The following is a 72,089-nucleotide window of genomic DNA, read 5'->3' on the forward strand; positions in this document are numbered from 1 at the left end:
TGGAAAATTTCTGGGATAAGTTTATTCATTGTAAAAGTGGATAGTTCTAATTCTTGGGCTCATCAAGAATAATTATACATTACACTTTGTATAGTATAAAAATATAGTATTTTTTTTACTTGCTTTCTATTGACTAAAAGCACTTTGATTGGTTTTCTCACACTAATTCAATACTCTGTCAAAATGAATTTTTAAGATTTTCCATTTTAAAATATAAATACATAGTATATAACTATAAGGTATAAATATCTGCCCGTGTGGCTATTTGATAGCTTACAATGTCCAATGATAGCCCAATTTGATTTTCAGCATTTTCAGCTTCAAAAAAATCTAAACTAAGTGCTTCAATTAATGATTAAATCTAATGATACAAAAATATCAATACTCCTTGTTCAGTTTTGTAGGTCATCAATTTATTTGATATGCAAACTTTAATTCTTCAGTGGAATAAAAATACATATTCCTATTTTCTCTAGACAATGAGAAGTGCAAGGTAAAAATGATCAATTGGGCTTAGCTTATATTTTATTCAACAAAATATTTTTTGGATGTATTGAATTTTACTGGATTTAAATACAAAACACTTGAATAAATCATTAGACTAATATGAGACAGTATTTAAATAACGGAGATGATGGGGGCGGGTCCTATTGTGTGGGAGGAGTTTGAGCCAGTGACTTCTGAGGAAGTGGACAAGGCTACAGGGGCGATGAGCTCCTCCACTTGTTTGTTGGACCCGTGCCCCTCCTTGCTGGTTTCGGCCTTCTGGGGCTACTAAGAGAGCTGGGAGTGGGAGGCACCGTGTTGTGGTGTTCATCTCCTATCTCTCTGGTCGATCACAGTCGGTACTTGTAGGAGGATAGAGGTCATCCCCTTGGACCCTCTTCTGCAGGGTGCCTCAGGGCTCAGTCCTCTCTCCCCTCCTATTTAACATCTACATGAAACCACTGGGTGAAATCATCCGAAGACACGGAGTGGAGTATCAGCAATATGCTGATGATACCTAGCTGTATATCTCCACCCCTCGTCAGTTCAGTGAGGCAGTAGATGTGATGTGCTGGTGCCTGGAGGCTGTGAGGATCTGGATGGGAGTCAACAGGCTCAGACTTAACCCAGACAAGACCGAATGGCTCTGGGTATTGCCCCCTAAAGACTATGTCGATTGTCCATCCTTGGTTCTGGGGGGAGAGAAAGTGCCCCCCTCAGAATGGGCTCGCAATTTGGGTGTCCTTCTAGACTCACAGCTGAGATTGGAACAACATCTGACAGCTGTAGCTAGGGGGACCTTTGCACAGGTTCGTCTGGTGCACCAATTGTGACCCTACTTCAGGAGGCTCTTCTCACAGTCACTAATGCCCTTGTCACCTCACGGTTGGACTATTGCAACGCGCTCTACATGGGGCTACCCTTGAAAAGTTCAGAAACTATAGTTGGTCCAGAATGCAGCCGCGCGAGTTATAGTGGGTGTACCTAGATACACCCACATTACACCAATTCTCCACGAGCTGTACTGGCTCCCTATTGGTCTCCGGGTGCAATTCAAGGTGTTGGTTATTACCTTTAAAGTCCTACATGGCTCGGGACCAGGCTATCTTCAAGACCGCCTTCTACCACATAGCTCCCAGTGACCAGTAAGATCCTACAATGTCAGCTGGTGGGCCCGTGGGGGAGGGCCTTCTCTGTGGCTGCCCCGGCTCTCTGGAACCAATTACCTCCAGAAGTCCAGACTGCCCCCACACTATTGGCCTTCCAGGAAGCAGTGAAGACCTGGCTCTTCCAGAAGGCCTGGGGCCGTTGCTCTTGTTATAGTGATCTTGCGAGACCCGGCCATAAATTGGAGTGTATGTGTTGTAATGTTTTAATATTTTAATGTCTTCTTTTAACTTTTGTATGAGATATTGTTGCATTGTTTTATTCTCTGTTGTAAGCCGTCCAGAGTCCTTGGGAGTTGGGCGGCATAGAAATGTGACAAAATAAATAAATAAATAAATAAATAAATAAATAAATAAATAAATAGTATCCAATATATGAAATGAATACTTCATTTAAACACTGTTTCATATTATTGTATTTGAAAAAGAAGTTGTCACATATCTTCATGCAAGTTTTATAAACATTCAATTGTATCAGTTTTTGTTTGTTTCCTATTTTCCTATTATATAAACATTGACATTTGGAAAAGCAGTTGATTGTATAATTTTTAGAAGTAAAATGCTTATTCTTCTGTCTTGGAAAAATAAATATATGGACTCAATAGCTCATTGTTATTTGTACAAAATTGTTAGTATTTCCTATCAATATGGATGATATTATATCAGAATATGTTTACTATTCATTGGAATGTGAAAATAGAATTTTTATACTTTTTATTTTAAAATGCCTCAGAAAATGAAACAATAATTATACAATTAACTTTTCAGAAACATAGAGATACTGTATCCCAGCTCCATGTCCTAAGTCCTAATGAGCAGTCATTAAGATATGAATAAAATAATAAGTAATTAAAACTGAGATACGATGTTTCAATACCATATCATTACATATTCAAAACAAGTTACTGGTTTTCTTGCTGGTAGAGGATGCTGTGTGAGATATGGACGAATCATTTGGAATCATCCAATCTTTTGCCTGAATCTACTCCACATAAAATTGTGTAAAAACAGCCAGCCTGTCCAGTTTGGCTGTAGGACACACAATTTATTTCAATATTTTTCTCCTCATAAAACAGTTGGAGGAAAACACTTTGACATAATATGAGGAAAGCCCTATGAAAGGTCCAGAAAAAATATTAAATGCAGACATATCAGATTAATAACAAAGATACATATTTTCAAGATCATGATTTGCAATTGTAAAAGATGCATATTAGAAAGGCTGAATGAATAAAAATTGATCCTTTTGAATTGTGGTGCCTCAGAATATTGATCAGAATATCTTGTATTCTTTAAAAAAAATGCAAGCATATAGATTTATTTCCCTTCACAATGCATAGAAAGTAGACACAAAGAAAGGAAATATTGAAATACTGCCACAGAAATGTGTGGTTTTATCTTATTAAGGTGAATAAAAATAATTGGGGAAATGATTAAGTGAAAAATGTGGATGAGAAAAAATGCACACAAGATAATATTTTTTGAAAAGTAAAGAGGATAAGTATATGATCACATATTGTAAATAGGACTGCATCATAAAATATGAGAAACTATTATATTGGAGTTCACTGATAATAAATGTTCACTATCAAAGAACTAAAAAAATAATGTTTATGGAATCTTTACAGGTGTTTTGGTAGGAATGTATATATGTGTGTGTATATATATATATTTATGCAGACAATGCTTTACTTTTGCCTGAAAACTAAATGATTTGCAGCAGTTGTTAGGTAGGTTATATGACTCAACAAGAGGTAAGAATTTGAAAAATGACATATGTAAACCAAATAATTATATCTGAAAGGAAGAAAATAAATTAATTATTTCAAATCATAGACAAATGTTTAAATCATTTATAGGGTCAAGATCAGAGGAAGTAACAGCATTGCTCTATGCTACACTGGTCAAACCATACTTGAAATACTGTGATCAGTTCTGGTGGTCATAATAAAAAGAGAGAATATAAGGAGCTACAAAGAATACAGAGAAAATCACCAAGGTAATAAGGTGCTTGGAGCCTGAATCCCATTAAAAAATTGTAAAGGATCATGACATCAGCCAGAGCATAGAACAACTAAAAGAAATAGTTCAATTTCAGAATATGTGGAAAGACCTGGCCTACAGAATTGACAAGAATTGGAGATAACTCAATAAATTATATTATTATCATCATACTTGGCTTAAAGAACAGAATGCTAAGGGAAGCTATGTCTTCCAATACATAAAGAGAGTAGAGAAGGGAATATTTTCTTCATAGCACTAGAGGGTAAGACAAGATGCATTGCATGGAAACTTTATAATAAGAGTTGAATTAAGGAATGTCTCAAATAAAATAAAATAAGGAAAAAACAAACAAAATGGACACCCATTTGAATTTTTATGAAGATTCCTGCATTAGGTAAGGAATTGGACTAGAAGACTTTCAATGTCATGTTCAATCCTGTGATTCTATGAATAGGTGAATAAGTATACCGACACAGAAATTTTCTAAAAAAATAAAAAAAATGGATAGGAAGAATGGCAGAAAATTTATAAACAAATAAGATTTATTTGCTGTTTGATAATTACAATTATGTGGGCTATTAGGGATAAGAATAAACCTCCATGCCTCTTACCAATTTTGGTGTTTTTCTGTGTATTCTTTCTAGTTTCTTATAAGCTTTGCTTTTATTGTGACAACCGGAACTGATGACAGCATTGCAAATATTGTCTGCCCTGTACATAAAATCATGCTTTCTCTTGTGGAATTGAAAGACAGTTATGTCAGAAGTATTCCAAAAGAAAAGCAACCTTGCTTTATCTCAGTGGTCGTCAACCTTTCTGGCTCTGTAGACCAGCAATATTGATGGCATCAGGTAGCAGAGGTGGGGGGAAAGGATGCACCTAATCTCTTGCATATGCAAATAGAGCTTTGTGCAGCCCAGTTTCCAACAGGCTGTGGATTGGTAGCAATCTGAGAACCAGGGTTTGGAGTCCCCTGCTTTAGCTAACATTACTTACCTCAGAAGAAAATAATGTGATGAATATGTATGCATGCCTGGTTATAACTTTGCATTTTTATCACTTAAATAGTTAAAGAAAGCACTTTAACACTTAAAACACTTTAATGGATTAAGTCATTGTGTTCTATAAAAAGAAAATACTCCAATATGGATCTGGTCCAGTAGTAATCAGAAAAATACCTTTGAGATCAGACTGCCCACCTGAGACACAGGGGCCATAAATCAACTGATACTTCCAATCACAAGAGAAAAAAAGCTTTAATTCCTAATTCAGTTTTCCTGCTGTATTTCAGTGGAATACCATGGAACAAAGCTAATTCTTTCCCTTCCCCATTTTTGCATTTTCCCATGGCCTGTGAATGGTAACCTTGAAAAGGTATTTGGCTTTGCTACTTTGCTCTCCTGATTATTTTACTTACAATCCTGATGAAATTTACACTTGTGTTTTCCTTTGCCAGTAAGTGAATTTTTATATATTAATATAACCAGAGATAAGAGGAACATCAGCTGATCCTACTGTATTACCCTTATTGTTGGAAGTTGAACTTTATCTAAAATGTCAGCTAAAATGTAGCACATTTCTTTGTGGTAGAATACCAGGAAACTGGAAGTTGTAATGATTTCAGTGGAAAGATTGTGTAAAACCTTAGAAGCTGAAATTTATGTAAATTAAATTCATTTAGTCTTCTGGATATTTTGTTGATATTTCTAAAGGAAGATTTTAAAAATCATACCATTCCGTATAGGAAGTAAACCATTTTGTTTAAAGACATAAATTAATATTTTTGTATGAGTCTGTTTGAATATAAAATTAAAGCAACAAGGTAATATCAAAAATGCAATAATGGTGATAATAAAGTTTGATATCCACTATAATAATATTAATCCTTAAATGTATTGGGATTTCTATCATAAATAAAATGATACTATATATAAAAACTTCATTCCAAATGTTTTTCAATTATAAACATGGATGCATATTTTTGAAAGCGCACTAACAGGACTATCTGCACTTTCTTTGATGTAAGAGCAATTAGCAAGATTGAGCCTTAGTATTCAAATAGATATTTAATAAAAGTGTCATATTAGACTGAAAAACCTAGGGAGATACTGAATAGACTCTTCATAGATATCTCTTAAATATTGATTCATAGTTCAATGAAGTTAGTGACTGAAATACCATATATAGTATATACATGTAAGACATATTGCTATTTGATAAAGGGATTAATATTATTGATATGAATTGATAGACACTGATCATATCAGCATAAGAATAAACACTACACAGGACACAAGGTGCAAACTGTACAGAGAGGCCATTACATAGTGGCAGGCTCTTAGATGCAGGAAGGAATGCAAAAATTGAATGACAATGAATGACATAGAATTGAATGGACTAGAGTCTCCCAAATCCAGGTGGAAGATTCCACACAAGATCTTGGAGAATAACAGGGTTAAAACCCTGTGGGCTTCCAGATCCGGACAGTCAGGCAGATAATGGCTAATCAATTGTAGTAGTTGACAAGCTAGAAGTCAGTGATGGTGATAGATATAACTGTACCAAGTGACAACAACATCAGGAAGAAGCTGGTGAACTACTAGAGATTGAAGAAGGAACCAAAGAGAATGTAGAAAGTAAGGTCAAAGTGGTCCCAGCAATTGATAAAAATACTCAGAGCTGTGACTCCTAAACTGGAAGAGTGACTCCATCAATCCCAGAAATATCTGTGTGTGCGCGCATATGTGATGTGGTGTGTGGGTGTGGGTGTGGGTATGTGTCCCCTATGCATATTGGTCCAGCAAAAATCCCATTGACCTAGACAGTGGGAGAACTACCATTGTGGAAAATTAACTATTGAAGCAGTTATCAAGATAATACAGTTATAGCTACACTAATTGCATTTTTTGGCCACTGTGATAAGAATCACCTCTGAGGAATCAAAGATGGTGCATTCAGCTTTGATTTCTCAAGCTGTCATGCTTGATGTAGAAAAATTTCTCCTTTTTCATAACCAAAAAGGTACCATTCAGAAAAAAAAAATCAGTGATAATTGAATATGGGATTTCTGAAACTTGGTTCAGACAAATCATTTATTATCTGGAAAGGTTTTATGCAATTGTCTGAAGTATTCCTTCATTAGGCATTACATCTTAAATCATCACATTTTAATCTGTAAAAGAAAAGCAAACCAGATATTTAGAAACCTTATTGAATTAGTAGCAGTTTGTTAAGCAATTTGCACAGATCCAAAGAGTTACTGGATTCCTCTTAGTTTTATAAAAACTACAATTTTTATATGTTCAGGAATATTTTAGTAATATAATACTTAGTTTGTGCAATTGGTTAAGTGGAACTTTTTTTTAATCTACAGTATTCAACAGAGCAATTTTGGAGATAGCATGAACTGAGCTTGTTGACTGCCTGCAGAATGAAACTATGATGGATATTTTTGAATTTCAAATATTACAAATGTTCTCTACCACAAATGTATAAATTGACTTTCTGGACCAGTATACATGTAATGTGAAATACAATGCAAGGTAACCAGACTGTCATCACTCATTTCATCCTTCTGGGATTTGGGGAGCTTCATGGTATGCAGATGGTACTGTTCATGTTGTTTTTAATACTTTACATATTTACCATGATGGCCAATTTCCTTACTGTTCTTCTAATTCTTGTGGATCAGCATTTGCATACACCCATGTATTTCTTCCTTGGAAATTTGTCCTGTTTGGAAATGATGTACAGCTCTACAATCTTGCCTAAGATGTTGGACAGTTTTTTAACAGGGGAAAAATCAATTTCTTTCAAAGGATGTATTACACAGTTTTATTTCTTCGCTTCCCTGGGTAGCACAGAATGCTACCTCCTCTCTGTAATGTCTTATGATCGATTTTTAGCCATATGTAAGCCTCTACATTATGTTACTGCAATGAGAATTGCACGCTGCATCCAGCTAGCTATTATGTCTTGGATCAATGGCACTGTGTTTACATCAGTATATTTGGTCTTAATGTTACAGTTTTGGTTCTGTGGCCCCAATGAAATTGACCATTTCTTTTGTGAATCCTTGCCATTAATAAAGCTATCTTGCAGTGATACTACACTCGCAAAATATACTATTGCAATCCTGGCTTATACATTTACATTTCCTCCTTTTATTTTGACTTTTATGTCTTACATATTTATACTAAGGACCATTTTGAGAATACCATCTAGAATTGGGAGACAAAAGGCCTTTTCTACCTGTTCCTCTCATCTGATGGTTGTATCTTTTTTCTATGGGGCAATAACAATTGTATACCTGATGCCTGAAACTGAACAAATGAAAAATTATACCAAATTCTTTTCTCTGTTATACACGGTGCTTCCCTCTCTACTCAATCCCATAATATACACATTGAGAAACAAGGCCATCAAAGAAGCCCTGAAGAAGCTAATTGGTAGATTTTAGAAAAATAAGTTTTTACCATGTGTTTGAAAGATATGCAATAATGTACAGTTTTATAGTTAATGGGGCTTACCTGTAGAAATATAATAAATAATACTAGGATATGATATACTGGTATACTAGATTCTGTAACCATTAGGTTCCTGTAATACATATATGCCTTTGTATTTGTATCTCCTGTAACAAACATATTCTGTTATTAGGCCTGTAATGTATTTGGTATTTGTCAAACATATGTCCCTGCCATTTGACCTGAACCCATATCAATCTTCTCCCTGTTTTTTCTTGTGCATCTAAGAGCATAGTACATATCTCCAAGAGATAATTTACACCTCAGTCTTAATTTATGTTGATCTGGATAGACTCCTACTTTCCAGGGCCAGGAGGTCAAAGTGGCCAATTGAGTAAACAAAGAAATGCTCAAGATGACTAATTGGGAAGTTTCTATTCCCTCTTGCAGGGCAACAAGGAATGCACGGGCCTGAATTGGGAGACCAGAGTTGGGTACTAAACTGACGTCTCTGAGGGTATAAAAGGACACCATACCTTCCCCAAGGTGTGGCTATCTCCTCGCATGCATTGTATCTGTATGTTCTGGATATAGTTCCACTCAGTATTTTGTTTTTGGCCATAAATAAAATCTGTTGGGTTTTTTTTTGCAAGCCTCGTCTTGAGTCTCTCTCTTTGGCATTCTGGTGACTCAAGTGTATTTTGGGACCTTACAAAAGCTTCTAGAAATACAGCTCAATATACATTTTCAATGTGCAGGTGGATAGCTCCATATTTTGAACTGATATTATTATTTGAATTTCTCCCTCTTGGACACATTAAGAATAATCATATACTGTATTATAGGTTTATCAGTTGGATTTCATTAGAATCAAAATAAAGAAAACTACTTCTTGATTTTTCACCTTAGAATCTTAATATTTTAGTCTCTCAAAACCTGGTGGGCCATGAGGCCTGTAGAGTCCAGGAAACTGGTGAGATATTAAGGTAGCTACATGATTATTAACATCTGCTGTTTGCCTAATATTTGTCTTCGGTACCAGTTAATATTGATGGGGAGTGAAAGGCCCCATCTGTGGATACCATTATGTGGGGTGTGAGAGAGACTGGTACACTTTTCATTCCTGTTTAACATCTACATGAGATCATTTGTTGCCATAGGGTGAGGTGGAGTAGTGGGTTCCAAACTATCGCTACTGGTTTCTCATGAGTGGGCAAGTGCTTGCGCGCATGCACAAAGCTTCTGCGCATGCACAGAAGTATCTGGAATGGGTGGGCGGAGCCTCCCACCACTGCCACTACTGGTTTGCCAATCTGGGTAGAACCGGTAGCCACCCACTACTGGTGAGGTGTCATCAGAATGCTTATAAATCTCTGGCCATGACATATTAAGTGATGCTGGTAATGTTTTGTCCCAGTGCCTGGAGACTGTGGAGAACTGGATGTGGAAAAAATATATAATAAATGATACCTTTTTAAATAATAAAATAATATAATGATATATTGTAGTATTTTTTGGAGTATAAGATGCACCTTAGTTTTTGGGAAAATACAGAAAAAATTCTGCCTCTATCTACCAGGTCTATCTGGCTAGCATCCTTAGCCTGGTCAGCTTCAGCACATTAATTCACTGGTTATGAGAGCACTCTCTCTCTCTCTCTTGTTGGGGCTGATAAGCAGCTTCAAAAGCACAGCTGATCATCAGAGGGAGCTCCAGTGAGTCAAGCAGGTGAAGTGCGGAAGACATAAGACAAGGCAGCAGCTGTTCTGAGTTGCCATTTTAAGCTATGCACCTCCTGTTTTCAGCCTCCAAATGCTCCATTTGAGAGCCGTTAAAGGCTGTGGGGATCACCAAAGCACATCGCTGCTGATTGCCACCCCAAAAACATGATGCACAGAGGCCAAAAACGGGGCCTACAGAGCAGAGTTAGTATTCAGCCGGTTTGCACCAGTTCGCACGAACCATTGACAGAAATTTGGCCAAGATTGCCGAACCACTAGTGATGCCGACTGGCCATGCCCCCAAACCAGTCCCCTGGTCACTACTTGCTCACCTCCCCCGCCATGTTTGTCTCCCCTGTGTTCTTTGCACACACACATCCCATTGCCTTGCAAGTCCAATGAGATGTACATGTGCGAAGAACATGGTGGTGATGGCAGCAGCTTTTTCCACAATGTCTAGTATTTTTTGGTGGCTTGCGGCCAGCTGCTGCAGCCACAAAGTGGCTCTCAAAGAGGCTTCTTTGCCAGCTGCTTTCCAGCAGTGGCAGCTGGCTAGGGGCTGTCGAAAATTCTGGTCAGCTTGTGTTCCGGACTCTGGACCAGCCGCCATGGAAGGTAAGCAGTCTGAACAAAGAGGCAGTTGTGGAGGAGGAAGCATGGCTAGGGCCAAGACTGCTAATGGAGGGGAAACAGGGATGACTTATGAAGGGAGGGCAGGAGTAGATAGGTGGAAATTCCAAAAATTTTGTTACCTTTTCCTGTGGGCATGGCTAGGTAGGGGAGTCATGTGACTGAGTGGCAGTGGGCATGAGTGATGTCAAGTTGACCACACATGGCCCTCCACCTAGCCACACCCACCAAACCGGTAGCAAACATTTTTGAAACCACCACTGCTGCAGAGGCCTAAAACGTGATGTGCAGGGGTGGCAATCAGTGGCAATGTCCTTTGGTGATCCCTGCAGCCTTGAACAGCTCTCAAACAGAGCATTTGGAGGCTGAAAATGCAAGGTGTGGAACCAAAAAATGCAAGCCATTGTAGCAATCTCTGCAGCAAGGAAGAGAATGTGCAGAGGCTGAAGGGTGCGGGCTGGCAGGTGTATAGAAGTATAAGATGCACCCAAATTTTCAGCCTCCTTTAGGGGGAAAAGTGCATCTTATACTCCAAAAAATACAGTAAATATGATATGATATATGATATCATTCTGACTGGACTCTGACTGGGTAGATTCCAGCAGGGTGGCTGAGGTGGGTCTTGAGAATGTTATCTGGGATGAGTTTGATCCTATGACTCCTAAGGACATGGACAGGATTCTGGGGAGGTTAAACGCAACCACATGTTTACTGGACCCGTGTCCCTCCTGGCTGGTACTGGCTACCTGGGAGGTTATGCGAAGCTGGCTCCATAAATGCTTCTCTGGGGGAGGGTTTCCTGCCACCTGCCTTGAAAGAGGTGGTGATGAGGCCTCTCCTTAAGAAGCCTTCTCTGGACCTGGCTGTTATGGCTAACTACCGTCCTGTCTCCAACCTTCGCTTTATTGCGAAGGTTGTTGAGAGTGTGGTTGCACAACAGCTCCCGCAGTACCTGGATGAAACCGTCTATCTAGACCCGTGCCAGTCCGGATTCAGGCCTGGGTACAGCATGGAAACGGCATTGGTCGCGTTGGTTGATGATCTCTGGAGGGCTCGGGACAGGGTCCTCTGTTCTGGTCCTATTAGATCTCTCAGCGGCTTTTGATACCATCAACCATGGTATCATGCTGCACCGGCTGGAGGGATTGTGGGTGGGAGGCACCGTATTGTGGTGGTTCTCCTCCTATGTCTCCGACCGGTCGGAGTCTGTGTTGGCAGGGGGGCAGAGGTCGACCTCAAGGTGCCTTGTTTGTGGGGTGCCATAAGGGTCGGTCTTCTCGCCATTCCTGTTCAACATTTATGTGAAGCCGCTGGGTGAGATCATCCGTGGATTTGGGGTGTGGTGCCATCTGTACGCTGATGACACTCAGCTGTACATCTCCACCGCAAACCACCCCAACGATGCCCTTGAAGTGATGTCCCAGTGTCTGGAGGCCGTGTGGGTCTGGATGGGGAGAAACAGGCTTCGACTCAACCCTTCCAAGACCAAGTGGCTGTGGATGCTGGCATCCCGATATAGCCAGCTGGTGCCATCGCTGGCTATTGGGGGCGAGTCATTGACCCCCACAGAGGGGGCTCACAACTTGGGTGTCCTCCTGGACACATTGCTGTCTTTAGAAGAGCACATGATGGCCGTGGCCAGGGGGGCTTTTTATCAGGTTTGCCTGATACGCCGGTTGCTCCCCTTTCTGAGTCGGGATTCCTTATGCACAGTCACTCATGCTCTCATCACTTCTCGCCTGGACTACTGCAACACTCTCTACATGGGGCTCCCCTTGAGGAGCACCCAGAGGCTCCAACTGGTCCAGAATGCGGCTGCGCGGGTGATTACAGGAGCGACATGGTGCTCCCATATAACACCTCTCCTGCGCGAGCTGCACTGGCTCCCGGTGGTCTTCCGGGTGCGCTTCAAGGTGTTGGTTCTCACCTTTAAAGCACTCCATGGCTTAGGGCCAGGTTATTTACGAGACCACCTTCTGCTACTGATAACCTCCCACCGGCCAATACGCTCTCACAGAGAGGGTCTCCTCAGGGTGCCGTTGGTCAAGCAATGTTGGCTGGCGACCCCCAGGGGGAGAGCCTTCTCTGTGGGAGCACCCGCCCTCTGGAACGAGCTACCTCCTGGAATATGGCTGATCCCGGATTTCCACACTTTCCGTAAGGCCCTTTATTTCAGCAAGCCAGCCTGGCCTGAATAGGTTTTATGGGTTAGTTTTTAATTGTATAGCTTGGGTTTTTAAATTGGGAGGCTGATTAATTTAATTTATTTTTAGTTATCTTAACTTTTATATTGTATGTTATTTTAATTTTTGGCTGTTCACCGCCCTAAGTCCCTTCGGGGAGAAGGGCGGTATATAAATTCAAATAATAATAATAATAATAATAATAATAATAATAATAATAATAATAATAATAATAACAATAACAACAACAACAACAATAACAATAACAATAACAATAATAATATCATTATGATATGTTATAATATAATATTACCTTGTTTGTATTTACAATAAGAGCTTGTGCAGTGGAGATAAATTCCTTGTGTGTCCAATCACAACTGGTCAAATATATTTATCCTATCCTATCCTATTCTATAAGTGCAAGGGTCAAGTTCTATCAAAAATAGCCATCTTGTTCTTCTTAGTGATAAGATCATCCCAGTTACAGATGTTTATAAAATGATTTTTAATAGACCATATTAATGCATTCTAGAGTAGTTTACAATCCGTCCTCTAAGTATGATTTTCAGCTACCCAAAATTTTTAGTAAAGGAAAATGGATGAAGGAAGACCTGCTGGTTCAAAGTATTAGATTGTGTATGATCTGCTGTGAAGAAATAATATTGAAAGAAGTGAAAATAACTTTGGAAAAACATATATCCTTCCAATTTATGCAAAAGAGAGTTGGGTTTGTTCAGAAAAAACACAAAAGAAAATTGAATGTGGCATTATTGGTGACCTCCATGTATTTGCTTGCAAACTGGTAACATCATCAGTACATATACACCTACATTTAAGACTTTATTCTAGATATCCAGATACCCACAAATAATATTAATAGAATATACTGAATTGTGGAGCTTCTAGATAAATATTGACCTCATATTTTGCATCTATAAGTCCTAGAATTTCTCATGAATTCTACCAACCAATGAAATAATATCAGGGATTTAAATAGAAAAAATATGCAGGATACAACCTGGGTCAGTCATTAGAGCCAGAGGTTTTGTCTGGCTACATACAACAGCCACAATATAAATACTACACAGAGAATAGCCCAGAGCACACAGATTCCCTGTGAATAGGCTCCAGCATGAGTTCAAAAGTTCAGAAGACAAAACCTCTGGTCCTGGGACCAACCCAGATTGGATCCTACAACATTATCCTGAGACACATATATTTCCCTTCATTCATGAGAAAAAAAATACGAATCGGACCTCAGACTATCAAAGATAACAAATAAAGTGTCATACTTTCATATCAAAGGAGTAAAATTAGAAAGAGATTTTTGGAGGTTACTAAAAAATGTAATTCACAATGTATAGCCAACCTTATCTACTTACCTAGTACACTGGTATGCTTAATATTTTCAGAGTTTCTAATTATTTTGCAGAGAATCTATGTTTTATAAATCTGAATGTTTTCTAAATTAATTGATGCTATATTGTATGAATTCTGGGATGAATGCTTGATTTTTTCAGGCATTTCTCTCTTTTGTCTAGAAAGAAGTGGACATGATGTAAGAACTGTTTTGTACCTTAAATTACATGAATGTAACACATCGAAAAAGTGAGCATACACTATGATTTCAAATATATTACTATAAATCAATACACATATTGATATATACTGTTGGTAAAATGTTTGTGGTAAATTTTATTACTTCTACTATTAGTTTCTGTTTTGATTTTTTCTGTAATAGTTTATTGTAATTGATCTTTACACAACAGGAAAACAACTAAAATAAAAATAAAGCAACAGTTATAATACATTTTTCTCCATTGCCATATTTCATGAAGTTTATAACATAACATAACATAACATAACATAACATAACATAACATAACATAATATAACATAACATAACATAACATAACATAACATAACTATTATTTATTATTATTAGCATTTCTATATATTTTTCTATTCCCAGTATGTATTGTCTGGATCAAGGGAATTTGTATTTTCTTCAGCAAAGAAAGAACTGCATTAATTTTCACCATTAAATGTTTAACCCTTTTAGCCAGGGTTACCATTATATTGACCTGCTTACTTTTCATCTTTAACTCTTAGCCTAAAAATGAAAATTAAAAAAAAATCTGCAAGAAGCTGAAGAATTTTAGTTTATAAATTAAATATCACTTTGGCTTTAATTCTTACTAGCATATGAACAATGAAAAGTTGATTTTTTGGAAGAGTTAGTTTTATTGGATGTGTTATGGCGTTGTGCATTATGCGATATTGTTCTGAATAAGATACAAAACATAGTTCATATTAATTAAAAAAAACATTCATGAATTTTAATGATGCTTTCTTCCAGGAAACTGATAGTCAATGAGAAGGAGTAAGAACATGAGAAACATGTTGTTACTATATTGTTATATTATATTGTTTATTTATTTATTTTCTTACTTAGTATATTTGATAGAAACAGTTATGCAGTAATGAATATAAAGAAAAAAACCATTTTTTTTTCAAATTGTATTAAAATATATACATTTGACTCGTAAGAATTACATTTTTATGGTTTACAGTTTTATGTTTTATAATTTGTTGTGAAGCATCCTTTGGATTTTTAAGAATGCTATCAAAATTTGTATTTATCATTATACTTTATTTTATTTACAATGGCTTTCTGGCTCTCCTCCATGTCATTCTTATTCTGCTTCCTTCTAGATCTTAGAACTGTGTCAGTGAAAAGAAAGTCTCTTCTAAGCATTTGGTAGCATTCTAGCTTTCTAAATATATATAACTGTCATATATTTGCCTTCATGTGCACCAAGAAGATGGAAAGATACAATCAAAATATGCTAAATCTACTGAGAAAAAAAATATACCACTTCCATATAGGTTTCTAAGTGGTCTTTTCAGAGCAGAATGAAGCAGTCCTGAAGTCTAAGACAGGGCTATTTTTGAAAAGTGTCGGCATAAGTGATATAACCTATGAGAAGCTTTTATGTCTTAGAATTCTCCTCAGTGCTCCTCTCACTTCATGGTTCCTCAGAGCATAGATAATGGGGTTTAGCATGGGAGTAAGCACTGCATAGAACAGAGATAATATCTTTTTAAGTTCTGGTGAATAGGTGGAATTGGGCCTTAGATAAACAATGCTCCCACTTCCATAGAATAATATCACCACAATTAGATGAGATGAGCACGTAGAGAAGGCTTTTTGCCTGCCTACAGTTGAAGGCATTGTGATGATGGTGATGATGATGCGGGTGTAGGAAATCAAAATCAGTACAAAAGGAAACATAAGGAATACAAGTGTAGAGACTATGGCTTGCATTTCAAAAAGAGAGGTATCCGCACAGACTAACTTCAGCACAGGAGGGGCATCACAGAAGAAGTGATTAATCTTTTTCGTGCCACAGAATGGAAGGCTGAAGATCCAGGCTGCCTGCAACAATGAGACAGGAATACCAATCAGCCAAACTCCACCAACTAACTTCAGACAGAAGTGCCTGCTCATAATATTGGCGTAGTATAATGGGTTGCAGATGGCAACATAACGGTCATAAGACATGGCAGCTAAGAGGAAACACTCAGCACATCCAAAGTAGAAGAAACAAAACATTTGAATTGCACAACCTGTGTAGGAGATAGTTTTATTTCTCAGCAGTAGGTTAACTAACATTTTGGGGATTGTATCTAAAGTGAAGCATATCTCAATGAAGGATAAATTCCTTAGGAAGAAGTACATAGGTGACTGAAGGGCTGGATCTTTTATAGCTATAAATATGATAAGGATGTTTCCAGTCATTGTAACAAAGTACATCACCAGGACTATTGGAAATAGAACCAATTCAATATTTGGCATGCTGGAAAATCCAAGGAGGATGAATTCTACTTGAAATGTTTCATTTTTCCACTTCATTTCTTCCAGATGATTTTATAGGATTAGATACTAAGAGAAAAGAAATAAACATTCAAAATAGATTTTTAATATATATATATAATGAAATTACAATATATTTTCAGACTCAATCTGGCTAACAAACTTATTTTTGTAAGAATATTTCAATCTTCAAATCTCCTTTAAATTTCCTATCTCTCATTTTTTGTTATATAACATTCTCATTATACTTAATTATTTTATTTACCCAATGTGTCATTTAAATTTCTCATATTTGTAATATATTGCTGTAGTCCCAAAATAATTTTGCAGTCCAGCATTAATATGATTTGTACAATGAATTAAGACTTTTAGAAATACTATAGACTATATAATATTTTTAAATACTATAATACTATAGTATTTAGAAATAATACTACAGTAATACTATCTTATAATAATGCTATAATAATATTTCTTATAATATAAGATAATCTTATAGTATTATTTTATAATATTATAAGATATAGTATTATTATAGAACTTCATCTATAAAATTGTGAAAGAAATTATGTGAAATAATAAATATATTCTTATTTATTCTTATTCTTAAAATATATCTTTAAATTATTTAATTTAATTTAAATATTTAAATTTTTATTTAATTTATATGTGTGTGTGTATAATAAATTTAACTATTGAATTAAAAATTTAAAAATAGATTCTTAAAATATAAATTATTCTTGAGTTAAATTCATCTTGATTCTGGATACTTTATACAAAATATTTAGAAGAATTTTGGACAATCTAGCCAAATAATTATTATTTACACTGAAAGCAATAAGAGCAATACAAAATTTAGTTTTTTCCTGTTCTTGCTTAATTGGTTTAATACTTACATGGGACGTACCTAAATTTGTATTATTATTTCTCTTCCTATGTTGCAATTTTATAGATACTGTTTTGGTTTTGAAAAAAAAAATGTTTGAAAAAATATCCCACTGAGCCAAGAAAGCTTGAAACAGTTCCAAGACTTTTGGTACTTCTCTTCTGCACTGCACTGTCTAAAACATACACTTAATTTATTTAATAAATTAATTAACAACAGTTTCTCATGCATTCTCCAGGTGACTTTCAGGATGTTTTTATGAAAAAAAATCTAGTTATAAATATTTTCCACAGTATAATTTGATGCATTAAACTATAAGAATTGCCTTATAGGAAAGATCGGAGACATAAAAATGTTAGTAAATAAACAAACAAACAAATAATTTACTTATTAAAATGTTTTACCATTGATCATAACAATTGAGTATAACATAAAATACAGTAAAGCAAAATAACAGTACAATAAAGCAATAAAAGAGTGTCGGTTACAAAAAGACCAGGATAAATATGAGAGAGAGAGAGATGATAGAGCTACAATTAACAACATAACCTTTATTTTTAATTTTAAATAATGACAAATGTAGCAATCTAATTAGTGATAATAGGAAACATATCTGCAAGAAAATAATTACTCAAGTCTGAGGCCTTGAATTCACCTACCATCAATAATTTGTCATTGGTCTCATTTTTTATTTATTTTTATTTATTTGAAAGTTTTATATAGCTGCCAATATAGGCTACCAATCGAAGAAACTTAGTGGAGAACATAGCAAATAATGTCCTCCATTTGACTAGCCCTATAAGAACAGAGACACTGTTCAAGAGATCAAAATCTACCTTCAAGATATGTTGCTCTATAAAAACATATCTGAGTGGGACATTGGCAATATTAATATGATACTGGGAGAGGCGTTTATTTATTATGATAAAACAAACATGAAAATGTAGATGACTCTATGTAGCAACATCATAATTGGCACCTTTTTCAAGAAGCTGTCTCCTTAGTCAGGTATATAATGGTAGTAATTTAAGTATACCATGACTAAGGGGGAAAATGTTTTAGACAAAATTGTTTTAAATACTCTTGTATTAATGCATTAATAAAAAAACTTTTATGAATGGTAAAATATGCAGTAGTCTTTTGTCCATGGAATTTACTGCCTATTTATTTCATTGGATGTTTGCCTAAATCTTTGGACTTAGGCAAATATACTCTGACAGCTTACCTGATCTTGTTAAAAAACAATGTAGATTTGGAATACATTTTCTTACTCACTACATTCTGAGAGTTAGTAATACACAGCCAAATAAAACTGAAAGGATATAATCTCCATTGAAACCAAATGCTTAAAACATAAAACCCCAATGTAAAATAAAAGAAAACACTGATTTCATCACTGCATAAAACTTTTTCTATTCCCACACCACTAGTGAAATTAATGTTTTAAAAATGATGATCTTGTAATGAGACTCACCTCTTTTACATCACTTAGAAGTGTGGAAGAGGGTAAAATCAAGAAAAATAAATATCTCTTGGATGATTAGGAAGCCTGTAATTCTTGATTTCTTCTGTGAATGTTTAAAAAAATATAAAAGAACCCCATATTATAAAATACTTTTTAAAAAATTAAATATGTATAGGTATATATACACATAAATCTATTTCCATACTCTGGAATTAAAATATCTGACAAACGAATATCCAATTCTTTCCTTAGCTAGGTTTGAACTTTTAGCTAGGTTTGAATTAAGCTAATTTTTTATGAAGACATATCTACAGTTACTCACTTCTGTGTAAGTTATTTTTAAGTTATAGCATTATAATGCCTTTCTCTCTGATTTTTTTTTTCGATTTGAAATTTGCTTTGGTAATTATGACATCCCCCCCCCAAAAAAAGGCTCTTAATAGCTTAATCCCCAAACAACATACAACCCTAGAGAATAAAATGAATAAATGGAAGTAGCATAACTAAAATCTGTCTTCTAAATCAAAGATATATTTATTATTTGAGTAGTATTCTAAAAGTGCAGTTCAACAAAGACAAAGATATAGGTGCTACCAAAACAAAACAAAAAATAATTTGATTTAAATTACTTGAATGATTGATTGCTCACTATGTATTTGATCCATTTCCCCCTTTTTAAAAATTCTGGTGACAATTTTTGGAAAGACTTTGGAGTCTACACTCAAAAAGTTTTGGGAATTATATACATCATAACATTAAGGAAGGAAGTGGTGATAGATGATAAGACAGAGAAAGAGGCTTTCTGTCACTTTGGTGAAACATTCTTTTGTAAAGGGTGCAGCTTTTACTCTTGGAATCTTCTTTGATTTTTTTGGATTAAAACTATGAGCCATTTATTTTTTCCATTTTTGACTTTCTCAGTGCAAAAAAGTATCTAGAACAGTGATGGCGAACCTTTTCAGCACAGAAAGGGAGCGCACGAAAAGGGAGCGCACGCACATTGGAGGGGCACCAAGTGCCAAAAAGGGAGCATTTTGCGTGTACACGCTCATCAGGGCTGCAACCAGGAAGAAGAGCTCCCCAGGGAGCATATGTGTGCCAGATAAGGTACTTCCGGTTTCCGGTGCACGTATGTGCAAGTCTTCTGGTTACTGCTGTGCATGCGCATGAGCAGATCAGCTGGCCGGTGTGCATGCTCAAAGGCCAGCTGATTGTCACGCACGCATGCACTTCAGAAACCTGGAAGAGGAACAGGTGACACTGCATGTGCCAGGTAACATGGCTCCACATGCCACTTTGGACATGCGTGCCACAGGTTCGCCATCGTGGATCTAGAACAATAGTTGTATATCTACAACTATTATAGTATAGTATAATATACTATATATACAAGATATATTTTGCACTATTGTGTGTCCTTTTTTCATCCATGACACAATTTAGGAGAAATAGAGCTTGCTCCAAAAAGGTTCAATTTCTTAAATTTTTAAAAGAAAATCAAGGTAATAACAGTATCCTTGATATTTCTGCTCCAGATGAATGAGTTTCTGACTCACTGCTGTCATGGTCCTCTCACTAAACAATGGGAGGGAGCAAAAATAAAATAGAAGGTTCAGAAAGCCACCCATTTAGTGATAAATGATGTGCTGGATGTCAAGCAGCAGTATCCTAGATAATGGAGACCAAAATCATGATGCAAACCAGAACCCTGGGAGTAGCCTGTTAAATGCTAAGTGTATAGTGAGGATGGCCTCTTTAGAATCATTGTGAATCTACTGGCATCACTTAGATTAGCCGTTTGTCAGTCAGCTGGCTTTTACTAAGTAGTTTTGTGCAAAAAATGCCATAGCTTCCAGAAATAACTGGTTATTACCCTTTCAACATGGCCACAACAAGCTTTAGAACACATTTGGCTCTCTGACACACTACCTATATTGAGAGTGTGGTTTCCAGTAAGATGAGAAATGGGCCTATCCAATTAGGGGGAATCATCATATGCCTTGAAAAGCATCAAACATCAATTCACTTGCTTTAATAAAAATATATTTTGAAGATATGTGAAGACATTTTGAACCCAACATTCCACCTGTATATCAGTCCAGGAAAGTAGTATGGCTGCTCCATGTCACTGTTAGTGGGGAAGCCATTTGACTTTCTATTTTATATTTATAGGATAAATTTGACCAAGAGTAAATTAAACAACTTTTCATGCTCCAAGTTTTTCTTCTGTTTACAACATTATGGTCTGAATCCTTCTGAAAATGACTTTCCTTGTTTGAGAAAGTTTTTCCCCCCTTTAAAAGTTAATGATTTTCAAGCAGCTAAATCCCTAAGGGCAATAGAAAAATAATGAGATTGGACTCCTCAAAGGATTTAATTTCTCAAATGAACTATAGAAAATAATACGCCAACTGTCCTATTTCATCTACATAGAACATGCAGATAATTCAGTTATCCATTTCTCATTTTTCTTGTTAACCACTTCTTTGGGACTTTTAGTAATACCCATTAAAGGTATTGTACTTCTTTTTTACTTTGATATTTCTATTGTTATTTTCATATGTGCTTGTATGTATATTATGTGAACATGTATATCTCCAAATGGACCAACACATTTGCTGATGTATTTTAAAGACCAAAACAGACCAAAGCTGATTTAGCAGAAGGCATATATACCAAAGCATCTGGAAGGTTTTTACATGATTAGGAGATGAATAATGGTACAGGCATTGACAAAATGCTTTCTTCTTCTTGCAATGCACACTAGTAAATTCCAGATAAGCAACTGAGCTCCTTTTCAAAAAATCCTTTTTCTTTGTAACTGCAGTGTGAAGTTGGAGAGGTAATATCTTGACATTATAATTCCAGATATCATGGATGTGATTGTTATATAAATAAATATTTATACTTGATAGATATTCAATGCTTGCTTATTGGTTATATAAATGGAATATATATACGGATTCCAAGGTGGGAAGAGTTAACTTATTTCTATGCATTATATGTAATGGCATCTGTATGGAGTAGGAAATATTAAGAATGCTAAACAAAGCTAGCCACATACTCTTATAGTTTGTATATACACTATGTCAGGGTTCCCGCCAATGCCCTAATAAAATTGGGAGCCTCAAGCCAAACATTCAATATGAACAGGAGAACATGTTTGACTTCATAGATACATATACACTAACAGTATCACCCTCTTTATTCTGAAAAGAAGGTTGAAGTCTTACAACTACTCAAAACAAGAACATAGCACACAGGAATTTTCTCCAACAAAGAGAATGCTTACAAAAAAATTCAACTTTCCTCCTCCTCCTCTTCCTATTTATTAAAAATTAAATATTTTGAATAAATATTTCTTTTTGTACCACAATAAAATGAATCATGCATATTTACAAAATAAACTTGATTTATGGATCAAGTGAACCTCTTCCAACAAAATGTGTTGACTATATTTAGTACTCTTTTTGATAGAATTGTACAAAGTATTTGAAAATACTATATGTAAAGCATATATAAGTAAAGTGTTTCTTTGCAAAATGTTAAAGGAGCAATATCTTTTAGAAAGGTTTTCCCAGAAGTTTACAAATGTAAATGCACATACACTTGACTTCACTTAAATGCACATACACTTGACTTCACGTGATAAGTTTGATGTCTATATATATATGTATATGAAGATAACTCGAAAGAGCCCCTGAAATCACACAAGCTTTCTCCCCAAAAACGCTTACAATACCATTTCAAAGGAAAGGACTTCAACCATGATTACATGCTTTGCAAAACATTCTTTTAAGATAGATTTTATTCTAATGCACTAGTTTCAATGTGTTTTTCTGATTGCAATCAAAAGTGATAGAGAACAATTTACCCACTGAAATTTATGCACAGATAAATTGATGGAGTAGCAGGTCTAAGCAAAGCCATAGTCTTCTGCATGTTTACAGGATCTTCCTTGTAACTTGGCAACATTGTGATAAACTATGCTATTTTGGAGTAGAGTATATATGTGTGATTATATGTCTCTATACAATTGTAAAATACTATGTGCATAGAACACCTGCTTGCTATACAAATTAGGAAAGTATTCTTTGATAAAAATTTTATTTGTCTAGAAATCAGTAGGAACCTGTTTACACAAAAGAAAAAAGCAGGAACCATCTAGAAAAAAAGATAAAACAACAATAATAGTAGGTCTTTGGGAAGGATTCAGTAAGCGGATAAAAATGTCAAATCCAGAATCTGGCTGAGCACAACCAATCACCATTTAAAAAAATAATAATAATTGGAAAGCAAAATATGTTATAATTTATAAGCTATAAAGGATATGTATTTAAAATTTGAGTTATTCCCAAATTTCAACTTTAAAAAATATTTGAATTTATATAATGTTCTGATGAAACCTAGTTTCTTCTATGATTAAGGCAAACATAAGCTCATTGCAACAGAAAGGAGTATATTGGACAGAACTGAGAAATAGCAAATTAGAAAGTAAGATAAATGTTTGTGAGATGAGAAGCAATGACTTTTTGTGTGGGAAGATGAGATCATGGCAGTGTCGGAAGGGAAAGGTTAGAATAGGAAATTGGACCCAATACCTTCTTCTTAAACTATAGGATATAGCACCAACTTCATCATGAACAGAGAGCTGGCTGAAAGAAGAGTTTCCTGATGATTGATTTATTTATATTTTTCCAGATACCAAGTAAAGATGTGGGGCTCAAATAGAACCATGGTGAATGAGTTCATTCTTCTTGGCTTTACCAATCATCCTACACTACAGCGTCTTTTCATTGTGGTATGCCTTATCATGGCTCTGGCCACAGTAATTGGAAATAGCCTCATTATCTTCCTGGTTTGGAATGACTCACATCTCCACACAGCTATGTATTTTTTTATTGGTAATCTCTCTTTGCTGGACATACTTTTCACAATCATCACTGTCCCTCAGATGCTTGTACATCTAGCTTCTGGGGTTAATATAATTTCATTCAATAGATGCATGGCCCAACTTAACCTGAGCATCTCCTGTGGAATGACTGAGTGCTTCATTCTGGCTTTCATGGCCTATGACCGCTATGTTGCAATATGTCAGCCTCTAAGATACCCTACCATCATGGAAATGAATGTATGCATGAAGATGGCAGCGATCTGCTGGGTCACAGCATTTTTTAATGGTTCTGTACTGACAGCCATCACTACCAGTTTTCCTTTCTGTGGACCCAATCAGATTAATCATTTCTATTGTGAGTTACCTGCAATACTTCAACTGGCATGCATGGATACATATATGGCAAAGGCCCTTATCTTTGCCCTGAGTGTGATTGTACTCATGCTACCTTTTACTTTCATAGTGATTTCTTATGTTCACATTGCCAGAGTGGTGTTCAGCATGCACTCAACCAAAGGTAATCAAAGAGCCTTCTCCACTTGTGCTACCCACCTCACTGTTGTTACACTATTTTACAGTACCATTGGCTTCGTTTACTTAAAACCCAGATCTCATCATGTAATAGACCAGGAGAAAAGGGCCTCAGTCTTCTATGCTTTGGTCTCTCCCATGCTAAATCCCATTATCTATAGCCTGAGAAACAAAGATGTTAAAGAAGCTTTGGTCAAAGCAATGGGGAAAGTCAGCTGAATTACACATGCTTTTTAAATTGAAACTGGAGACATTAATTTAAGAATAGAATCTTTCTTCACTTATCCAAGAAATGTTTACATTGTATTTGTAAATGCCAAAGATGCTGAATATTGGAGTTCTGTGACCATGTGGATTAAGCATAATGCTTTGGAAATCCATAATGTGTCTGAAAAAATGTTTAAAATGTTGTTCTTGTGTTCATTTCCTAAATTCTGCTTTAATATAAAAGTATCATACTAAGAGCAGAGGAACATACTTTATTATGGATACATCAGAAAGAGAAACAGAATAAAACAAAAGTTATAGAACTATCTTCTTACATTCTTGAGGACTATAAAAATTAGTGTCTATCTTAACTGGTATACAGAAGTTAAATTACACTTTTATATTCATTCTACATCTGTGAAGTTATAGTGCTATAGTGAAACTAATACATAGAAACAATGTTTTGTATATATTTGGCACTGCAATGCCAATATAGCTTGTTTTTAATGTTCCATTTTTAACTGATAGCAACTTTGAATGCAGTGCAAGTTGTTCCTGGATCTGTTCCTCATATGTGAAATCTATTGAGATACCAAAAATTGTGATTTTTTTAACCTATGAAGATTGGCTAAAAAGCATGTAAAAAATGCAGTAGAAAAATAGGGACCACCTTTGGTGGGAAGGTAACAGAGTTCTGTGTGCCTTTGGCATTTAGTCAGGCCGGCCACATGACCACAGAGATGTCTTTGTATAGCGCTGGCTCTTCAGCTTTGAAACAGAGATGAGTAGTGGCCCCTAAAGTCAGGAACGACTAGCACATATGTGCGAGGGAAACCTTTACCTTTACCAAATTAGGAATGTATTTCTACATGATTTCAAATTCCACACAGGATTTCTGCATGACAACTTGAATTACACACCATTAACATCTTTATATAAGATGTTTCAGAGCATCAGTGGTATATCATCACAATGATCTCCTGATATCTTTAAAAATCATTAGGTGGAAATGCAACATCACGATTTCAATACATCTTGTATTCTATTGATTTTCTGGGAACATAATATATATTTAATGTTAAAGATTTTTTTTCCCCATTGCCACTCTCCAAGTCTTACGATGCTTGAAATCAAATCCCAAATTATGGGAGATGTTGATCTAAAATTATATTATTAAAAAACCCAATAAGAGTAATAACACTTAGCAAAATAAAAATAAAAATGCAAAGGCATTCAAGGAACAGTAGCAAATAAATATCTGCTGAAAACAGCAAAGTTTAAAGATAGAAATGCAACATATTTTGAAGATAAAATAGAATTAAAAAGAAAAAATCATTTTCTTCATTGATATTGTATTTCAAACATTCTATAATATATATAATTCAGAAAATCATCTCAAAATAAATGATAATATATTGAATAGATTGGTTGTGTACTTAAATAACATTTCTAAGGAAACCTTGATTTATACAGTCATCCTACTAAGATTCACAATTATTACTGTTATAAAACACAGAACTTCTTAAAAAATGCTAGCAACAAAAATCAGTGGGGAAAATATTTCCAATACATTTTGGAAAACAGATGTTAAATCTGATACTCTAAACTGCATTTGTACAGGTGCATATTGTGGATGCCTGTATATGCAGTATGTACTGTACATATTTGTTTATAGCAACACACATACTGTCTTTGGTAGCAATTGTTCATCATTTTAGAACAATTTGTGTCTCCAGACTGCTAAGCAACTAGATTTTGTGACAATTACAGAGTGTTCCCCCATTACAAAATAGATGTTGAGTGGTGGGATTCGATTTTTTTTACTACCGGTTCTGTGGGTGTGGCTTTGTGGGCGTGGCATGGCTTTGTGGGCGTGGCTTTGTGGGCATGGCAGGGGAAGGGTACTGTAAAATCTCCATTCATACCCCACCCCACTTACTGCAAAATCCCCATTCCCTCTCGATCAGCTGGGACTCGGGAAGCAAAGAATAGATGAGGGCAGGGCCAGTCAGAGATGGTATTTACCAGTTCTCCAAACTACTCAAAATTTCAGCTACTGGTTCTCCAGAACTGGTCAGAACCTGCTTAATAATTAACCTCTGGTTCAGACTGAGGATTGGTTGTTCTTTCTGAGATTAATTAACAAACTTTTTCATCTTGAAATATTTTTAAAGGACTTTTTTAAAGGAAATTAATGAACTGACAAATGTAAGAGCTATATTGTTATTGTTTTTGAAAGGAATATCCTGCCTAAAACAAATGAGTGAAAAGAATTGCTTTTAGAGTCTTTTAAATCCCACCTTTATTATTTTTAATAGATAATGCAGTGAACATTATTTCCCTCCCACAACAGCAATCTTATGAGATGAGTTGAGTAAAGAGAAAGTGATTGTCCCAAAAGTCCCCCAAATTATTTCATGCCCAATGTAGAACTAGAACTCAGGTTTCCCTGCTCCCTTTCCTGGTGCCTTAATCACTAGACCAGTGGTTCTCAACCTTCCTAATGCCGCGACCCTTTAATACAGTTCCCCATGTTGTGGTGACCCCCAACCATAAAATTATTCCTAAAACCATTGAAAATATGTGTTTTCCTATGGTCTTAGGCGACCCCTGTGAAAGGGTCATTCGACCCCCAAAGGGGTCCCAACCCACAGGTTGAGAAACACTGCACTAGACCAAACTGCCCACCTAGAAATTGGTGCAATTGATTGATGCCATAAATATGTCTCTCTCTGTGTGTGTATGAGTATCTATGTCTGTCTAGGTGTGTGAAGGGGGAGAAAGATAATCATTGGATTGTATGGCTCAATTAAATGGTATATGTACTCCTAATTGCAAATTTTCACTTTATATTTTCATATTTATCTAATAGATTTAATTTAACCTTGAAAATCAGCCATCAACCAAGTACTAATTTTTATACCTACTGTTCATTACCACAGGTCAACAGACACAATACATTTCATGCCAAACTATGATTCATCTTTTAAATTTAGAATTAAATTAAATTAAAATAGAACCTGGGTTATCATTGGAAAAGAGAATGAGACAGAAAAGGACAGTTTTAAAATTTCAGGTCACTTATTAAATATTTTGTTCCTCTGATTCCCATTACCACCATCTGCGACAAGATAGTGTCAGGGTTCCAACAGATGTCCTAATTAAATCACAAGCCTTGAGCCAAGCTTCAAAAGAAATCCAGTTATTTATTAGGAACTTCATGTTGGCACATTCCCAAGTGAAGCCAGCTCTGACCCTATGTAATTTACACCCCAATTATGACCCTGTTTTCATCCTTCCCCCTGGGTGTGTCATTAATCACATTCACCAATGAAGCAATTTTGCAGGTTGTAGAGGTCATTCCCCACCAGCTGCTGTAGGTAACCCTGGGATACAGCCTCAAGAGAAATAAGCATGGAATGTGCATCTGTCTTTGGCTGCCGTGCCATTTCACTAGTTTCCCATCCCCCCCGACCTATGGCAACTCAAGAGCAGGTCAGGGATATTTTGTGAGTTGACATTCGGTTTTCCTTCACTTCCTGAAGGCAACCTATGGAAAGCAAAAACAATTTGAGTACAGGTATAGATTTTAGGGTTGCAACCCCCCCCCAAGGCTTGTTCAGGTTGTCTGTGTGAAAATTTGGTATGAGGAGGTCAGCCTGGATGTTCCTAATCCTTACCTAGGATGCCTATGATAATGGGTTGCCCTTCCACTTGATTAAGTATTGGAGTTGTCTCTTGTGCCAATTTGAGTCGAGGATTTGCTGCACCTTGTAATGGGTTTGGCCCTCTATGCTTTAGGCTTGTGAGCTCATCTTCTGTGTATGGATGCTCCTCCACCAACTCAAATCTGGCCTCTAGTTGTCATAGGAAGTTGCCTACATCTTGCAGTTGGGGGGGGGGCTCTCCTCTTGTGCTACCATTTCCCTTGCTTCTCCCTCTAGCCCCTTGGCAATGGTATTCACTATGGCTCTGTGGAATGCTGGGTCTCCCCAGGGGTTCCACCAGAGCTTTAGGAGCCTGGCCTGTGTCCAGTCTCACATCCAATCCACTCTTCCCAGCTCACTCAGGGGCCTTCTCCTCTTCTGGGCATTAGGGTGGGGGAACTCAACCCCAGCTTCTTTGGGGATTCTTTTCCACCAATACTCAACCCTTTTTGCTTCAGTCACTGGGCGGTCATCTCAGCTTTGATAGTCAGGGAGGGCTTCACTCCAATTGCAATTAGGCTGTTGGATCTTGGAAGCCCCTGGTTGGAGGCAAGTTCTGCCTCTCTCTGGGTTGCCTGGAGCAGGCTCTCTTCGAATAGTCCCCCTCTGCCATGGTCATCTAAGTTTCTCTCCACGCACCCCAGATGTTGAAGAGTGACTGGAGAGCTCAAGACCCAGGAATCCCAATAATTTTTATTAGTTTTGAGAGGGCTGGCTTGCTGTCAGAGTTCCTAAAGATGCCCTAATTAAATTTATTTATTTATTTATTTTATTAAATTTTTATACCGCCCTTCTCCTGCTGGACTGAGGGCGGTGAACAGTCAAGAATAAAAATATCACATACAAAATTTAAAATTTTTAAAAGAATTAAACAAATTTTGGCCCAATAAATTTAAAACACCTCATCTAAAATCAATTTACAGTTAAAAATATCTAAAAATATCTAAGGGGGGATTACGCCAGCCCAGCTTGATGAAATAAAAAAGTTTTAAGGGCACAGCAAAAAGCACGGAGATCTGGTATCCTATGTATCTCTGGGGACAGGTCGTTCCAGAGGGCAGGTGCTGCCACAGAGAAGGCCCTCCCCCTGGGGGTCGCCAGCCAACTTTGTCTGGCTGACAGCACCCTGAGGAGTCCCTCTCTGTGGGAGCGTACTGGCCAGTGGGAGGCTATCGGTGGCAGAAGGCGGTCCCGTAAATCATGAGCCTCAAGCCAAGCTTCAAAAGAAATCCAATTATTTATTAGGAGTTTCTTGTTAGCATGTTCCCAAGTAATCCAGCTCTGACCCTATGTAATTTACACCTCAATTATTACCCTGTTTCCCACCTCCCCCCAGGGTGTATCATCAATCACATTCACCAATGAAGCAATTTTGTGGGTTGTAGAGGTCACTCCCCTCTGGCTGGGATACAGCCTTGAGAGAGATAAGCATAGAATGTGCATCCATCTTTGGCTGCCATACCATTTTGTCGGTTTCCCATCCCTCCTGGCCTATGTCAACTCGAGAGGACGATGCTTTGCAAGTTGACAGATAGCTCATTATTAATAATTTGGCAGCATTGCTGAATGACAGATTCTATACCTGTGACTTGGCTAAGTAATACAATTGCTTTCAAGTAATACTACAATTACTTTAACACATTATGCTTTCCTGTATTGACAGGTACATCAATCCAAATGCCCTCATGTGAAGAGTCTTTTAAAAATGTACACATTCGTTAAATATATTCTTAGCATTCCATAATCAACACCACATAATAAATGTTAATATGTGGTTTAATGATTATTACCACATCAGAACAATGTGGCCTTGTTTGAACATTTGTTTGAACATGACAAGCTGATAGAGAAGAGAAAGGCACTCCACATACTGTATTTTTTTTGTCTTCACTGCTTCCAACTTCCTTGTTTTAAACACTAAAACATTTTCAAGTAAAAGTTCATAAAAGTCTCTATATTCTCTCTCATCAAGCAGGGTATTCATTCATATGGATTAATCTTAATGTATTCATATTACTATATTTAGAAGCCTGCATTTGATTATCTAGACACATTAAACCTATGGAATTTGTGTTAATATAGAGGGAGACAGTGATAGGAACAGGAGAAGTGAATCTAATACCCCATGTTTTCTTCTTCATTCCTTACATTGTATATATATAGGGCTTATCATGAGAGTAATTACTCCATAGAAGAATGCAAGGATCTTATTCTGTATGGGAGATGTCTTGGCTTTGAGATTCATATAAGCAAAGACTGTTGTGCCATAATAGAGGCTGACCACCATCAAGTGAGAGATACCTAGAACTTGTGTAGTGAATTAATATCCCAATAGTCCCAGAGGTGTTTTTCAAGAGGCAACTAGACTTTCTCTTTGAAGACATTTTGCTTCTCATCCAAGAAACTTCTTCAGGTCTGACTGGATAGTGGGGAATAGAAGGAATTATACTCGTTGCAGACAACTGGTCATTTGCATTCTTTTAAAGCTGTCTGCAAGGAGTATAAATCCTTCCATTCCCTATTATCCAGTCAGAGCTGAAGAAGCTTTTTGGATGAGAAGTGAAACGTCTTCAAAGAAAAACCAGAAAGTCCAGTTGTCTCTTGAAAAAACACCTTTGGGACAACCATGACCCGGATGAATGAGAATCTTCATAGGCATTAATATCCCAATACTTTCTTTCTACTTTCTTGTATGACCAGGGAAATACCTGAATTAGTATTACATTGTATATAAATTCACAGTACACAAATTATCTATTAATTTCCCCCAGAAATACATTTCCCTGCTATTTTACTCAGGGCTCCTTTTACTTCTTTGTTTCTTAGGCTATATATGAGGGGGTTGAACATTGGAGTAACTACCGCATAGAAGAAAGCAAGGATCTTATCCTGATTCAAAGAATTGCTAGTTTTGGGATTCATATAAGCAAAGGCTGCTGTGCCATAGCAGAGAGTAACCACCATCAGGTGAGAGGTACATGTAGAGAACGCTTTATAGCGACCTTGAGAAGAATGGATTGCCAAAATTGCATGGATTATGTAAACATAGGAAAGCATTACCACAATGCAGGGAATTAAGAGGATAATGAATCCTGCCACCATTAGAGAGATTTCATTAACAAATAAGTCTGAACAAGCTAATTTTATAACAGCAAGAACTTCACAAGCAAAATGATTAATAGTGTTGAATGAACAGAACTCAAGACGCATAGTGAACCCAGTCTGTATCATAGCATTAAAAAATCCACCAGTCCAGGAAGCCAGTACCAGCTGGATGCACACTTTCTTTCTCATGATAACCTCATAGTGCAAGGGAGAGCAGATAGCTACATATCTATCATAAGCCATGGCTGCCAATAGAATAAATTCAGTGCTACCAAAGGTTAAAGAGATGCAAAGCTGAGTCATACATCTGCTGAAGGAGATAGTTTTGTGACTGGTTAGGAAATGGACCAGCAGCTGAGGCACCACACTGCTTGTAAAACAGATATCCAAAAAAGACAGATTGCCTAAGAAGAAGTACATTGGTGTGCTGAGTCGTGCATCAATATGGATAGCTATGATGATAAGTGAATTTCCCACAAGAGTAATGAGGTACATGCAGAGGACAATCACAAACAAGTATTGGTTAGTCCTTTGTTCTCTGGAGAATCCCACAAATATAAACTCTTCAACAACTGACTGATTGGTTTGTCTCGTCATTCAGATAGTATCAGGACTGAAATATGTTATAAATATAATATGTTATTTATATTTTTGACTTGAGTTATAATTATCTCTTTTATACGTAAATTATTGATTAATAAAAGTATGGCATTTAGGGAACAACAGTGATAGTATGAAACATATTCTTGATATTTAAAAGACATTCATTTTTTCTGACTGTGGAAAGCCTATAAAAACTTTCTGCTAGAATTCCCATTTGAACAAAATATATTTTTTTGCTTTGCTTAATGAAAACTACATTAATAAATATAAAATAGTTGATGCTGAGTTGCCTTCCTTTTTCATCACAGATGTCTTTCTTTTTCATAAATGAAATAAAAAGGCTTGCTCTCTTTTTAACTTGGATGATAAAAGTAAGTAATACACAAAATATTAAACTATCATATCTTTTCCATTTTATGAATAACCATTAATGAATATGAAAGGAATAATACATAGATAAAAACATGATGATATGTGACTATGGATACCAAAAATACAGAAGTAATAATGAAGTAATGAATATAAGATGGACCAAAAATAAGTGGAAATGTGTAATAGGTATCCCAAAGTCTACTCTGTGATTGGGGAAAAAAAGTATTACGAAGATTCAACTGGTTAAAGAAACAATTGCGTCTTAGATTTGTTAATATCCAGTTGTTATATATTAGTATGCAAGTCATAATCATTTCTAGATTTGTGCAATTTCCAATGAATACTAATGAAAATTAAGATGTTATCTTTTAATTTAAAATGCAGCTATTGCTATTTATAATTGTAAGATACATTAAGATCAACCATTCTTCCCCACAACTATAAAAGCAATATATATTATATACAATATATATTGTAGATAAATATGTTAAGATGAAATACATGTCGTATTTGATAACATTTTCTATAACATATAGCAAAATAAAATACAGGAGATATCTAAAGGCATCCATACAATTATGTACAGTAATAAAACATAATACAGAATTATGACTATTAAATCTATAAATTAGTAAGACTAAATAATTAAACATAAAAGAAATCTGTTATCCTAAAATGACAAAACTAATGGCTATGTTAAGATGCAACAAAATATTAACAATCAAATATGAATATGTTGTTACAATGGTGACCGACAGAATGAAAAGCAATTCATACTAGGATATCATACTTTTTCAAATAATCAAGCAATTATTCCCTATCAATATCTGTCATCAATACAATAATTTTTTTCAGTATTCAGATAAATTGTATCAATTATATCAGGCAATAAAAATCAGAGATAAAATAAATTTAGGTGGTCTTGATTGCCTGATATTAATGTTCTCAATTTATATCTGAATGCACAATTATGAGTATAAAATTATGCAAAAACAAATATGCTTTACAAAAACTACTGCCACAGAAACAATTAGATAAGCCAGAAAAGCATGCCTCCATAAGAATATCACTAAATCTAGTCTTGCAATAAATTTTGGGAACTGATATGAATATGAAATTAGGACAAGAAAGGAAATCACAGCACTTCCTAATAACTCCCCAAAAGGCAAAGTGGACCCTTCTGCATCCTAACGTACCTGCACAGATGGGTAGACAAAAGAAAATGAAAAGTTCAAAGAACCTTAAGACCTTTTGAGTTCACATTATAGATATAGACATTCATTAAATTTAACTGCAAAGTATATTGGACAACTGAATATCCCCTTTGGGCAATTATGTTACCATGAATAACTTAATTAAAATAAGTTTTAAAAGCAATATCAAGCCACTTGGGATTTAAGTTAGAAAATACAACTTCTTAATATTTGTTTTCTCTCTCTCTCCCTCTCTCTCTTTCTCTCTCTCTCCCTCCCTCCCTCTCCCCCTCTCTCTCTCTGTGTCTTTGTGTGTGTCTGTATGCATGCCTTCATGTAACTCCTGATTCTTTGCAACTGCCTGGATAAGCAGTTTTTTGATATCATTTTTGAAAGGGGTTTGCCATTCCTTTTCTTAGAGGTCACAGAGACTGTCTTGTCTTAAATTACGCAGTTGGCTTTGTGCCTAAGGTGGGACTAGAATTCACATTGTATTTGTCACAAGTCACATTGTCTAATTAGGTGTTGTGTCATTTCCTTAGTAACTTCTTCCAGTCTCTGGGCAGCACTGAGGGGATGACCTTGGTTCCTATGGGATAGTAAGTTGTTGATATGTGGTCTGACATTCCAGAGCTCCCTCTTCCCCACACCCCCAAAGTGTGTCAAGCTAAGAAACAGAAAAAAATGGATGTGACAGTCCTGATCTGTTTTTGAAGTTGACAATTACTCTCAGCTATTAATACATGGATGGTTGAATCCAGATGTAGAAACATTTAAGGTAGTAAATGTGGGATAAAAATCAAATAAATAAACAAATATGAATGAATGAATGAATGAATGAATGAATGAATGAATGAATGAAGGCTTATCTACATAGAATGCATTCAGTCATGTGCTACTGCAATAAAGCTAGCAAGCTAGATCTACATCTGTCTACAAAATTTTACTAAGGAAGCAGGCTAGAAGAAGGAAAAAAGTCTCTCCAGTCCTGCCTTTCCCTTTTCTTTCTTTCTGAGGGTCATTACTATTTATTAGCATGTAGATGCAATATCATCTGTCAATCCAATTTTTATATTGCCCAAATCTCAACGTCACTATCAATAGCATTTTTCACAAACTGAGGAAAATAATTTGCTTTCCTGACAGAGCTATAATTTATAACACAAATGCAAAGAAAAGTAGCAAGTCGGAGTGGACTCAAAGGTAGTTTTCTTTTTTAAAAAAGGGAATGAAAGAGACAGGTCCAAACTCCTTCCCTCTGATGGTTAACATTTTCTTTGAAGATAGAAGCTTCATTGTTGTTGTTAAAACCTGCTTGAAATTTGTAATTAACTGAAAAAGTGGCATCTATAATTTTATTAAGCTATAAAAAGAATTCAATTAATATTTGTTTTAAGTCCTTAATTCATTCATAACACTTTATACACATACTACATAACTAATCTGTTAGAGAACAGATGGAAAAGGGGGAAAATATAGATACTTGCTAATACTATAATAGGAAACACATAGAACCATGATGGTGAGCCTATGGCATGCGTGCCAGAGGTGGCACATAGAGCCCTCTCTGATGGCATGTAAGCCGTTGCCCCAGTTCAGCTCTGCTGCGCATATGCGCACACCTACTGCTGGCCAGCAGGTCCCTGCCATGCATACATGGGGGGTGGGGCACATGTGGGGAGTACATGCATGGGGGCATGTGTGGGGGCTGTGCGTGCATGTGTAGGGGTGCATGCAAGGGCTGTGTGTGCATGCATGGGGGCTTGCACATTGTAGTTTGGGGGTTCGGGGGTGCACACACTTTGGGCACTTGGTCTGGAAAAGGTTAGCCATCACTGGCATAGAGTAAAACACAGTACATAGTAATATAAAACTCATAGAAATATAGGAAGAGACATAATTCATATAATTAGAGGTAAACAGAAGTGTTGCAATATTTTCAGGATCAGACTCAATAAAGATAATAGAAGTTAAAGCTTTAAATATATTTCTTTTTAATTATGATAGGCATTCTATATTCACTGAATATTCGAGGTAGAAGCAACGAGAATGGTGAGGTTGGCTCCTTATATATACAAGGGGTGGAGCTAGGAATGGGAGTGGTAAGTTATGAATACATTAAAGTCCAAAGAATAAGTTAACCTCTGATGTTCCATATATACATTATTTACACATTGGAGAATAAGGCATTTACATCTGACAAATCCCCCTCTAAATGCCGGTTCGTTACACAACACCAATTACATTCTGATTCAGGACAATATAATACATATAATTTAGAAGTTAAATATTTGTGTTGTTTAGAAGGTAAGGGTTTTGTTAATATGTCAGCTAATTGTTCAGAAGTATCGCAATGTATTGCTTTAATGAATCCGTCTTGAGACAGTTGTCTCACATGCTTAAACTTTATATCAATATGCCTGGACCTTTGTCCAATTGCATCGGATCTGGATATTTCAATGGCCGCTTTATTGTCTTCATGCATAATAAATGGTAAGGTGGGTTTCTTCCAAACATCAGTGATCAGATCATTGAACCATACAAGGTTATTTGCAGCTTTGGACAAACAAACATATTCCGCTTCTGTAGTAGAAGTGGCCACTAGTTCTTGTTTACCAGTATACCAGTAAACTGGACAATCATTCAATAGAAAAACATAACCAGAAGTACTCTTTCTGCATGTTGTATCACCAGCCCAATCTGCATCAGCATAACAAGTAATTTTTGGTTCTCTGTCATTATTGGGTTCCAACATTAAACAAAAATCTAATGTACCCTTCAGATATCTTAGAATTCTTTTGACAGCTTCCCAATGATACAAGGTTGGTTTACTAACATATCTTGACAATAGATTGAGAGGTAATGCAATATCTGGCCTAGTCCAATTAGATATATAAAGGAGTGAACCTATAACTGATCTGTAAAATGTGTTGTCTTTAAACTCAGGGGAAGATTCATCAGTGTTTCTAAGAAAATCAGTTTGCATAGGGGTGTCACAGGTTTTAGCATTATTTAAGTTACATTTGTTTAGGAGTTCGATGATTTTATCTTTCTGTGTAAGTTTGAATCCCCTTTTAGTTTTGTTAATTTGCACACCAAGGTATTTATTCACTTTACCCAGAGATTTCAGTGAGAAGTGTTCATTTAACTTATTTACAAAGATTTCCCTGCTCTCTTTATGCTTTCCAATGTATAAAATATCGTCCACGTAAATTAATACAAATTCAATATGATCATTACTCTTTTTTACAAAGAAACAGTTATCAGCAGTGGTGGCGTTGAAATCCATGGTCTTAAGTACTTTTACCAAGCAATCGTACCATCTTTTGCCGGATTGCTTTAATCCGTACAGACTCTTATTTAATAACCAAATTTCGTTCTTATTAGTGTATTGACTGTGTGGTGCTCTTACATATATTTCCTTATCTAATTTTGCATGTAAGTATGCGGTCTGTATGTCATATTGGAATACGTCCAGATTGAGTGCAGATGCTACTACAAGGGCTGTTTTGACACTCTCTGTTCTCACTGTGGGTGAATATGTATCAGTATAGTCTTCTGGATATTTTTGTGCATAGCCTTGTGCAACTAGTCTAGCCTTGTATAAGGTATTGCCTCCTTCTAAGTTCTTAATTTTATAAATCCACCTGGTACCTATAATTGTTTTATCCTTAGGTGCGATCGCAGGTGTGAATACATTTAATCCTTGTAAACTTTCCATCTCTTTTTCCATAGCTAGTTCCCATTTTTCTCTTTCTTCATGTGGAAGTTTCAATACTTCTTCATATGTATTAGGTGTTATTTGTTCTCCATTCATATGCATTATGTAATCTTTGTATTTATTTGGTATTTGGTTTCTATTGTTTCTAATAGTTCTTTCAGGCTTGCTATGGTTATCATGCAAATATCTAGCTTCCTTTTTTGTTAATGTGTCTGTCTTTATTTTATGCTGACTATTAGTCCAAGTTTTGGTTTTGTTCTTACTTTTGTTAATATTTTGATTTTCTGTTGTTCCTTCCTCACAAGATATCGTATCTTTACATTTATTAGGAAATATTTCATTAAGGTGCAATTTTGACCAATTGGCCTGTTCATGGAACACAGCTGTTCTGGATACTATAAATTTGTTATTACTATCAATAAATCTGTACCCTTTGGTTCCAGTTTCGTATCCCATGAATCTTAATCTCCTGGATACGTTTTCTCCCTTTCTCCTCAATTGTTTAGGTATGTGTACGTCTGCAGTGACTCCAAATATGTGCATGTGTGATAATTTGGGTTTTCTATTGTACATCACCTCATATGGTGTCTTATTCACAATACTGGACCAGGTTCTATTTTGAGTGTAATTCGAATAATGTAATGCCTCTGACCAAAATTGTTTGCCTAAACCAGCATCCTCTAATGTGCACCTAATCATGGTTTGTAGTGTGGAATTTTTCCTCTCTGCAACTCCATTTTGAAATGCAGAAAAAGGATTGGACGTGAAATGTAACATTCCTCTATCCTTTAACCATTGGGAGAATTCTTTAGACATGAACTCACATCCCCTATCTGTCATAATTTGCTTTATTCTGATATTATGTTGTGTTTCTATACGTTTGTAGAATTCCTTAAATTTCTGAAATGTTTCATCCTTGTGCTTTAATGTGTAAACAAAACCATATCGGCTGTAGTCATCCACTATTGTTAGGAAGTAACGTTTTCTATAGGTAATTGAGGGACTTAATGGACCAACTAAGTCCATATGTACCAAATCAAAAATATTGTTAGTTGATCTGTTAGATTTTTTTGGTCTGGGACTGGTTTTTAGTTTGGTGGACTTACATACTGAGCATTCCAAATAATTTTCACAATTTTTTATTTTGACACCTTCTGCGTGTTCAGTCATTTTTTGTACTACAGGAAAGCTTGCATGTCCTAACTTCCTGTGTAAGATGTGAGCACACTCATCATGAATTGGTTTACCTATTTTTGGTTTCTTTTCCTTGTATGTGTTTTTGTGATCATGAGTTATTCTACACTCATCATTGTCACTGTTACTGACATTTTCATCATCTGCTTCAATACAATCTTCCATATTTGAATCAATGTTATGTAAACATCTTTCTTTAGTTATCAGATAGGGTAGACCTCCTTTTATCATTACAGTACCTACATTTGTTTTGTTCTTTTCTATAGTTGCTTTCCCCTTTGAGAAAACTATATTGATATCAGATTCTCTGCTTAATTTTATGGCACTTAGTATGTTGTGAGGTATTTCTGGGATTAATAATACCCCCTCTATTTTCCCTAGACCAGGCAAGGTCACATTTCCTTTGCCTAGTACTTGAACCTTTTCTTGATTAGCTACCTTTATCACAAACTTATCTTCTATAAATGAAGATAATATACTTTTGTTGTTGGTGGTGTGATTTGTTGCACCAGAGTCAATAAGCCAATTGTTATTCTCATCCTGCTGTGTTCTGGTGCTGTCTTGTTTATTTAGCCCATTCAGTGACCCAGATTTCCTCTCTTTTGAATTTTCTCTACCCCCTCTACCTTCTTTGTAATTTGGTGGGCTTCTATATTTGTGTCTATCTGTGGAAGATTGTCTGTAATTATATTTGTTCCTATATTCTGGTCTATGTCTCTCTCTTGAGACTTTGGGGCAGTCTCTTCTGCTATGTTCCCTGGATCCACAATTGTAGCATCTAAAGGCCTCATTATGTTTATCTTGAAAGACTACTTTCCTAAAAGGTTTGTGGTCTGTTTGGTTACTGGATCGATTTTTTTTTGAATTGTCTTCTGCTATCAATTTGTTAGATAGACTTTCTATGGATAAATATCCCAAATTAATGGTATCTAAGTGTGACATAAAGCTATCCCATGATGGATCAAGTGAATTGATAATAACACTTTTCATTGTTTGATCTGAAATCACTTCCCCCCTCAATTGTAGCTCAGCTCTTATTTTGTTTAGATTTATCAAATGCTCACTTATAGAAACCCCTGGTTTTACTCTAGAGGAAAAGAAATCCTTAGACATTCTTGTGGTTGTAGCTACGCTATCGCTGTGAAATAGATTAAACATGCATTGAATTATTTCTGATACAGTTAGGTTTGGTTTGATGCTATGATACATTGCAGGAGACACGCTAGATATTATTATGAAAAATGCTCTATGATGTAAACAATCTATTTTTAAAGTCCAAGGTCTTCTTGGAGGGCTAGTTATAAAGAATAGTAAATTTTCTTTCATGAAAATAACCTGAAGCTGTTGATACCACTCTTGTAAATTAATGCCATCAATTCTAAGTTTTGGGAAGTCACTGGGTAAGTTACCTACATTATTCTGTCCATTACTTACAACCTGGGGCAGTCCGTGATCTCTCAAGTGCAGGAAATTACAGAACGGCATTGGGATGCTTGCAATGAGTCTGCGCGGTTCTCTGGCCAGTTCAAATCCTTCTGGGTCGTCTACGTAGTTTCGCACATGCGCGTTGTTCATTTCTTCTTTGGTGGCGTCGTGGAAGGTTCTCTCCCTTTCAGCTCTCTCGATCCGCTCCTCCTCAGATGAGTCGGTCTCTGGCTCGGTTTTTGGGGTTCTGGTGGTGGTGACGGTTCTTTTCTTCTTTTTGTGTGCGTTGGTATTCGATTTTGTCTGTGGTGTAGGGCGAAATCGGCATGGCTCTCTGGGCTCGGGCGTCGTCGCTTTCGAAGTCAGGATGGGAGCGTGCAGGTCTTGAGTCGCCGGTTTGATTTCTTGCTTCTTCGTAGATGTCTTGGTAATTTTCAGTCTTGGCCCAAAAGCAGCAAAAAGCGTTTTCATTGCTGATTTTACTTGAGATTTTGTTAAATCGTCTTCACTTTCTGATTTTGGATCATCTGAAGAGTTTGAGACTTCTTTCTCACTTTCTTCGTCTGATAGTGTTTTTCGCGCCAGAAATTTTGAACTGAGCGTTTTGATTGGCTCTGTTCCATTCTCTTTTGAAGTTCGTTGAAACCAAGATGGCTGCCATTCAAAATTTCGCGCGGGATCACATCTTTTCTTTTTAACAACTATTTTCTCAGTAGTCATCTCACTTACGATTTTTTGATCTTTGGGTTTTTCTTTAATGACGTTTTTCTCTCTCGCTGCTCCGCTGTTCTTCAGCATCTCCTGGAGGTCCGCGATGAGACTTTCATCATTCTTTTGGCTTTTTAGTATCTTTAATATCTCTGACCTGAGTTCGTTATTTTCTATTTCGATTTCTTTCTGGTCATTATTTTCACTCATTAGTTCTTCTTCTTCAGTGGTGTATTCTTCGGATTCTCTCGAAATCGCATTGGTGGATTCGTTGATCATCTCTTGATCAGTTTCTATTTCTTTGCTGTAGGCCCTGGTGTTGGGCCTATCTTTCTTGGACATTTTTAATTACTTATTGAGTCAATTAACCATCCTCTGCTACCAGCTTGTTGCAATATTTTCAGGATCAGACTCAATAAAGATAATAGAAGTTAAAGCTTTAAATATATTTCTTTTTAATTATGATAGGCATTCTATATTCACTGAATATTCGAGGTAGAAGCAACGAGAATGGTGAGGTTGGCTCCTTATATATACAAGGGGTGGAGCTAGGAATGGGAGTGGTAAGTTATGAATACATTAAAGTCCAAAGAATAAGTTAACCTCTGATGTTCCATATATACATTATTTACACATTGGAGAATAAGGCATTTACATCTGACAAGAAGTTTAGAAAATATGTGAGTATTCCCAATTTTGTTTCAGACCAAGCTGTTACTTTATACATTTTTAATAAAATTTCCTGAAAAAAACCTTTTTCAGGGCATTCTTAATGTCTTTGTTTCTTAAGGTATAAATCAAAGGGTTTAACATGGGAGTGATAATGCTATAAAGAATAGAAATAAGTCGGTCTTTATCCAATGAGTACGTTGATATTGGCCGGACGTAAGTGAAAATGGAGCTTCCGTAATACAAGATGACAATAGTCAGGTGTGACGTGCAGGTGGAGAAAGCTTTGATCCTCCCTTCATTGGATTGTATCTTCATGATAGTGGAGATGATATAAATGTAAGACAGAAGAATGCAAACAAATGGAATCCATCCTATGAAGATCCCAACTACAAATAAGATGATCTCATTTAAGGTTTTGTCTCCACATGAAAGCATTAGAAGGGGAGGAATATCACAGAAGAAATAATTGATGTGATTGGCTCCACAGAATGGCAGACAGAATGTAAAATAAGTGTGAAGAGCTGAATTGAGAAAGCCACTTGCCCAGCAGGCACCAGACAATTGGAGACAAAAGGCTCTTCTCATAATGGAAGTGTAGTTCAAAGGATGGCAGATAGCTGCAAAGCGATCATAGGCCATTGTAGCTAGTAGGATGCATTCAGTGCCCACAAAAGACAGAAAAAAATAGAGTTGAGTTATGCATCCAGCATAAGTGATACTCTTCTTCTGTGACATGAGATGCACAAGTATCTGAGGGACATTGGTGGTGGTATAACAGATATCCAGAAAAGAGAGATTTCCTAGGAAGAAGTACATGGGAGTATGAAGCTGTGGGTCCAGGCAAGCAAAAGTGAGAATGGAGATGTTCCCCACCAGAGTACATATATATGTGCCAAGAAAGATAAAGAAAAGTAACAGCTGCAGTTCCTGGAGACCAGAGAAGCCCAAGATGAGGAATTCACTTGGAACAGATTCATTCATCATTGTATCAGAACTTAGTCTTGATTACTGTTTTTTTAAACAGAATAAGAATGCTCACCTGATGATCAGAAAACCTACCAAGCTGTCAATACATAGAATCTAACATCTCTCCACCCACATAATGTACTCTGCACCCTCATTTTTTTATTTACTCTATCAAAAATGTCATCTTACAATACTATCACAATGTTCATGTTCATATGCTTATTTATGCAACAAAGAGGAAAAGCAGTTTGACATCGCTTAATCCATATACCACAATAACTCATGCAGTTTTTTTTAAATTATGGTCTGTTGAATAAGCTGTATTTCACAAGCATTTGTGCTCTGTTCAGTTCTTTTATATTCCATGTGCAGATATTATGACCACAGTCTGGTACAGATGTATATAACTGGAAACTCTTGAAAGGAATTTTCAAACTGCAAAGACATTCAAATAACTAAGCATGTTTCTGCAAACCTTTATTTGAATTAAGAAAAAGAATGCAATCTATATACAAAACAGCAGGCTCTAATTTTTGCACTGTTTTTTAAGAAAGAATGTTCAGCATTTTAGGCAGCTGTAGCTGCTTCCAGATTCATACTTAATAGTTTTCTGTTTCAATACTGAACATGAGTGACTTATCCATTGATTAAATATACAGATTCATTGCAATTTTATCTAAATACCACTTCCCTGCTACAGATGTAGAAAAGTAAATGTATTAAAAGTCATTCCCTTAGTCAATATTCATGTTTTAAAAAGTATCCAAATTCTTATCTGGCATGAATAGAAACAGATAAATCAAATTATATTTTCAAAGAAGGCGCAAAAGAGCCCACAATAATTTTTTTCAACATACAATACTACAAACCAGTTGATGAGAATACGGTAAAGCAAAATCCATACTGAATTTGTGATCCTTTGATTTCTGTAGTTTGTTGAAAAGTAAGATAGAAAACAATTACAAAAAAAAATGTAATAAGCAAAGCCTAACTTATTGTGCAATTCCTTTTCAAAGAAAAGTTAGAGCATCTCAAACAACAAACTGAAAAAATAATAGCAGTGGTATGCACCTAAATACTGAATAATTTCCCCGTCACATATATAACTTCAGCAACTATATAGTTCATGGATCTGACACCTCAGTTTCTACTACAGTGGCCAGGCACGTACTATTCTATCTGCCTTCTGGGAGTGATAAGAAAATCAGGATGATTACAAATGAACAGGGAATTACAATTACATTAACTGAAAATAAGGATAAATCTGTTCTAATTATGTGATGCTGCAATTACATTTCTGTCCGTGAAATAGCTTAACTAAAATAATCTCAAATCTATAGTGCTTAAACATAGTACAGAAAATCATTTTATTTTTGAAATCAGCATATTGGTGACATGCATATCCTTCTTTACCAAGTTCTGTATCTGGAAACACATCTTTTACTTACTTTTAAATATAATAGAATGCTGCATGCCAAGGAGTCAAGCTTATGTTTTCTGCTAACGTACAATAGCAGAAAAGTCAAAGTGATATGGAATCAAAATTATGTACTGATTTGGGGAAGTGGTGTTTTTTCCCTCCAGAAAGCATCTGAAATTATTTTTTCCATATCTTCAAATAAACAACATAGCTTTTATATAATTATATTAAATATACTTCAAAAAAAGGTTTTTATGCATTTATAGTGAAATTAAAAAGTTTCTACAGGAATCAATCTTAAGCAAAACAAACTGAAATTTAATAAACATATATAACATTGCATGGTTACTCTCACTTAAATTGAGATTACTTAACCATACATCAAATACAGAGTTCCTATGCATTTTGGAAAAAGATAAATAGCAATCATTTATCCTAGATTATTAACTTTTTTTTACCTCTTAATAAGTTATTTTTCTCTTTCCACATTCTACATTAATGACTAACAATTGGATTGAGCTATTTGTAATTCATACAGATTGGCATGTATCATAATCTTGGACGTTAGAAAGTAAAGTTTGGAACATGCATGTATTATGAAATGCTATACTCATTTCATAATTCTGACCAAATAGTCAGATGTTTCTAGATGCATGTACAAAGGGGTAGAGATTGCATTTTAATTCAGAGCTGAATCTATGACTCTATGTTTTTAAACTGCTCTTAATATTGTCAACCCTGGAGGTCATCTTTTTCTTAAATTCTTCAGGGCTGCCACATTTTATTTATTTATTTATTTATTTCATGTATTTATATGCCGCCCTTCTCCAGAAGGACTCAGGGCAGTGAACACAAGTTAAAAACATGTACAACAAAATCCCATTTTAAACCAAATTAACTAATAAATAATGAATAATAAAACCCAGAATCAGAGTCAGCCTATTTGCTAGAACAGCCAAGTCTTCAGGTCCTGATGGAAGAAGCGGAGTTCAGGAGCCGTCCGGAGCTCAGTAGGCAACTCATTCCAGAGGGTGGGAGCACCCACAAAGAACGCCCTACCCCTGGGCACCGCCAGATGACATTGGCTTGCTGTTGGAACCCTGAGGAGAACAGCCCTATGTGAGCGAACAGGATGGTGAGAGGCAGGCAGAAGAAGGTCCTGCAAATATCCTGGACCTAAATCATGTAGGGCCTTATAGGTGAGAACCTATAAGGCCCATGTAGAGGGAATTGCAGTAATCCAAGTGGGAAGTAACCAGGTCATGAGTGACAGTGTAAAGGTCATCTCGGTCCAGGAAAGGGCACAACTGGTGCACCAGGTGAACCTGTGCAAAGGCCCTCCTGGTCACAGCTGTCAGGTGGTCGTCTAGGGGCAGCTGAGCATCCAGGAGGACAGCCAAGTTGTGAGCCCTATCAACGGGAGCAAGTTTTTCCCCATCCATCAAAAGTGATAGGGTCTCTTATCTCTTATCTCTCTGCGGGTGAGTGACATGTCAAAACCACCAGAGGAAAAGGAGAGAGGCCGACCAGACCAGGGGCCACTCAACAGACGAGAAACCCCAACATCACAGCCCTCCTACAGACCAACTGCCCCACGGAGCCCACTGAAATGCTACAGATGTGGAGGAAGCGGTTCACATAGCTGCAAGATGTGGAACACCTAGACCGGGACCAGCTCCACCGCCCAAAGCACGACCGGAATGAGGGCCCAAGCGCATCACCCACGTACCGCGGGAAGCTCCCCAAATCCCTGAGTTTTTCACTCACCTGACCGAAACCAGAGGAATCCCAGAGGAGGGAGATCAGTCCCCCGAACCCTATGACATGGAAGACGAAGGCGAGGATGACCTGATGGTGAGTGGACCCGTCCATCCTTTTCTTTTCCCCATATGCCTAACAGCCCCCAAAACAGGGGCCCAAGAGACTTTCCAAGCCCTAATAGACTCGGGTAGCACACGGTGCCTAATCAACCTACCCACAGTTCTAAAATTGGGAATCCGAGCTAAACAGCTCAAACAACCAATTCGCTTCAAGCAAGTTGATGGGTCCCTAGTGGGAGGAACGTACGCCACACACTTGACTGAACCCGTGAGACTAGAACTCGCAGATCACTGGGAGACGATCCGCTTCATAATAGCCCCCAAGATGACAGAATCAGTCATATTGGGACTCTCATGGCTCGACAAATGGGGCCCAATCATTTGGTGGCAAGAGGTAACCCGCAGGCTGAGAATAGCAAAGGGGTCCCAACCCCTGCCGCCCCGACCAGAAGAATTCCCTCCCACGCTGAAACCCCAAAGCAGCCCTCCACTACAGAAGAAAACACCACCAACACAAGGGTCCCTCCCAGAAGGTGCAGCAAAGCAATTGGCAGCCGCACCCACCACCGCTGGTAACGCAAGCCAGATCCCAAGGGAGTACCAAGACCTTGCGGGGGTATTCAGCGAGGCCGAGTGTGACATTCTGCCCCCCCCCGCCGCGAGACTGATTGAGCCATCAAGATTATCCCAGGAGCGAAACTACCCAAACCTAAAATGTATGCCATGACGCCCCGAGAAATGCAGGAAATGCGGGACTACATAGACAAAAACTTACAAAGGGGATTTATTGAGCCAGTGAAACCAAGGGTAGCGGCGCTGGTCATGTTTAAAGAGAAAAAGGACGGCTCCATGAGACTGGTGGTTGACTTTTGAAGTATCAACGCTGTTTGCATACACAACTTGTACCCCCTCCCCCTTATGAAAGACATGTTAGCCCACCTAGCTAAAGGGAAGGTTTTCACCAAACTAGACCTTCGAGAAGCTTATTACCGAGTACGCATAAAGGCAGGAGATGAATGGAAAACAGCATTCAACTGCCCCCTGGGTAGTTTCCAATTTAAAGTAATGCCTTTTGGATTGCAAGGAGCCCCGGCAGTATTCATGCAGTTAATAAACGAAGTCTTACATGAACACCTTTACAAAGGGGTCCTCGTCTACCTGGATGATATTCTTATCTACACGGAGACCATACACGAACATATACCCCTCGTCTGCCAAGTACTGAAAAAACTGCTACGGGCAAACCTATATGTCAAACTGCCAAAATGCGATTTCCACCAATCACGGCTAGACTACCTGGGCTACCGAGTATCAAATGAGGGGATAGAGATGGACCCAGCCAAGGTCCAATCAGTTCTACAATGGCAGCCCCCTCGCACCCGCAGACAACTGCAAAGTTTTCTAGGCTTTGCGAATTTCTACAGACAATTCATCCCCTCGTTCACGAAGATTGCCAAACCTTTGATGGACCTCCTAAAGACAGGAAGCCCAGCGATGAAACCTCGCCCAGGACAACCCCTACAGTGGGACCTGACCTGCCAACAGGCATTTGAGATGCTAAAAGGACTGTTCGCGAAAGAACCTGTCTTAAAACACCCGGATCCGGAACAGCCTTTTGTCATCCAAGCAGACGCAAGTGATGTGGCAGTAGGAGCTGTGTTACTCCAAAAGAACAACCAAGGTGATCTACAACCCTGCGCCTACACTTCCCGCAAACTCACCGATACGGAGAGGCGATGGGCGGCGTGGGAGAAGGAAACGTTTGCAGTAAGGTGGGCCTTGTTGACCTGGCGGCACCTTCTAGAGGGAGGCCAGAAGCCATTTGAAGTCTGGACTGATCATAAAAACCTAGAGGCTCTAAAAACCCCATGAAAACTGTCGCCCAGGCAAGTGCGGTGGACACAATACTTCAATCGTTTCAATTTCGAGCTTAAGCACATCCCAGGAGGGAGAAATTTCCTGGCTGATGCCCTCTCCCGGATGCCCCAATACAACAGTGAGCGGGAGCAGGTAGTGAATGCCATCATCCCCTCCACCCAAGCTGCGGCCCAAGTGATCACCAGACGGCAATGACGTGACCAGCAAGGCCAACTTGCAAGTGATTTAACTGCAAAATTAAAAAATGAAACATTGACCGACCCCTGGTATCGGGACAATCAACATCTCTTGACAAAAAGAGATGAACTAGCATGGAGGGGGACAAAGCTCTATGTCCCACAGAGTTTACGCATCCTGATTCTCAAGAGGAGCCACGACGTTAAACCAGCAGGACACTTCAGGTTCCTAAAGACTCTGCACCTAGTACGAAGGCAGTTCTGGTGGCCACACATGAGAAAGGACGTAGACAGTTATGTAAAAAGCTGCACCATTTGTGCCATGATGAAGACAAGGCCAGGGTGCCCGCCTGGATTGTTGCAACCAGTAGCTGAGCCAACAAGACCATGGGAGGAGATTGCAATGGACTTTATAGTAGACCTACCGAGGAGCAGTGGAAATACAGTGATCTGGACTGTAATAGACTTATTCTCCAAACAGGCACACTTCATTCCTTGTAGTGGACTGCCTTCAGCCCGTCAGTTATCCAAACTGTTCCTGAAACACATTTACCGCCTACATGGAGTCTCCAGGAGAATCATTTCCGACAGAGGGGTCCAGTTCACAGCAAAGTTCTGGAGGGAGTTCCTACGATCCATAGGTTCATCCCAAGGGCTCAGCTCAGCATTTCACCCGAGCACCAATGGGGGTGTAGAAAGACTGAACGCTATGATAGAACAGTATTTAAGATGCTACGTCGACTACCAGCAGTCCAATTGGGCAGACCTCCTATCTTTTGCGGAGGTTGCATATAATAATGCTGTCCACAGCAGCACGGGGCTAACCCCGTTCAAAATAATGAGTGGCATGGATTTTGTTCCCATGCCAGAATACCCGAGGGAGCCCCCTTCCTCAGTCAGTTTGACCGACTGGATGGCAATGTTGAGACAAACTTGGGAAAATGTTAAGAGGGCACTGGCAAAGGCGGCTCAATCTTATAAGGAACAAGCAGACAAGCACCAAACTCCCCAAAGACCATTTCAGCTGGGAGAGAAAGTTTACCTCTCCACCAAGTACTTGAGACTTAGACTCCCGAGCAGGAAATTGGGCCCAAAATTTATAGGACCATTTCCTATAATAAAAATAATCAACCCCGTTACAGTGCAATTGCAGTTGCCACGGCTTTTGGGGAAAATTCACCCCGTTTTTCACAGTAGCCTTCTAAAACCTGTAGTAGGGTCTACTTTAAGGCCAACGCCACGTGAACCCCCTGGGCCCCTGGTTGTTGGGGGCCAAACGCACTACGAAGTGCAGCAGATTCTTGATTCAAGATGACACAGGGGGCGCCTTCAGTACTTAATTAAATGGAAGGGTTACCCATTGTCAGAGGCTTCCTGGGTGAAGAGCGCAAACATTCAAGCTGATCGCCTTATAGCAAAATTCCATGCAGACCACCCGGGAAAGCCGGGAGGGGGGGTGCACAGCCAGGGAGGGGCTGATGAGACTAATCTTGTTGTGTTTTCCCATGGGATAGGTGATGTCGCAGAAGTGAAGGGAGAGGGGCCGGATGTCAGCGTTCCAAATTAGGCTTTCTTCCAGCGCTGACATAACAAGATGAACTTTTACCTAGTTTTGTATGTTACAGATAGTGTTTCCTGGGAGACAAGGATGGGGGCTACATTCCTGTGAAAAGAACGTGCCGGGATGTAGAGATGGATCTGTATGATGGCCAATGGGACATTGGGGTTGGAGAGCGGAAGAGGAGGGGGTTGGAAGGAGGGGCCAGTTTGGCTGCAATTTGAATCAGAAATGTCGGATATTGCTATCCTTAAAATAAAAATGATTCATTAGACAGTTTGCACTTGAGAATGAAGTTTATTCAAGATAGCACCGAAACCTGACAGTGCTTTGAATATTTACTTTCCTGTAGTTTAACCTGTTAACTTTTTTTTTTTTTTTTTTACATAGGTAATGTCTGACAAATCAATTGGGTTACAAATAGAAGTACAAGCTTGTAAATTTTGGACCTCCATCACAAGATGGGAAGCTATTATTGTTGGAGTAGTTTTGTCATTGTTCAACTTGGGGTGATAACACATGTTTCTATTCTTTTTTTTTTTTTTTCATTGAAAAGCACATTTTGTTTCAATATTTTTGTTTAGTTTTGCTTTGTCTCTTAATTTTTTTCCTTTTGGATTTTAATATTTTGAATAAAATATTTTTTTTTAAGAATTCACTTCAGTTTCATCCCAAGTAATTACATAATGCTTACTTTTTAAATTTATTTAGCAGCTTTATTAGTTATCTTCACTTAAACAAAAACTTTTAATAATACTATTGCCTTTTCTCTTTCTTTTTTAATCCCAGGCAGTTGATTTCTTTAACTATATTCTGCAGTTGTCTTTTCTTCTCTAAGTACATTATGTCACATATTTCTTAATTTTTACAGCTACCCCTTTCTTAAAGATCTTCTTTTTATTTATATTTTCATTACCATTTTATCCAGCATCGTTTTTCATATTTCCTATCATTGTAACTCCATGCATTTGTGTCACACTGCAACATTTCTTTTCACTCAATTTCAAGCAGATTCTATATAATCTTTTCTTTTATCTACTTTCTTTCCATTTTGTTGGCAGATCAATATATTTGGGCAAACTTTTTTTCCATACAGGATTTATGCTTTCTCTATCTGCAGTCATTCTGTTTTGCTCTTTTTCACTATTCATCCATGACAATTGTTTTACAAGATCCACACTAATGCTTTCAAGAACACCCCCCACCCCCAAAATAGGAAATAGTATTAACTATTAGTTGAATTCTGTTCAACTAATATTGTGCTAAGCCTAATATTGCAGGCTTAGCACAGCATAATTCAATTAGTCATCTGTTTAGATAATTGATCCAATGGGAAATGAATTTCCAATTCAGAAAATATTTAATTCTGTTTTACAATCTCTGTTAGCTAATAGTTGTTCTGATGTTTCCCCCATGAAGGTACTTCTCGCTCGTTCTCTGATCTCTGTCTCTGATTGTCTTTGTCTGTCTGTCTATCTGTCTGTCTTTCTCTCTCTCTCTCTCTCTCTCTCTCTGTCTTTCTCTGTCCTTCTCTCTCTCTCTCTCTCTGTCATCTATTCATCTATCTGTCATCTATTCATCTATATCTATCATCTATCTATCTATCTATCTATCATCTATCTATCTATCTATCTATCTATCTATCTATCATCTATCTATCTTAATTATCTATTTATCTATCTATCATCATTATCATCATCATCTATCTCTAGCTAGCAGAGGTCATTCATATTTTTTTTAAAAAAAGTAAATTAATAATTGATATTTTTTCCAGATTACCAACCCATTGAGGCAAGATGGATGGACCTACAAAAGTTATGGGAGCACAATTAAAAGAGTTAAAAATCAAGTTGGAAGCAAAGATTCATGGACAAAATCTCTCTATATGACTGCTATGACATGGTACCAACTTGATGCCATATAATCAAAGAATGCCATTTAGAAATGTACCATGGAAAACAAAACTGCTGTGACTGAATTTCTTCTTTTAGGACTTTCTGATCACCCAACGATCCAAGTTTTCTTTTTCCTGTTTTTTTCATCAATCTACTTAATAACCTTAGTAGGAAATATGGTCATCATATTGGTAATAAGGGCTGATCCTCAGTTACACACTCCAATGTATTTCTTTCTCATTAATTTATCCTTCCTTGACATCTGCTATTCTTCTGTAACAGTTCCCAAAATGCTACAGAATCTCCTGGCTACTAAAAAGACAATTTCTCTCTGTGGTTGCATAGCTCAGGTCTTTTTCTTTATTTTCATGTTTGGAACAGAGATCTTCCTACTTTCAGCAATGGCGTATGACCGTTATGCTGCTATATGCCACCCACTGAGATACAGCACCATTATCAACCACCGCTTATGCATCCAAATGGTACTGACTGCATGGCTGTCAGGTTTCCTGGATTCCTCTGTCAATACTCTTTTTTTAACTAACTTATATTTCTGTGGTCCCAGTAACATTAATCATTTCAGCTGTGAGTTACCTCTGCTATTGCAGCTGTCTTGTACTAGTACTTTTGCCAATGAAATGGTCATTCTTATCTTTAGCATGCCATTAGGATTTGCTGCCCTTCTCCTAATTATAGCTTCCTATGTACATATTGTAGGCTCCATTGTCAAGAGAAATTCTGCAAAAGAAAGGCAGAAGTTATTCTCTACTTGTGCTTCCCATCTCACAGTAGTTTTCTTGTTTTGTGGGACTGCTTTGATTAGATACATGAAACCTGCATCTGGCTACTCAGACACCATGGACAAGCTAGTGTCAATCCAGTACAGTATCCTAACCCCCATGTTAAACCCCATTATATACAGTCTGAAAAACAAAGATGTAAAAAATGCTCTAAAGAAGCTTTTTAGAAAGTGATTTCAAAAAGGCCCTTGAACTTACCGAATTTTGAGATTTCCTTGATGAAAAAAGAGAATGTATTAAGGCAGAAATAGCAAGACTGGCGACCATGATATGGCAGGCCTCATTAAATTACTAGCTGCACTTGTCACTTTCTCCTACAATTTTATCCACTCCCTTTAAATTATGGGATGGGATTCAACCTGTTTGGAAGGGCTTGCACTTCTAGGGCTTTCATCTCTTCACTTACAGTTTTTGACTTCAACCAAACAATAGTGATATTCAAGCAGATCCCACTTGATATAGAATATCATATTCATTAAGGCCATATGTGTTAAGAATTCATGGCTGATAGTTTAAGATAATCTTGATTCCAATTGTATTTCTTATGGAGCTGGATGTACTGAGTCAGAGAAGGGTGCCCCCAGAGCTCCGCTATGTTCACCTTGGAAGACAGCTGCAGCGTCAGAAAGGGAAACAATATCCTCCTGAGTGGATCGGTGCTCCTGGAACATATATATGAAAACATGCTAAGGCTATTAAATTAGGAAACTGCAAGCAAAAGTCCACTAGTTCACTATATCCATCCCAATTCCCAGTTCTCCTTTACCTAAAAATGATAAACTACTTCCAACATCTATCTTTTTATTTCTATTTAAATTAAATTGCAATTGTTGGGAAAGTTGTCAATTAAAAAACTAAGGAAAGGTTTCATTATTAATAGCAAAATGAAGATTTTTGACCCTGGACTCAAAGATAATAATTGGGTTGATTTGCGGTAAAAAAAAAAAAAAAATCCGTATAGACTTTCTATGAGTAAATTAAAATATCAGACTATTAACAAAGTGCTTTCTAGTTTTATTCTGCTATTGTTGAAACTGTTATCTATTTTTTTCACATATATATCTAGGGTTACAAATAGATATTCAAGCATAAAAAAATTTTATATTTGCTTTGCAAGGGTGGAAGCTATTCTTGTTGCAATAGTTTTGACACTGTTCAACTAGGGGGATAGTATGTGTTTCTGTCTTTTTTTTTTTAATTCACATTCTCAATATTTTTGTTTAGTTTAGTTTTGCCTCTGTTTATTTTATTTTATTTTATATTTTATTTTATTTTATTTTATTTTATTTTATTTTATTTTTGGCAATGAAATAGTAGTTTTTATCTTTAGCAAGCCATTAAGGTTTGTTGCCCTTTTTGTAATATAGCTTCTAATGTCAGCATTGTTGATTCTATTCTGCTGAAGGGAGGCAGAAGGCATTTCCCGTCTTTTGTTTTGTGGGACTGCTTTCATTAGATACATGAAACCTGCCTCTGGCTATTCAGACACCATGGACAAGCTAGTTTTAATCCAATCCAGTCAATCTAGTCAATCTCATGGGGTCCCCATTTGGACCCCATTATATACAGTCTGAAAAACAAAGGTGTATAAAAAACAATCTAAAGATTGTTTTGGAAAGTGACTTCAAAGAGCTCCCTGATTTTACTTGAGATTATCTTGAGGGTGTGTCTCCTGCTTGAATGGGGTTTCCTAGGTCTACTGCTTGAGCAGGGGGTTAGATTAAAGATCTTCAAGGTCTCTTTCAATTGTATTATATTTAATCAATCAAAGAGAAGAGTTAGGGGAAATGTGATAAATGTCTTCCATTACTTGAAGGATTATCACAGAAAAGAGGGGGGTGAGTTTAAGTGCTACTCTCTATAGCACCTGAAAGCAGGATAAGAAACAATGGGTAGAAGCTTGTTAAAGAAAAATTCAACCTGGAACTAAGGAGAAAGTTCTCAACAGTAAGAACATTTAATCTATGGAATAGCTTGCCTGTTCTGTGCAGCTGCTTATGAATTAAGCAATGACTAAAAACATTTGACTCTGGCTTAATTGTGATCTGCTAAATATGGCACATTCTTAGCTTTTAGCTAAGCCATAATGTTTTCTATTTAATAAAGCTTTATTCTTAAATTTTCTTTTAGTTATAATTATTATTTTATATTTATATTGTTATCTTTATCTCCATCTTTAAGAATAATCTGATATTTGCTTTGTGCAGATTAATGAATGCAATAAATATGTATTTGTTTGAAAAGAAAGACTAATTAAATCCTACTCTTGCAGTCTGGGCAAGGTGGTGGAGAGAATTATGACAGAAGAAACACTAAGCTTGTACTTAAGTTTATTCCTCTGCCTTCCTCTGTACCTTCCCTGCACCCCGCCTCCATACCAAAAAAATAAAAATAAAATGGATAGAAATCAGAACAATTTTGCTGCATTTTCCTCATGTAATGTCTGAAGAACTGTGTGCCATTTATTTGTTAATCTGGGGATATTTTCTCTTCAGAATAGGACAACTTGCTATGCCATAGCTAATTTACTGCAGCCAACTCGTCATGGCCAACTCGCTGTAGGACAACTGTATGGGACAACTTAATGTGGAACAATTTTACACACACACACACACACACACACAGACATACACACACACATATATAAATTTTTTCAATTCACATTTTGTTCTGTCTCTCCTTTTGCATCCTTTCTTTAATTATTCTATTACACTATTTGTTTAATATTAATGTAACTCTTGTCCTGCAGTGAGTTGTCCTGTGCTGAGTTAGCTGTGGAGAATTATCCTGCAGAGAGTTGGCCATGACAAGTTGCCTGTGGCAAATTGGCCATGGTGACTTGGCCATGGCATGTTGGCAATAGCGAGTTGACTGTGACAAATTGTTATAGACCCTTTTCTCTTAGCTTTTGCCTTATAGAATTATGGAAAACAAGTAGTCCTTGACTTTTATGACATAAACAGCTTTTATGGTAGTAAGTCAAGGCATGTATGTGACTGGATGTGATTTTCCAAACACTTTTTGTGTGGGTCATAAAATAAATCCTTATAGTCATTAAGTGAATGCTGTGGTCATAACAGGCAAAAAAAAAAACAAACACCCACAAAAATATCACAAATAATGTTTACATGACAATGGGATGTTGCAACTGTTTTTAAAGTTGAATTAGTTGTGCCAAGCATCTAAAAACCAGTTATGTGACCATATAGTGGAAGCCCAACATTTTATATTACAGTCTGTCATAATTTCAAATGATTGCTAAACAATGGTAATGTATCATGTTACTGCAATTCAAATCCAATTCCAAGAGCTAATTTTGAACTCTAAAGTCCATCATGTCTGCTGAGATAAGGACACAAATCTTCTGATAAGTAGTTCAACTAAGAACTGAGGTATTCTAAAACATAAGTTGGGTGATTTTGCAGATGAAATAAGGACAAAGAAGTTATTCTATATTATTCTTTATTACCAGAGAACAAGTTCAGATATTAGATAGTATTTACGCCTGAGATTGGTCATATTACTCATATTCTACCAAATTCATTGTAAATTTTTCTTCACCTGCTTCATCTCTTGGAGTTTCCAGGAAAATCAAGAACCCACCCACAATTCAAGAAGAATTCTATAGACTACCTCTTTTCCCACCCACCCACACAGTGCTTAACAAAGTATTCAACAGCTCTACCCCCAAGAGTGCTGGGAAACTCCAAACACATTGTAAAAATATTTCCGATCTACCAAATCCTGGGGCAGGCCATTTAAACTGATCCTTCCTATGGAGGCTGGTGGCAACAATTTATCCCATAGTTATGAGAAAAATATCTAGGCATGGCAAATAATTGATGGGAACGTCTCTTTACTCAGAACATGTCTCCAAGGTGAAATACTAAATCTAATGTGCAGTCAGCTATGTAGGCCTTTCTATGATTTTATATTTCTTGCCAATCCATAGTGCTTCCCTTTCCTTTATATAATAATAATATAATAATGTAATAATATATTAAATTTGTGTATGTACCTATTAATTAGACTTTATTTGTTTAACTTTGAGCAAAGTGTATCATGTTCCAATAAAAATAAACCAATACCAATATTTGGAACTTGGGTAATATTATTCAATATTCTAGCCAAAATGGACTTCTAAAAGTCATTATTTTTTCTCAGAAATACCTGTTGCCATTTTAACCTCTATTGATGATGAATATTTAATTCATGTCTACTCTGGGCATGAGTATTATGCCAGAATCCTATTTTAGTATTACAAAGAACAAGGAACATTTTGGTTCTATAGTCACTGTATTCATATTAATGTCTAAACAGAAGAGCATTTTAAGTATACATTTATGGATGTACAATTTAATATCAATTTAGGAAGAATTAATAAGACTTGGATGAGCCAGAATTTACTCAACCCTGGCTGTCTTTAACCTGTTCATGACATAGCACTTTACTAAATCATTATTTCAATGTCTTTCCTTTGAGTTTATTCTAATTTCTAAGGAGTTAATATGTCTTGGCCTTAACATAATCTTGACTATATATGCCACTTGATTGTCATGACTAAAGATAATAAGGACAAAATGCTCTTATGATACTTAGTTATTCTTAGGGTAAAATTCTTAGTTATAATTCTGAATATATTTATATTTATTTATCCCTATCCAAGTATGATTCAAAAATACTAATTTAAAATAATTTATCATAGATGCAGATTCAAAAACTAATAATTGGTTAAGTGGAAGCTTAGAAAGCAGAATTCTCTATCTGCTGACACTGTTTCAGATTTTTTAAAAATGTATTTATTGACAAGCCATGCTTTCTATACTCTTGACCATTACTGGGCAGTACCAAATACACATAGCAAATTTCTTATAGGTTTTTATACATATATAGTTGAATATATATATGAATTATTCAGTTATACATTTATAACTCAAATATATGGAAACATTCTTATTTAAACATAGTTGTATCCGCTTTGGTTAGGACGTCAACCAGCAACAAACAAATTCATTCTTGACAATCTAAATGTTTTATTCTCTTTTATTTTCCTTCTTCTTTACTTAGTTTTGCACTGACTTACAATAAAGGCAAGGTTATGAATCCATGACAAAATATGTTGTTCTGAAAATCAGGCCCAAATTAAATATATATATCATAAGTAAAACTGTGCAACAAAAGAAATGTAAACATCCCAAAAGAAAGTTTACCTGGAAAGCATTATGGTAATTTTATGTTCCAATCACTGTATCTTCCCCCAGTCCAGTGTCCCCTACAATGATGTGAAAAAACTATAGTCATGAAAAGTGCTTAAAAATTAAATCAAGCAGACAAATAAATAAATATCTGAATAACTGTATCAATGGCTTTTTTAAAGGCCAGAACTATGAAATGTGGAAATATGCGATTAATTGGACATAATGATGGGTACTGGGGCAAAGATTTACAGTGTTTCTGAATATTGTTTTATCTCATGTATATACAAGCATTGTAATAATTGTAAAATCAAATGTGTATGTTTCTTTTTCTCTAAGATGAAGCAATAAAACATTGTTCTAACACATTTACTAGTCACTCAAATGGATCAAGCTTGGATTCAACTCATTGTTTATTGACAAATAGTCCTGGTTATTACTTAAACTATCAATGGAAAAAAGGAGAAATCCATGTGTTCTGTCTGGAACCCCATGTTACATAAGCTAGGTAATTATTAATGAGCTAAGAATAAGCACTTGAATTTCAAAAAGTTAAATCAAACAAGACTCTTAGTTAGAATCCACACTTAAAACAACAGCATGTATTAACAATAGAAAGAATAGACAGTATAGATACATAGATCATTTGCTAGTCACTTTAATCTATGGTGAAAGACAATGGTGATTTATTTTCCAAAAATAAATAAAATATTAATTTACAATTCTTCTTTCATCTCAAGTATAGTACCTTCAGAAATAACTTTTTCAGGCAATTTTTAATATCCTTGTTTCTTAAAGTATAGATCAAAGGATTTAGCATGGGAGTGACAATGCTGTAAAGGACAGAAATGAGTCTGTCTTTCTCCAATGAATAAGTTGATATTGGTCGGACATAGGTGAAAATGGCACTTCCATAATATAATATAACAATAGTCAGGTGTGAGGTGCAGGTGGAAAAAGCTTTGATCCTCCCTTCATTGGATTGTATCTTCATGATAGTGGAGATGATATAAATGTAAGATAAGATAATGCAGACAAATGGAGTCCATCCTATAAAGGCTCCAGCAACAAGCAAGATAATCTCATTTAAACTTGTGTCGCCACATGAAAGCATTAAGAGGGGTGGAATATCACAAAAGAAATAATTGATCTGATTAGCTCCACAGAATGGCAGATGGAATGTAAAATAAGTATGAAGAGCCGAATTGAGAAAGCCACCTACCCAACAGGCATCAGCTAAATGCACACAAAATGTTCTCTTCATAATTAAAGTATACTTTAAAGGATGGCAGATAGCTGCAAAGCGATCATAGGCCATTGCAGCTAGAAGGATGCACTCAGTTCCCACAAGAGAGACAAAAAAATAGAGCTGAGTTACACATCCAGCATAAGTGATACTCTTCTTTTGTGACATGAGGTGCACAAGTATCTGAGGGACAGTGGTGGTGGTATAACAGATATCCAGAAAAGAGAGATGTCCTAGAAAGAAGTACATGGGAGTATGAAGCTGTTGGTCCAAACAAACAACAGTGAGGATGGAGATGTTCCCTAACAGAATACAAATGTATGTAGCAAGAATGATAAAGAAGAGTAACAGTTGCAACTCTTGAAGACCAGAGAAGCCCAAGATGAGGAATTCATTTGGAGCCGTTTCATTTGTCATTGTTTCACAAGTTGTTCATTTCTGTTCTATAATGAAATAAGAAAGACAATTATGACGCCAAGTACTTTTTTACTTTATTTTATTTTTTTCTAAGGCAATGCTCATTGGATGACCAAAAACATTGCCAAAGCCAGATAATCTCCACTATGTCACTAGAAAATAAATCTGAAAAATGCTCAACATCAAACACCTGAAGAATAACTTGTTTCTTGCTTATCGGATATTAGTGGAAAGTGTAATCTAACTTCTCATATTTACTGACTGTGGACAGAAATGCTGGCTTTATTCTGCATTATAATAAATGAATATACATGTTTGCTTTCTCATTTAGACAGCAGGGAGAGGGAACCATTTTACACATTTAGTTCACACATTACAGTGTATTGAATTTACCAAAGTTATCATGTATCAAAGAACAACTCACCACATTTTTTCACCAATTTCATATTAAAAAAAACTATAAATGCAGGATAGAACTTTTTTTTCCTCAGCCAACTTATCCTAAAACTTGACACTAACTAGAGTTGAGAGGGAATGATGTGCTTTTCTGTCCAATACAAGTTTAAAACTTGGGTCTTCCCTATCCTAGTTTAACACCTTAATCTATATGCCTCACCTATATGATTGTTGCTAAGTCAAAAACAGTGAAACCATTTTATTGTTTACTTCCAGATACTTCAACAAAAAACGATTGAGCCACTCCTGAAGTACAGTTATGCAAATATTCCATTAATTTTAATTTATGGAAATAATATTGTGACCACTTTCAAAGATATTATCAATAGCTTTCTATTTCTCCAAATTGTACAATATATTTTTAAAAAATATATATTATTTAAAATAATGCATCTATTATTATTGTTATTAAAATGTACCATTACCAACTATCATTAATAATTATCGTTATTATTTTTAAAAAGTACACAGACACTTAAAAAGACATTTAGCATTATATATCTATATCTACCTATTTGCAGAAATAATTTAATCTGAGCTAACAATCAATCAAAAATAAATCTGTGATCCTTTGACTTTTGATTGAAATAGATGACCAAAAATGAGAACATAAATGATGTTACAGAAGAAGCATCCATTTACCGTGATTTTAAAATATAAAAGGAAAATCAGAGTAACACACACATAAGCAAACAGAAACAAAACATACCTCATCAGTGTGTAGCTAAAACATTGTGTACTGTCTTCACATCTCAGAGATTTCCTAGTACTGATCTCAATTAGTGTCTTTTACAATGATGTAAAAGTTTGTTTTTTTACTACTAAGCAACATTTTATATATTAAATAAAATAAGTATGATGATAAATGTTTAAGCAGGGAATTATATGATGAGTCTATAAAAAGAATAACAAGTATCCTAATTAAATTATGCTGTATCTTTTTCCACAAAACAGCCTGACTTAAAAATCGCAAATCTGTTTTCCTGAACAAATTGCAGAAACAGAATTTATTTTAATCTACTACTTCTAAGAAGCATTATCTTAAAACCCAATACATTTATCTGAAAGGCCATTTTCTATTTAAATTTGACTGGCATTCAGTAAAGAAGGGGACAGTCAAGCAATCAAGCCATTACCTGCTCAAAAAGTCTACTTGTGTACCAGATAGTGAAGGGATAATAATACTGTAGAATAAAAATAATGATCTGATTATCATTCTGACAGAAATGTGGACATAAAAGTGAGATAGTAGTGCAGAGCCAAGCAGAGGAAATTCTGTTTATGTGCAGATTTTCTAAATGCTGTCTAAAACATTTTGGGTATTACATTCAGTTGACTGATAATCACTGAGAACACCACAGCCAGTTTTTGTTTTAATCTCTTGCCTTGCCTTGCTTTGTGTTTATCATAATTAGTTACCTGTGAAATAAAGTGTTCCTTTTACAAAATTATTTGGATTCACATTTTTTCCTGTCCCATGAGTAATGGCAAAAAACAAAAACAAAACAAAAAGGTAAGGAATACAGGATGGCAATGGAGCAGTAGTGGAGATAGCTGTGCCTTGCCATAATGATGCTATGATGACAACACATACATTGCAATATTATGACTCAAGCTCCATTTATTCATATTTGTATTGTGAAGTCATATACAATTGCATCAGAGCCAGAGCCCATATTATGATACATATCTAATTATTTGGCCCCCTCCCTTGCAGTTATTTTTAGAGGAAAACCTTCCTATTGGGTAAATGTAGTCATCATCATCAGCCATTCAGTCATGTCTGACCACTCTTTGGATCAGCAGTCTACATGCACCTCTGTCTCCCATGGCCTCCTTCAGATTCACTATGGTAATAGGGAAACAATACAGTATAGGTATTGTGACCCAGGCCCACATAGTTGATATTAAATGCAAAACAATTCCAAAAAACAAACAGATCTTATTAAAACAGCTGAGAATTAACTCATTCTCAGCATATTCTAAATGAAATGAAAATAAAGTCCTTAAAACACCAGTCTTTAGTTTATCTCTGACCTTGGAATAATTAGGCAAACAGCCAAAGGCTTTTCTGGGCAACAGTTCAGGAACAGAAGAAATAACTACAGCCAAACAAGAAGCAAGTATCTCAATGGTTGTTTTCCGGCAAAGAGGCCAAGAGTCATTGCTGGCCTTTTAAGCCTTATGGGAGGGGGCAATCATCTCTTGGCCCTGCTCCCGAGTCTCCTCTCTGCTTTAGCTGCTCCTGCCTTCTGCAGCTCTTCTCATACATGCATTAGGAACAGGCTCCTCCTGTTCTTCTGCCTCTCTACTGTCAGCCTCTGAAGGCTCTGAAATCCACACATCACTCCCTGATGACCCTGGCCCCATTTCTGCCTCTGACACAGAGCCCTCAGCCAGGTCTTCCCCAGCCTCCAGGACTGGCCCATGTTCTTCTTCAGCCTCATCTCTGCCCAACTTCGCTGCCAGCTCTGCAGACTGCTGGTGGACCACGATAATAGGGAAATAGGATTCTATCTATCTATCTATCTATCTATCTATCTATCTATCTATCTATCTATCTATCTATCTTTCTATTTTATTTAGTTTGCAAAGCACGTATGGGAAAACAAGTATAAATATGAACATAACATATAAACATATAAGTATAAACAGGTATAAGTATATACATAATAAATGAGTATGAATAAATGGGAACAGTAGGACAGGGACAGTAGGCATGCTGGTGCACTTATGCATGCCCCCTTACAGACGTTTTAGGAATGGAGTGAGGTCCATAGTAAACAAATTAAGGTTAAAGTTTTGGGGGTTTGAGCATGTAACAACAGAGTCAGGTAGTGCATTCCAGGCATTGATCAGTCTGTTGCTGAAATTGTATTTTCTGCAATCAAGTTTGTATCTATTGTTTGCCCGTGTATTATTGCAATTGAAGCTGAAATAGTCATTGACAGGTAGGATGTTGTAGCAGACAATTTTATGTACTAGGCTTAAGTCAGACCACAGGTGGCATAGTTCTAGGTTGTCCAGGTCCAAAATTTCAGTCTGGTGGCATAAGGTATTCTATTATGAGCAGAGGAGTGGTGTACTCTCCTTATGAAATACCTCTGGACTCGCTCAATTGTATTAATGTCTGTTATACAGTGTGGATTCCAGGCAAATGAGCTGTATTCAAGAACTGATCTGGTTTGTATGCCCTGGTTTGCAGTACAATGCTAGCAGAGAAGAAGCTTCTCAAAATTAGGTTAACAACTCTTAATGCCTTTTTGGCAATATTAAATCCTACTCATCCAAATACTGATCCCTTTAAGGTAAGAAATGTTATTAACAGTATGCAAAGTCAATTAGTTTATCTAAAAAAAGAAACAAAAGCATGTAAAATTCAGATTTCCTGGTGCTAGTTTACAGCAACTGATTGATCAAATTATATGTCATCAAGTCAGTGTCAGTTCCCAGCAACCACATAGAATTCTCCAGGTGGGTCTGTCTCCAACAGTGTTCTTCAAATCTTTGAATTCATTACTACTTTGAGTCCATCGTGCTCTTCTCTTTTCTTCTACCTTTCCCAGACTACTGGGAAAATAGACTTCTTAAGAGATATCTTCACAGAATGTTTGCTTACCCTATTATTAAAGCAGCACATGGAAGAAATCTGGAGAGAGTTCATATATTTTTTTTTCTTTCTTTCTTAACTAGTGTATGATTCCTTTGTATGTTTTAAAATGTTTTCAGATGTATTTTTTCATTAAGCAATCAAATAAGAGAACATTTGTATAGCACCGGTCTGTACTTCCTTAAAGCAACTTCATTTTCTTCCAGAATTACATAACTATTCTGCTCAGCTGCAACTCAGTTCTGGGAACTGTAATGACTTCTTTGGATGATTCTTCAGATATCTCTTTAAATGTCATCTCAGGGGAGGAGAGCTGATTCCTAACACATCAGGAATTGAGATGATGGCTGTGATGGCTGTCCAGAAGGGATTTGGTTGAAGCTCCATCTAGGGAAAGCTTGCTGTTCCCTAGATGAAGAGGAGATGAACTGCTTTCTGCACTGATCCAATGAAGAGGAGGAGGAACTGCTTTCTGCACTGATCCAAAAACATGTACGGCAGAAAAAAGGCAAGAGCAGAGAAGGTCAGCCAGAGTACTCAAAAGGAGAAAGCCCCATCCATCTTGATGGGCTGCACTGGAAACTGGTTATTTATCACAGCACACAGATGGAGACATTGCTGGGAACAATGTGTTTGTTTTCTAACTGTGTGTTTTCTGGTTGTTGTGATTCCTGCCTTACTCTGGATTGACACTGTGTTTCAAATTGAATCATGCCTTGGAAACTGGACTTTTCATGAATATTCTTGTGTGTGGATTTCAATTTGCCTGGTGGATATAAGTTTCTCTGGTGGAGTTATTTTGTTTAAGAAACTTTCAAATACTTTGTAAACTATTTTGTCATTGCTCTGTGGACTAATCTTGGTCTGCTCATGGCTGGACTTAATTGGGAGAGTCTGGGTTTTGGTGAAGGGATTGCTAGGAAATGTTAATAAACTCACTAAACCACAGTTACATGTGTGTGTGTGTGTGTGTGTGTGTGTGTGTGTGTGAGCAGGGCAGCACAGGAACAGATATATTTGATTTAAGGATTTGCAGAAAGAAGCACCTTTTGTATTTAAATCCGAACTCCTGCAAAACCTTCATTTGTAGATTTGAATCCAACTGAAAACAGAATTCTTTAGAATAATTTCTTCTGGGAAGAATCTGTGCTGAACAGAAAGCAGAACCAATTAGCCCAAATGCATCCAAAATATTGCTTGAAAAGAGTTTTAGAAGAATGGTACTGGATAAGTCTAAAGCCCAACTGAACCATTTACCTCTGAAAATGACATTTGAATAATATAAAGGTATAATCTCTTTCAGGTCAACATCAATCCTGAGGCATCTGATAAGCCTGATTTTTAATTTTAGGCTTATTTTTTGACTGCAGAAGACCTTTTTTCATTTTGTAGAATGCTGTTCGAGCTTTCTCTATCCTTGTTTTTACTTTAGTGGTCATGTTTCAGCTTTCGTGTAAATTAGAACCAAGGTACATGAACCTTTCAACTTTTTCTAGTGGTATTCCTTCCAAAGTTATCGGTGATAAATTAATGGGTTGATGTTGATGACCATGATCTTAGTTTTTGAGGTGTTAAGCTTCAAGATGTATTTTTCCGATATTTCTGTGACTCTGTTGATGAGGAACTGAAGGTCTTCATGCTTACTGGCAAGCAAAACTGTGTCATCAGCATATCTTAAATTGTTGATCTGAAACCCATTTACTCTGAGGCCAGAATCGATGTTTTCTAGTGCTTCATTGAAAATTGATCCAGAGTAGATATTAAGGAACAGCAGAGACAGAATACAGCTGTGTCTCACCCCTCTTCGTATTTCTTCATCATCTGAGTAGTTTCAACCTATTTTCAACATTTGCTACCTAATGCCAATATAGATTCTTTATGATTCGGATGTCTTTGTCATCTAGTCCCATTTGTTTCAGAATCTGTAATAGTTGTCTGTGTCTTATTTTATCAAATGCTTTTTCAAAATCAATGAAGCACCTGTAAACACTGTGATTGACATCTCTACAATGCTGTGCAAGAACTTGAATGCCGAATAGGGCATCTCATGTACCGAGATTGTTTCTGAAACCAAATTGTGTATTATTTAGATACTCCTCGTTTTTAAAAAATATATATTCTTGTGTGAATTATTCTCAGGAATATTTTCAGGGCATGACTCATTAAGCTTATTGTTCTGTATCCAGTACACTTCTTTACATTTATTTTTTTGGGGGATTGACACAAAAGTTGATTTTAGCCAATCAGAAAACCTTCACATTGAGCCAAATCAGTTAAAGCTTAAATATAGCTAATGTGAATAACCTAGATTCAAATTATTTCACCAATTTTTTTTTTTTAGTTTACCTGAAGTGTTGTATCATAATTTGAGACTTTTAGTGATGGCACTAAAATACTGTTTTTTCTGCACCCTAATCAATAGATAGTAAGCATCATCCAAGAATTTCTATATCCTATTGCAATAGGCAATTATTTCTAAAGATAGAAAATGTCTTTAGCTACACTATTTCCAACTGCAAATCTAATCCCCAATGTATTTATGGACAGGGGCCAGCAAAGCAAGTCAAAAAGACACCATATAAAAATAATTCTCTCAGAGTTTTGGTTAATTGCTTAGTTACTTTACTGCATACTGAAGGGATAAGCAATTATATGAATATTTTAATGTCACTATCCTCTTAGGACAATATTATAAATGCCCGCAAAACATTTATTACTCACTACAAAATGAGAATACATATTGCATTTTTTTCTAGCACAAAATACATAATATTCAATCTATTTAATAAGGATAATTTGGATTGGGGACAAAGTTTAGGATTTTTTCCCCTAAAGCTAGGCTGAAAACAAATTTTATACTGTGTACTTTAACTTCATTTTCTACAGCTGATTATTCTGAAATGATAGCAGTTTGTCCAGTACATAAATGGAAAAGGTATGTGGTTTGAATGTTGTTTTTATTGCTTACATTTCAATTTATAATATGTTCCTAAACTTATTTTAATTCTCAATTTAAATATTAATTTCATCTTTTCTTTATAGTTTAAAGATATATGAATAATAAGAAAGATTTTTCTATGATTAAATCCACTGAAAATATTTATAGGATACACAGCATAACCAAACTGATACACCATGAGATAAGGTTTAACTAGATAAAAGTTGTTTATTAATTTTTAAAAATCAGCAATCAATTGCTTTATAAAATTGAAATGGAAAAGCAAATTGTAATTCACTCTGTCTCCTTGTACCATGCAGCACTATATTCAATATTCAATAATGAATACAAGATAAGTAAAATAAAGAGATCTAATGTGAGACTGAATTGGAATTAATTTTGAAATCTTTAACAGGACTGAGAAAAAACAACAACAAATAAAACAGCAGAACTATTATATATGTATAATGAAATTGTACCACTGTAAACGAATTACTTTAAAAAATAATACAATTACAAGTGAAAGAAGAGACATAGGGACTGAACAAATGATGAATGCTATTATTTTAGAAGAACTGAGTCTGGTTTAGATCAGTTGTAGGTTATTATAAGACATTATTTCTAATATTATCATTATTTTCACTAAAAATTTAATTGTATAATAGTACTGATATTGCAAACAGCCATGATACCATTCCCCATAAGGCAGATGCCAACAGGAATTCTTCTCTGCCTGCAAAATTATTGAATTTTGCTCATAGAATTGATATCAGATAACATTCATGGCTGATCTTGAAAAACACAGTAACTCAAAGCATCTCAACATGACTTAACATGCCCCTTCATCACCATGATTAAAAGCAAAAATCAGTTTTGTTGCATTTCTCAAAATCCCTAAATTAATAAATAGAATATTCATAATATTACTTATGAGCAGATTAAAAGCTTTGCATATTGGGTTTTCTTCCACGTCTCAGATATTTTTAAATAACTAAGTTGAAAATGAAGTGCTGACAAGAACATTGCAATATCCCAGAATTATATTATCCTGAAGACACTTGACTCAATTTCTACATGGAACTCAGTTACAAAGATATAGAAGCTCCTGCCTCTGAAAACAGGACAGTATAAATTCTAGCAGGCCAGTGATTCAGAATCCTGGATATATTGCTAAATTCATCTTGTTGTAGTAGATTAGACTATATAAAATAGAAAATCATGCTTTGATGGGAATTGTCACCAAAGATTCTTCTAGTAAGATAAAGTTCAGAAGCATGTACAAGAAACTCAAAAGAAATTCAATTGTGTGGCTTATTTATTAATAATTTAAGCAACCATTCCACTTCAAGAGTACTGGAAATTTTACAGAATAGTTTTGGAAATAACTTTTGGCATTATTTATATTTAATACGTTTTCTCATCTTTTATTATTATTATTCCTATGCAGAGAAAAGAACCATCCAACACAACCAGAGTAACAGAATTCCTATTACTCAATTTCTCTGATATTGATGAACTGCAGATGTTGCTTTTTGGATTCCTTCTACTGATCTATTTGATAGCCTTGATCGAGAACCTTCTCCTTATCAGCGTTGTAATACTGGACTGCCAACTTCACAAGCCTATGTACATTTTTCTAGCTAACTTATCCATCCTTGATGTTTGCTTCATCTCTGTCACAGTCCCGAAATCCATGAATATCTCTTTAACACAGATCAGATCTATTTCCTTCTCTGGATGTATGGTTCAAATCTTTTTGGGGCTTACATTTGCAGTAGTAGAATTTACACTCCTTGCTGTCATGGCATATGATCGCTATATTGCCATATGCTATCCACTCCATTATCAATTGCTAATGAGCAAAATAAAGTGCTTCTGTATGATAGCTGTCTGTTGGGTGAGTAGCATTATTTATTCAACATTGCACACTCTAAACATCCTTTTCTTACCCTTTTGTGGGCCAAATAATATAGATCAGATATTCTGTGAAATCAGTCATACTCTGAAGCTTGTTTGTGCTAACACGTATGGCAATGAAATGGCAGTTTTTATGTGTGGCATTATTTTTGGCATAATTTTCTCATCTTCAGTTATTGCATCGTATGTTCGTATCTTTTTGACCATCAAAAATATCCCTTCTGCCCAAGGTAGGCACAAAGCCTTCTCCACATGTTTTCCCCACCTTGCTGTTTTTTCCTTGTTTATGAGTACTGGGATGTTAACATACTTGAAGAAAAACTCAGAATCATCCATCACAGAAATTCTAGCATCTTTGTTGTATTCTATTGTGTCACCAATAGCCAACCCAGTCATTTACAGTTTGAGAAACAAGGAGATCAAAACAGCACTTGAAAAACTGATTAGCAAAATCTTCTATTACAGGAAGGTGTTTTCAATAAAGTCAAGAGAAACAACATGGGAAACATAACCTCAAGAATTTCAATTCCCTCACAAAAGTCTTTTGTGTATTTTTGTGTGTGCAACTATTTGTGTGTGTTTGTGTGTTTTTTAAAAAATAGGATTCTATGGGGTTTTTTTAATTTAGAATCTGAAGAAAGGAAAGGGTCTTTGAATGATAGAGTTGATCGAGTACATGCAATATTTTGCTATAGGGTATTTTCTCCAAATAGTTTTTTTTTTATTTCATTATAAGATACAAATACGTCATTACAGATACAGATATTAGCTGAGTAGAGTGATTTATATATAATATAAACTAGAAATTTGTCAAAACTATGGTATTTTATGTAAGATGAACCTTTAAAGATTAAAAAAATATCAATGTTGATTTCTAAAATATCAAAAAATAAGATTGCTTGAACTATGCATTTAAAGCCAAATACTGTGTCAATAGATAATTGCAAAATAATTATTTTATAATATAAAACATTTCTGTCTTGAATTCCATACTTAATACTAAGGTGTTAAGAGATATGGTTGAAAAAAACGAGGAAAGAGAGAAAAGAAGGGAGAAAGAGATGGCAGATGGCTATTTGATTTCTAACTTCCCTCTTCTTTATACTTTGAACACTTTATAATATTTATTGTTAATATTTATAATTTCTATTACCTCTTAAAAATCATAGTATAAGTACTTGTATTTGTCGTGCTACATGTTGTGCTGTGCATATTTTTGGCTTGAATTTGTAGGTGATATGCTGTTAATTCTGCCTTTTCTGCATATGCTCCAAGTTTACTTTCTCAATTAGATATTTTCAGTGTTGTATCTTTCTTTTAATGTTGAACAATTATTCTCACAGCTGTGCTTATGTATACAGTTAAAACTTGATGTTTATTAAAATTTTTAAAATTATAGCTGATAAACACTTGTGATTTCATCTCAAATTTCATTTCTAAGATCCTTTATATAGTACTGTGTATAAAAGTAAAGGTTCTCCTTGCACATATGTGCTAGTCCTTCCCGACTCTAGGGGGTGGTGCTCATCTCCGTTTCAAAGCCGAAGAGCCAGCGCTGTTTGAAGACATCTCCGTGGTCATCTGGCCAGTATGACTAAATGGCAAAGGTGCATGGAACGCTATTACCTTCCCACCAAAAATGGTCCCTATTTTTCTACTTGCATTTTTTATGTGCTTTTGAACTGCTAGGTTGGCAGAAGCTGGGACAAGTAATGGGAGCTCACCCCATTATGCACCACTAGGGATTTGAACCACTGTACTGCCGACTTTTTGATCAACAAGCTCAGTGTCTTAGGCACTGAGCCACCACGTCAATGATATTCAGTACTGTGTATTTTTGGCACCCTTCAGTCTCAAGAGACTATGATATCATGCTCTGGGAAGAGATCCTAAAACAGCATAGTGTGATTGAAAAGGCCAATTCGAGAGTGGCAATCCCTTCCACACTGAGGACAGATTTCTCTGGTTCCAGGACTGCCTCTTTGCCTAAGCCTGCTGAACAAGTGTCTCTTAGAATTGGAGAAGGTCATGTTGTGTCTTTAGCCTCCAAGCTGAATGATCGGAGGTCAAGGTTTCCCAGTTGTTAATGTCCATTCCCAGGGCCCTCTTGCAGATATCCTTATATAACAGCTGTGGTCTCCCTCTGAGGTGCTTTCCCTGTGCTAATTCTCCATACAGGAGATCTTTTGGAATCTGACCATCAGCCATTCTCACGACATGCCCAAGCCAGCATAGACATCACTGTTCCAATAGTGTATACATGCTAGAAATCCCATCACGTTTCAAGACTGCACTATTTGGAACTTTGTCCTGCCAGGTGATGCCAAGAATTCATCGGAGACAGAAAGGTGATTAACTTTCTATCCTGGCATGCATAGAGGATCCAAGACTCACTGCAGTACAAGAGTGTGTTCAGGACATAGGCTCTATAGATCTGGATCTTTGTATGCTCTATCAGCTTCTTATTAAGCCATACTCTCTTTGTAAGTCTGGAAAATGTGATGGCCGCTTTACAAATACATTTATTCAGCTCAGTATCTAAAGAGAGAGTATCAGAGATAGTTGAGCCGAGGTATACAAAGTCATGGATGACCTCCAATTCTTGTGCAGAGATTGTAATACAGGGAGGTGAATCCACGTCCTGACCCATGATTTATGTTTTTTTCAGGCTGATTGTTAGTCCAAAGTCTTGGCAGGCATTACTAAAACTGACCATAAATTGTTGAAGGTCTTCAGCAGGGTGAGCAGTGACGGCAGCATCATCAGCGAAGAGGAAATCCCATTAGCATTTCAGCTGGACTTTAGATTTTGCTCTCAATCTAGAGAGATTAAAGAATTTTCCGTCTAATCTGGTCTGGAGGTAAATACCCTCTGTTGCAGTTCTAAAACCATGTTTCAGTATGTCAGCAAAAAAGATCCTGAATAAAGTTGGTGCGAGGACACAGACCTGCTTCACTCCACTTCAAATATCAAAGGAATCTGAAGTTAAGCCATCAAAAACTACAGTGCCCTTCATTTCCTCATGAAAGGACCTGATGATGTTGAGAAGCTGAGGTGGATATCCAATCTTGAGCAGAATTTTATAAAGGCTATCCCTGCTAACCAAGTCAAAAGCCTTCATAAGAACTATGAAGGCTATGAAAAGTGGCTGTCTTTGTTCCCAGCATTTCTCCTGCAACTGTCTAAGGGAAAATACCATGTCAGTAGTGGACCTGTTGGCTCAAAATCGACACTGTGATTCTGGATAGACTCTCTCTGCAAGCACCTGGAGCCTCTTCAGTACGACACAGGCAAGCAGCTTCCCTACAACACTAAGAAGAGAAATACCACGGTAGTTGTTACCCCTGTCACCTTTGTTCTTGTACAGTGTGATGATATTTGCATCCTTAATGTCCTGTGGTATTCCACCTTCCTTTCCAACAAAGACAGAAGAATTCATGGAGTTCAGTGGAGAAGTTCTCTTTGTAGCACTTCAGAACTTTGGCAAGAATGTTATCTTTCCCAGGGGCTTTGCCAGAGGCAAGGGAGTCCAGGGCCGCATTTAGTTCTTCTAAAGTTGGTTCACTGTCAAGCTCCTCCAAGACAGGCTGGCACTCAATGTTATTTAATGCTTCTTCAGTTACCACATTTTCTCTGAAATATAACTCAGAGTAGTGCTGCACCCAGTGTGCCATCTGCTGTGCTCAGTCCTTGGTCCTCACCTGTAGCAGACTTCAGAGGGGCAGATTTCTTCTGTGTTGGACCTAAGGCCTGCTTGATGCCATCATACATTCCCTTGATGTTGCCTGTGTCAGCTGTTATCTGGATCCGAGAGCAAAGCTGCAGCCAATAATTGTTAGCATATCTCCTGGCAGTCTGCTGGACTTTGCTATGAGCAGCTCGCAGAACCTGTAGGTTGTGCTCACTGGAACAGGCTTTATATGCAATTAGAGCTCTCCTTTTTTCCTTGATGGCTGGCATCAACTCCTCTGAATGGGCTTCAAACCAATCTGCTGTCTTTCTAATCTCCTTACCAAATATTGACAAGGGGGTGTTATAAACAGCATTCTTGAAATATTCCCGTTCTTTATTCAAATTTTACTTTATTCAAATTTCTATACCGCCCTTCTCCTTTCGGACTCAGGGCGGTGAACAGCCAAGATAAAAACATCTATACAAAAACATCACAGTTAAAAATAAAGTTAAAATAATTTATAAATTTGGCCCATAATTTAAAACTTGTCAATTAAAATCAATATTAAAATTTTAAAACTAACCCTAAAATCAAGACAGACCGGCTAACTGGAAAAAATGAGATTTTAGGGCCCGACGAAAAATCCGAAGGTCGGAGATCACTCGTATCTCTGGGGGTAGATTGTTCCATAGGGTAGGTGCCACCACAGAGAAGGCTCTCCTCCTGGGGGTCATCAGCCGGCATTGTCTGGCGGACGGCACCCTGAGGAGGCCCTCTCTGTGGGAGCGAACCGGCCGGTGGGAGGCTATTGGTGGCAGAAGGCGGTCCCGTAAGTACCCTGGCCCTAAGCCATGGAGCGCTTTAAAGGTGATCACCAACACCTTGAAGCGCACCCGGAAGTCCACCGG

At 36.6% G+C, this 72,089-nt stretch overlaps 6 protein-coding genes across 8 annotated transcripts; 2 read left to right on the forward strand and 4 right to left on the reverse strand.

The window, feature by feature from the left end:
• Positions 1-7,191: 7,191 nt before the first annotated feature.
• Positions 7,192-8,115, forward strand: LOC117668852 (olfactory receptor 10A7-like). Its single transcript, XM_034422908.1, has one exon. The coding sequence runs from the start codon at positions 7,192-7,194 to the stop codon at positions 8,113-8,115; it is 924 nt and encodes a 307-aa protein (XP_034278799.1).
• A 7,414-nt stretch (positions 8,116-15,529) lies between these two features.
• On the reverse strand, positions 15,530-18,989 carry LOC117669025 (olfactory receptor 10A7-like). The gene is made up of 2 exons (XM_060693645.2): positions 18,894-18,989; positions 15,530-16,602 (listed from the first exon to the last, which is right to left on the reverse strand). Exon 2 carries the CDS (start codon positions 16,570-16,572, stop codon positions 15,637-15,639), a length of 936 nt encoding a protein of 311 aa, XP_060549628.2. The 5' UTR covers positions 16,573-16,602; positions 18,894-18,989; the 3' UTR covers positions 15,530-15,636.
• An 11,991-nt stretch (positions 18,990-30,980) lies between these two features.
• On the reverse strand, positions 30,981-31,925 carry LOC117668854 (olfactory receptor-like protein OLF3). Its single transcript, XM_034422910.1, has one exon. It carries the CDS (start codon positions 31,923-31,925, stop codon positions 30,981-30,983), a length of 945 nt encoding a protein of 314 aa, XP_034278801.1.
• A 9,348-nt stretch (positions 31,926-41,273) lies between these two features.
• LOC117668855 (olfactory receptor 5V1-like) lies at positions 41,274-44,866 on the reverse strand. 3 transcript variants are annotated; one of them, XM_034422912.2, is made up of 2 exons: positions 44,845-44,866; positions 41,274-42,193 (listed from the first exon to the last, which is right to left on the reverse strand). In XM_034422912.2, exons 1-2 carry the CDS (start codon positions 44,864-44,866, stop codon positions 41,274-41,276), a joined length of 942 nt encoding a protein of 313 aa, XP_034278803.2. The 3 variants fall into 3 exon arrangements, with proteins under 3 accessions (XP_034278803.2, XP_087750647.1, XP_087750646.1); XM_087894521.1 differs by lacking the exon at positions 44,845-44,866 and adding an exon at positions 43,735-43,760 and having other exon boundaries at positions 41,274-42,177; XM_087894520.1 differs by lacking the exon at positions 44,845-44,866 and adding an exon at positions 43,254-43,282 and having other exon boundaries at positions 41,274-42,177.
• Positions 44,867-50,983: 6,117 nt separating this feature from the next.
• Positions 50,984-52,831, forward strand: LOC117669028 (olfactory receptor 5A2-like). Its single transcript, XM_034423117.3, has one exon. It carries the CDS (start codon positions 50,986-50,988, stop codon positions 51,901-51,903), a length of 918 nt encoding a protein of 305 aa, XP_034279008.1. The 5' UTR covers positions 50,984-50,985; the 3' UTR covers positions 51,904-52,831.
• Positions 52,832-57,654: 4,823 nt separating this feature from the next.
• Positions 57,655-58,587, reverse strand: LOC117669026 (olfactory receptor 5V1-like). The gene has a single exon (XM_034423116.1). The coding sequence runs from the start codon at positions 58,585-58,587 to the stop codon at positions 57,655-57,657; it is 933 nt and encodes a 310-aa protein (XP_034279007.1).
• Between the last annotated feature and the right edge of the window lie 13,502 nt (positions 58,588-72,089).

Source organism: Pantherophis guttatus, chromosome 4, assembly GCF_059756535.1.
Source record: "Pantherophis guttatus breed Tessera chromosome 4, ASM5975653v1, whole genome shotgun sequence".
Classification (NCBI taxonomy): Eukaryota; Metazoa; Chordata; class Lepidosauria; order Squamata; family Colubridae; genus Pantherophis; species Pantherophis guttatus.

Coding starts and splice junctions, on each gene's coding strand:
- LOC117668852 (XM_034422908.1), top strand. CDS start 7,192: ATGCAAGGTAACCAGACTGTCATCACTCATTTCATCCTTCTGGGATTT.
- LOC117669025 (XM_060693645.2), bottom strand. CDS start 16,572: ATGAAGTGGAAAAATGAAACATTTCAAGTAGAATTCATCCTCCTTGGA.
- LOC117668854 (XM_034422910.1), bottom strand. CDS start 31,925: ATGACGAGACAAACCAATCAGTCAGTTGTTGAAGAGTTTATATTTGTG.
- LOC117668855 (XM_034422912.2), bottom strand. CDS start 44,866: ATGACCTGGTTACTTCCCACTT. Junction 42,194..44,844: donor GACCTGGTTACTTCCCACTT/GGATTACTGCAA, acceptor ATACAATGATGA/ATGAATCTGTTCCAAGTGAA.
- LOC117669028 (XM_034423117.3), top strand. CDS start 50,986: ATGGAAAACAAAACTGCTGTGACTGAATTTCTTCTTTTAGGACTTTCT.
- LOC117669026 (XM_034423116.1), bottom strand. CDS start 58,587: ATGACAAATGAAACGGCTCCAAATGAATTCCTCATCTTGGGCTTCTCT.